The sequence below is a fragment of the Myxine glutinosa genome, chromosome 6 (assembly GCF_964187855.1).
Source record: "Myxine glutinosa chromosome 6, kmMyxGlut1.1, whole genome shotgun sequence".
NCBI classification, from domain to species: Eukaryota; Metazoa; Chordata; class Myxini; order Myxiniformes; family Myxinidae; genus Myxine; species Myxine glutinosa.
Window position 1 is genome coordinate 102,296,797 of NC_136266.1, and position 72,089 is coordinate 102,368,885.

The window sequence follows — 72,089 nt, forward strand, 5'->3', positions numbered from 1 at the left end:
TTCGAATCCCGGTCGATCGCTGAATTAACGCCAGGGGGGTTGACTCAGCCTGTCATCCTTCCGAGGCCGGCTAATTGAGTACCAGTTCACTGGTAATTCCCTGTTTGTCGTTAAAGGCGGCAAAAAGGGTTGGCGTCAGGAAGGGCATCCGGCCGTAAAACATTGCTTCAAAAAGGGGACCGAAAAACAACAACAACCACGGTTCCCGAAAAAGGCCAACCCCCGCTTTGCGGGGGAAAATGGCCTCTAAAGGTGGTTATTTTTTTTAATATGGGTATGCGATTCTACCTGCAAAGTTTGGCCTCGATCTGTTCAGCCGTTGCAGAGAAAAGCGTTTTCGTTTGTACGAAAACAATATGGCGGGCGAATCACGTGACCTGTGACATCATAATTACCATTAAAATATTATACAGACTGAGTCCCCCCTACAGTGAAAATTTGATCTCAATCGGTCCTATTACTGCAGAGAAAATGGTTTTTAAAGGAAATTAAAACTTAAAATGGCACTGAGTTAAGGAGCATCAGAATTATCAGAATTACCAGAGTTCAAAGTGCCATAACTTTGTCAAAAATGATCGAAACGTCGTGAAGTTCGAACTTGATCTGTAACTTATCATGAGGAAACCATGTGCCAAGGTTGAAATCATTAGCATTAAGAGTTTAGAAAAAAAGTCCGGAAAACTGTTCTTTGCGTGACGGACTGACAGACTGACGGACTGACAGACGGAGAAACGGAGTGCAAACCTATAGTCCCCTCCGGTGTACACCGGTAGGGGACTAATAAGTATGACATCATAGTTCACACTTTTTGGCAGCCATATTGGATTGAAGAAAAACATTTCAAAATACTTTTCTCTGGAACCACTTAACTGATGACATTGTAGTTAAACCTATATCGCCATGGGTACTCGATGATGATAAAGTTTCGCATCTATTCATGTCAAACTGCTGAACCAGATTTTATCTTCCAGCTCACATTATCTATGATGTTTGTGATCAAACATTAAACCCCCTCTTCTCTCCCATTTCCTTTATTGTACAGTCACGCAAAAAAGTAAGTTCACCCCATGTAAAGTTTTGACTTTTTCAACATATTTCAACATACAGCTATTTGATCTTCATTTAAACAATATTGATAGATAAAGGTGATATAATATAACAAATATCATGAAACATTTACATTTTGTAGTCCATTGTATAATTTAAATAAACATAAATGCAAATTTCACATGTGGAAAAAGTAAGTACACCCCTACATTTATCACTACTTCAAATACCTAAATTTAGAATCAGGTGCACCAGCTCAGGTGTAAATGATTAGAACATCGTTAGAGAGGATCTTGGAGGAACCTGTCTTATTTAAACCTCAGACATTTAGTTTGGTTTGCTCTTTGTTGTTCAAGTGTGCGGCGTCACCATGCCGAGATCAAAAGAACTCTCTGAGGCCTTCAGATAGAAGGTTATAGATGCTTACAAGTCTAGGAAGGGATTTAAAAAGATCTCCAAACAATTTGAAATCAATCATTCGACTGTCCGGAAGATCATCTACAAGTGGAGAAGATTCCAAACAACTGCCAACTTGTTCAGGCCAGGCCGCCCCAGCAAGTTCAGCCCGAGAGCAGACCGCAAGATGCTGAAATGTTTCTCAGAACCCCAGAAGGTCATCACAGGACCTACAGGTAGCTCTTGCCACTGTTGAAGTCAAAGTGCACGAGTCTACCATTAGAAAGAGGCTGCACAAATTTGATCTACATGGGAGGTGTGCCAGGAGGAAACCTTTGCTGTCCAGAAAGATCAGTGCAAGACTAAAGTTTGCCAATGAACACCTCGGCAAAGACCAGCACTTCTGGAACAATGTGCTCTGGACAGATGAGTCAAAGGTAGAGCTATTTGGCCACAGTACCAGAAGACATGTTTGGCGAAAACCAAAGACAGCATTTGACCACAAGAACCTGATACCAACTGTAAAGCATGGTGGTGGAAATATTATGTTTTGGGGCAGCTTTGCTGCATCAGGGCCTGGGCAGCTCACCATCATATAATCCACTATGAATTCTTCATTGTATCAGAGGGTGCTTGAGGATAATGTGAGGCAATCTGTTGGAAAGTTGAAGCTCAACCGAAGGTGGACCTTGCAACATGACAATGACCCTCAACATACCAGTAAATCCACCAAGGAATGGCTGAAAAGAAAGAAATGGAGGGTTCTGGAATAGCCAAGTCAAACACCGGATCTGAATCCCATCAATATGTTGTGGGGAGATTTGAAATGAGCTGTGCATGCAAGAAACCCCTCAAACATCGCACAGCTGAAAGAATTCTGCATGGAGTGGGCAAAAATTTCTCCCAGTCAATGTCAGCGACTGGTAGACAGTTATAAGAAACGCCTACTTGAGGTTGTTTCTGCCAAAGGGGGCAATACCACCTATTAGAGCCAAGGGTGTACTTATTTTTTCCACAGAAGGAAATGGCATCTGTTAATTTTTTGTTGAATAAATTATTGCAAAGTCAATTTTTCATTGTTTTTTGTTCAATTAGATTACCTTTATCTCTAGATACTGTTTAAATGCAGATGAAATATTGATATGTCCACATATGTTAAAAAGATTTTAAAAACATTTCATGGGGTGTACATACTTTTTCACGTGACTATATTATATATGTTAACTCTTACGAGCCTTGCCGTAGTATACCAAAAAAAAACAAAAAAAAACAAACATCTGGTGTGGGTAGTGAATCATATGAATGGTTTCACATCAATCTGTTAGGCAGTTTCAGGGGAGATTTTTAAAGGATTTGTTTATTCAATGTAATATGGCTGTCTGACCGCACAACTTATGATGTCATAAATTCAAAACCAGACAAACTGACTGGTCAATCACATAAAAATCTTGAATTGATCGGAAAGGCGGGAGTAATGCATTCGATCGTGTCGGTCCGTGTGTGTGTTCGTGTGTTTGTGAACAAGATATCTGGAAAAGTTCTGAACGGATTTGGATGAAAGCTGGTGGGATGATTGCCGTTGCGATAAGGAAGAATTGATTAGGTTTTGGTGAAGCTCAGGATATTATTCCGGATCAAGGAATTTTTTGCCATTGGTAGATAGGGCTTAGCAGCAGCCACCCACGGTAGGGGTATGCGCTCTACTGAGTGGTGTTCTAGTTTTTACATTCAATAAGGCTGCCACACCACATGACCAGTGACGTTTTAGTTGAGAATTTAATCCCCATAGCTATTCGATAAAAGCTTCACAATCAGTTTGCTGGTTTCACCGTTTTTAAAGGTATTCGCTAAAATCCAACGTGCCTGCCAAACCACATCGATGTCATAATTAATAATACTAGGGCATGCCCGTACTACATATATATCTAAAATTATATCCCCCCCCTCTATTTACATGAAATGGTTTGGTCCATTCGCAAAGCCAAAGCGAACGGCTTGCGAGTACGGTGACAATCCCCCCCCTCTATTTACATGAAATGGTTTGGTCCAAAGCGAACGGCTTGCGAGTACGGTGACAATCCCCCCCCCCCCCCCTCTATTTACATGAAATGGTTTGGTCCAAAGCGAACGGCTTGCGAGTACGGTGACAATCCCCCCCCCCCCTCTATTTACATGAAATGGTTTGGTCCAAAGCGAACGGCTTGCGGAGTTTGGTAAAGAAATCGCCATAGCGTGCACAAACGCGCACGAAAGCGAAAGAATCGCAAATTAGTTTTAATTAGTTTTAAAACATAGTTTAACGCCAACATAGCGCCAACATAGTTTGCCAACGGGAAATAAATGAATACGCTCTCAAATGTGCCGTCCGAGGCAGAGTCTGTTCGCCACGTTCGGCACACGTGATAGCTCGCTGCTCTCTGATTGGTTGAATCGTTTTTTGGACATAGCTCGGTAACTACTTCTCCGATTAATATGAAACCTTGAAAAGGCACATCCTCAGGTCCCCAGCAATATACCTGGCAAGTTTCAAGTATATCGGACCCGTGGTTGTCGAGAAACAGCGGTCACAGACCACACACAGAGATTACTGGAATTATAGATAGATATACATATATTATTTAAATCCCTTCAGCTGTTCTCAATCGCATTTTTATCTGACATCAACTCTGACCTTTGACAACAAAATCTAATAAATTAATCTTTGCATCATTATACATACTTGTAGCAAGTTTGACTAAATCTCAAGCCGTTCTCAAGTTATCACGGTAATGAAAACCCATCAGGGATGGGTGGACAGCGGACGAACAACCCAAAAACATAATGCCTCTGGGCAGAGGCATAAAACACATTCACTGCCTTATATTTAAAGTGCAGGTCAAATTTGAACCACCATCACTTGATAAGCAAAATATACAGGTACTCCTACGTAGTATATTCTTCATACTGAACAACTGCACTATTGAGTCTTTCACCAACTCTCATCTCCCCCATGTGCACAAACACCTATCAACTCCCACAAAAATGGGAGGGCCCCTTCCCCCTATGTACGTTTTAAAAGTAGTTATCCTGCGCTCGCGAAGCAAAAAGCTACGTACGTACGTGTGCCGTGTCTGTATTTTTAAAATTCATTTTCTCGGCAACCGTTGGCCCGATTGACATGAAATTTTCACCATAGGGGCACCTCCTGTAGAATATTTTAATGATTATGACGTCATAGGTCACGTGGTACAGGCACCATCTTGGAAAAACTTCGCACCTCTATCTCTGAAACCACTCCACGGAAAAAATTGAGACCCAGCTCATTTTCAAGTAGGTACTCCTCATGGGGAATAAGATATTGTTGCAGTTTTGAGAATAAAGGCAAACCCCCCTCTTAGTTAGTTGCACCACAACATGTAGCCTCGCTTAGTTCAGTTATGTCTTATTCAATGTTAAGCATAGTCTCCTTTCCTGTGTTAGTATGTGTTGAAGCAGGCAAGTAAGTGTAGGCTTCATTGTTCATTGGGCTGGAATGCCATGTGCTACGCCCAGAACAAGTCTGGGAGGCCCGAGGGAGGAGCTGAAGGGGAGTGGCCGGTAAGCGGCAAGCAACCAATGGGAGCTCAAGGGGAGTGGCTAACAACGGCAGCCAGGGGAGGTACTTGGAACATTCGGGTAAGACTCTGGGGAGGGGCTATAAAACCCTGCCCCGGATCCCCAACCAAGAGGTGAGAGGTGTGTCGAAAGAGCTCTCTGCCCCCAGCTCTCTGTCCCGGGATTCTGAAGTGACTGTATGTGATCGAGGCTCTCTGGGATCAGCTCTCTCTGTCTCTGCGCTCCGTGACCGAAAGCACGAACTCTCCCTGTAGTCTGCGTTCTGCCCGTTATAAGCGCTTTCGAGGACGATCTCCCTGCACGTGCCGCGAACATCTCAAGGGACACGCCCAACGAGCTGACCGGGGCGAACGTCACCAACGGCCGTGCTTTGAGCATGTTCTTCTTCATCCTTTCCCCGCGTGAGTGATGAGTGAGTGGGCCCTTGTCTGGGGATTCAGTTAAGGACGTTAAGTTTCTGCCCTGTGTCTTTTTGCCTTGGCCATTGTACATTGTAATAATAAACCTGTGTTCTTTCCTTCCATTTGGCCGTATACATCTTTTCCACCATTGGCCTCGCGTTGTACGATGTAAAACCACTCAATCGGGTTCAATAATAATAATTAACGGCACGAGTCACGTGACACGCAAACCGCTTGGGTGTATCAGACCAGCGTGACTCGTGCGAGGTCCAGTCCCCGTTCTCATGGCGGCGTGTGTATAGAAAGTACTTGGGGGTTCGACCAGATACCCTTCCACACGCTCGCTAGGGGGGTGGCGGCTGGAATTGCTCCCCAATCCGCCCGAGTGTAGTGGGTAGCGGCCTCGTGGACTCGAAGGCCCGAGGGGGAAAAGGGTTTAACCCCCTCTGGACGTCGAGGGGCTCGAGATCCGCAACAATATGTTGTCATCGGTGCCTTCGTTATGACGTCACAATTCGACAAGTGCAACACTTATCGATTATTATTAAAAATAAAAAATAAAAAAAAAGATTCAGCAACTGTTGTGATTGACACGAAATTTTTGCCATCGGCCTCCTCCTTTGGAATATTTTAATAATCATGACATCATAGGTCATGTGGTACAGGTGCCAGCTTGGGAAAAAACAAAAATTGTTGCACTTCTATCTCCAAAACCTCGGTATGGGAAAAAAAATTGAAACATGGCTCATTGTAAAGAACTCCATATGGGGAATAGGTGTTAATTATGACGTCATAATGACAGACAACGCTTAGTCTGATCAGTTTGAAATGTATTGAGCGTGATCTATGCAACAATTATATTAGAGAATATAAATGCATGGTGTCATCACTCACGTGGTCTGGCAGCCATATTGGATGAAAGAACAAAAAAAGTTCAAAAACAGAAGAGTTGGCTCACACCAAGTTGACTGCGAAGGGTATTCTAAGAATACCATCTAGCTTTACAAGCAAATAAATTGCTAAATCCTGGCATCAAGTTGGAAATGTAGAATTATCATAAACTCCAGCATTGAGAAATATAGTATCCCCTACATCAAGTTAGTTTCAGAATGGGGCACAAGTGGCAGTTGGTGGCTCAGACATTTCATGAGTGGCATAGCCAGGTCGTTAGGTTTTCAACTTGCCCCATATTGACATGCTGGAACAGCAAATTATAGGGTGTTTACATTAGCACTTTGGGTAAAGGTGAGAAAGTTAGATAAAAATAAGATCACATTACAGCAAAAAGTAAACCCAATGAACACCAATCAGGTAGGAAAGATTACTGCTCTCTGCGAAGCCTGGAAAAAAAAAAAAAAAAAACACCTTTAGAGGCCATTTTTTTCCCCGCAAGCGGGGGTTGGCCTTTTTCGGGGACCGTGGTTGTTGTTGTTTTTCGGTCCCCTTTTTGAAGCAATGTTTTACGGCCGGATGCCCTTCCTGACGCCAACCCTTTTTGCCGCCTTTAATGACAAACAGGGAATAACACTTGCTTAACAGGGAATAACATAAGCGAAGCCTGGAAGAAAAATAATAACAAACTAGAACGGGCACTCGGTAGAGCGCATACCTTCGCCGCAGCTACTGTTCTGTACTTGGCATGGGAGTGTAGGGAACAGAACAGTGAACAGTTTGGTGCTGATTTCATGCAAATCGGATAAGAATTGACCGAGTTATGACAAAAAACGCACATTTTGCAAGGTCGTGACCCCCCTGACCTTTGACCCCCAACCGCTAACAAGGGTAATGTCTTCACTGGGTCATGTCGTATATCACAAGATCGGGCATTGAATTCTGAACATTTTGGCATTAGTTGCATGCCAATTGGATAAAAATTGACCGCGCTATGGTAAAAATACGATTTTGACCTTTTCGTGACCTTGACCTTGACCTTTGACCCGATTGCTCCCAAAATCTAATCAAATGTGTCCCGTATAATAACCAATCATCCCACCAAATTTCATGCAATTCGGTTGAATACTTTTTGAGTTATGCGAATAACATACACACACACACACACACACACACACACACACACAGACATACAAATAAATACACAGCGATCAAAACATAACCTTCCGCTTTTGCGAAGGTAATAAATACACAGCGATCAAAACATAACCTTCCGCTTTTGCGAAGGTAATAAGATAAAATACACTTGTGCTGTTGAGAACTGTACCATATGAAAAGTACAAATTGGTTTTGATGAAACGATGCAACGAAGAGCATAGGTTTTAAATTGTCATGTAACCGATATGCCCCACACACCTTCAAAATATTTATCAACACCCATGACGGGCAACTCGGTAAGCAGGACCAAAGCAGAGAAATGAAACCACAGCTTGCACAGATGTAGTAGGTTCCTCGACCAAAGGTCAGGCTATTATAAAGTTGGATAGCACTTAACCTTTCGGCTGATTACGCAGGTAAAAGGAAAGCTAGCATTAATTATATACATATACACAATTTTAAGCCACCATTCTGTGCCATTTACTTTTTGGTGGCACGAATAGTCGAATACTTAGGTGTAACTTTATCGTGTGGCCCTTGGTCAAATACCACCTTATACAACCAATTTTTTTTTTTTTTTTTTTTGTATACTGAATCGAGGCTCGTGAAAGCTAACATTTATTTCACAAACAAATCAACGAGAAACAAAACACACAAAAAGAGGGAGCGGAAGACAAGATGGGGAGAGAAGGGTAAGCACACAAAACATTTGAGAGCAGGGAGACGTGTGGGAGGGAGAAGGCCCGGAGGGAGGAGGCGCAGGAAGGGGGGGGGGGTGGGAGAAGTATAAAACACAAGGACACCAAGGACCTCCCGGACAGAAGTTGGTACTTCAAAAAAGTGGATTTGGGGTGAAATTACCGGGGGTAGAAAAGATCAAGGTTTTGGATGGGGGAAGATAAGAGATGGTGGTGAACAGCTGTTTTAAAGACCTGGAGGGTGGAGTGGGATTGAAGAGAGTGAGGGAGTTTGTTCCAGAGGCGGGAGAAAAGAGGAATGAAGGAGTGAAGGTGAGCAGAGAGTCTTGATTTTGGCAGTTTAACCATAAGAGGGTTGCAGGCAGATCTTGTGCGACCTGTAGGAATATTTGGAGGACAGAGCCCAGAGAGAGTTGGGGGGGCAAGGCCAGAGAGGAGTCGGTAGAAGACGGAAAGACCACCAACCTGCCTGCGGTGAGTGAGTGAAAGGCCCTTGGAGTTAGCTTCATCGCGGGAGATTCCAATGATTCTGAACGCTTTGGTTTCAACAGCGTGAAGACGAGCGAGGTGTGAGGCAGGAGCACCAGCCCAGAGGGGAGAGCAGTATTCCATTGAGCTGCGGGTGAAAGCCTTGCATGTGGTGAGGAGCTCAGGTGTGCCAAGCAAGGACTTCGCACGACGGAGGATGCCCAGTCGGCGACTGGCTTTGGAGGCCAGATTTGAAATGTGGTTTTCCCAGGAAAGATCATGGCAGATAGTGAGACCCAAAAGCTTGAGTGACAGAAATTCTTGGAGAGGATTATTCAGAAAGTGGATGGGAGGGTTGTCCAGTCGGTCTTTTCGGAGAGACATCGTAAGTGTGTGAGATTTGTCAGGATTGAAAGACATGTTCCACTTGTTTGCCCAGTCTGATTTTGTCCAGGTCTGCAGAGAGTGAGGAGGCTGCAGACTGCCGATCTGAGGGATGAGGAATGGAGCGACAGAGTAGTCATCAGCAAAGAGATAGAGAGGATTTTCAAGAGAGTCAGAGAGATCATTGATGAAGACCAGAAAAAGCACAGGGCCCAGAACACTGCCTTGGGGAACTCCAGCCTGAACAGGAAGAGGAGACGAGAGAAACCCATTCAGGGCCACACATTGACTACGACAAGAGAGGAAGTCCGCCAGCCATGCGTGGAGATTTCCATGGATACCAAAGAAGGAGAGTTTGGTGAGCAGAGCGGGGTGCCAGACCATATCGAAGGCACATGATATGTCAAGGGAGACGGCTCTAATTTCCTGTTTGGCATTGAGGACCTCCATCCATTGTTGAGACAGCAGAAGCAGCATGTCCAGAGTAGAGTGACCAGGTCTGAAACCAAATTGATGATCAGAGATCAAGCCATTGGAGAAGAGGAAAGATTTCATATCTGAAGCAATGATGGATTCCATGACTTTGCTGATAATTGGGAGAAGGCTGATTGGTCTGTCGTTGCTAGGATCTGTTTTTGCACCTTTTTTGTGCAAAGCGGTGATGTTGGCTGATTTCCAAGCAGATGGCAGATGACCTTGAGCAAAAGAGGGGGTGAAGAGAACAGAGAGAGGGAGTGAAAGAGCGGAAGAACAGGATTTTAGGACCTGTGGGCTGATGCCGTCAGGTCCAGTTGCAGAATCAGAGTCGAGGGTTGACAGAAACTTTTCCACCTTGTCAGGAGGAAAGGACACAGAGTCCAGGAGCAGCTGGATACGGCTGGTACAAAGAGGGATGGGTTTGGGACACAAGATTTAGAGGCAAACACAGAGTTGAGGCATTCAGCTTTTTCATGTGCGGAGCCAGCCATGTAGCCGTTTGAGGTGAGTGAGGGGATGGAGGGGGAACAAACACCAGAAACAGATTTGACCAGACGCCACCAGGATTTGGAAGAGGGAGACAGATACGAGAGTTCGGTCTTGAGAACGGAGAGATATTGTTTCCTGGCTCTCCTGAGGGTGGACACACACTTGTTTCGGGCTTTGTGAAAGGAAATGAGATTTCCTTCCGTTGGATTTGCTTTCCAGGAGACGAAGGCAAGTTGTTTCTGGGCAACAGCCTCACCACAAGATTCCGTGTACCATGGACGGGAGGAAGGGTATGACAACTGAAGACGAGATGGGATAAATCTGTGCATGAGAGAGAGCAATTTACTTTGGAAGAATTCCCAGGATGAGTTGATGTCAGAGGCGGTAGAGATGAGAGACCAGTCCAGATGATTGATGGCTGCTTGAAGACCGTGCCATTTGGCCTGAGTGAAATGCAAGACTCGTCGCCGCTGAGGAGGCTCTCTGAGAATAGTCAGAGAGATGTCCACTTTAACAAGCACATGATCAGATGAGCCGATTGGAGCAGAAGAAGAGCAGCAGACATTTTCAGGGAAGTTAGTCATAACCAGGTCCAGAAGAGAAGATGATCCGTTGACTGAGATCCGGGTCGGGAAATTGACAGATTGTGTCAGTCCCAGTGAGTCGCAGAAGTCCTTTGCTGAAGAGCCATGGCTGGTGAGAGGTACCCACACCCAGCCAAATGGCATGGTGACAATTGAAATCACCACATATGAGGAAGAGAGAGTTGGGATGAGTAGATAGAAGTTGGTCCATATTATCAGACAGCGAGATGTAGATGGAGTCATCACTGTTTGGTGGACGGTACAACACACATATGAACAAAAGGTGGGAGCGAAGGGGCAGCCGTAGCCAAAGGTATTCCTGGGGGTGAGGTGGAGAGAGGGCAGTGCAGGGCGAGTGAGGAAGAGTTTTTTTTATAAAGAAAGCAACCCCACCTCCAGGACGAGGCTCAGGTCTATCATACCGGAGGAGGGAGTAACCTGGGAGAGATACCAAGGAATCAGAGACATCATGAAGGAGGAAAGTTTCTGTTAAGCAGATCACGTCTTGTTTGTCAGAGCAACCTGTATGGAGAGATCAGTCAAGTTTGAGTGAAGGCCCCGGATATTTGAGGTCCATACCTTAAATGAAGAGGAAGGGGGAGCATCGGATACAGAACGAGGGGGGGGGGGGGTAGGGTAAGATGTGGAAGAGGAGGAAGAGGTAGGGAGAGCTGTTGAAGGTGTGTCAGAGCTTTCAGAATAGCTTGGAGAAGGAAGAATGGGGTGGACAAAAGGTTTGATGGTGATTGGGTGAGGCACAGTGAGGTGTTATTTGAGGAGCAGGAAGAGCGAGGCAGGTTGGGGGAGATAAAGGTGAAAGTTGGAAGGGGGAAGAAGCGGGGAGGACGCTTTGAGGAGGAGGGGTGAGAGGGGAGTCTAGGAGGGGAGGAGCGAGAGAGAGTCTCGGAGGGGAGGGGTGTGGGGGAGTTTAGGAAGGAAGGGGCAAGGGGGGAGATTTGAAAGGGATGGGTGATGGGGAAAGATTTGGAGGGGAGGGGCAAGGGGGTAGATTTGGAGGGGAGGGGCAAGGGGGTCGATTTGGAGGGGAGGGGTGATGGGGAAGTTCTGGAGGGAAGGGGCAAGGGGGAAAATTTGAAAGGGAGGGGCAAGGGGGAAGATTTGAAAGGGATGGGTGATGGGGAAGATTTGGAGGGATGGGGAAAGGGGGTAGATTTGGATGGGAGGGGTGATGGGGAAGTTTTGGAGGGAAGGGGCAAGGGGGAAGATTTGAAAGGGAGGGGCAAGGGGGAAGATTTGAAAGGGATGGGTGATGGGGAAGATTTGGAGGGGAGGGGCAAGGGGGAATATTTGAAAGAGATGGGTGATGGGGAAGATTTGGAGGAGAGGGGCAAGGGGGTAGATTTGGAGGGGAGGGGTGATGGGGAAGTTTTGGAGGGGAGGGGTGATGGGGAAGATTTGAAAGGGATGGTTGATGGGGAAGATTTGGAGGGGAGGGGCAAGGGGGAATATTTGAAAGAGATGGGTGATGGGGAATATTTGGAGGGGAGGGGCAAGGGGGTAGATTTGGAGGGGAGGGGTGATGGGGAAGTTTTGGAGGGGAGGGATGATGGGGAAGTTTTGGAGTGAAGGGGTGATGGGGAAGATTTGGAGGGGAGGGGTGAGATTGGATTTTGAAAAGTGTACGATTAATGGGAAACGAACATTTATTGCAAAACGAGTTTCTTGAGACCTTCGAGTCAAAAATATGTTTGAGGACGCTGAAGGAGTGGTGGAGTGCAGGAGAGTTTCGGGAATGTAGAAAAGAGGAACTGTAAGAGATGGAATTTTTTTTTGGAATGAATAGATTTGGTGAGCAAGTCGAAAGCATCCTTTTATAGAAGAAGAAGAAAAAGGTGTTATAATATATGACAGAATACAGTTCTTCAGGGGAAAGTTTAAACATTTTTAACAACGTGATCACGAACAAGGTGGTCGAAGAACAAACGAACAAATAAGAACAACGAATAAACGAATAAGAGCAGAGAAGGAAAAAATATATATATATATATATTTTTCCTGAGTTGAGATTTTAAACAAGGAAGTATGGGGTGAAAGACAGACAAAAAACAGGGAACAAAAGTATTGCAGCGGAATCGACGAACCGCTGAGAGAAAAACAAAGCCTCAAGGTTGGACACGGAAGCCTACCAGGCCTCAGAATACTCGACACGAATTAACCGACGATTTTGTACGCAGGTATGAAAAACCAACACCGAGAATCCGACTAAAGACACACCATAAGTACACTCACCGAAAGATAGATACAGTTACGACAAAAACACAATTGTGAAAAAATTACTTAACTTCGAAAGCGTGAGCACATGGACAGCTTCGAACTAACTTGACCTCCAAACTTGCGCATGTGCAAGGACCTGCAAGGACCCCCGCATGCGCAATTCCTTTACTAATCGCTTGGTGGTACTGCAGAAAAATCAATTATTTGTTCAGCACAGGAAATCCAGGCAGGTGGGTAAGGTTAGGGAGTGCACAAAGTTTATTTGAGTCATGTTTTTATTCCACCACCAGTAAACAGGCTGTTGGCCTTGAGCAACGTCTAACCGCGGTTGTCACAGCGGTACAAATACCAAGGTAGGGAGAAAAAGGGACGGGAAGGAGGAAGCATCCAAAGGCAAAACTGCAGGAAATAAAAAAAGGTTAATTTATAAAAATTAGGGTTACATGATGCCATATTTAAACAAAAAAAAAATAAGCACAACTTTAAAATATGGGCATGTCATTTTGATCAGGTAGAAGTTTGTAATCCAATGCACTAATATACTAAACATCCCACAAAACCAAATCACAGCACTGCACCCCCACCCCCAAATCTTACCGCAGTTTCCCTTTTGAAATCACAATCATCCCCCACCCCCACATCTTCCCAAAACAAACCAAAAGCTAGGCATTCGGCCACTAAAACTGTCTGTTGACTTTAACCCAGCAATCAGATTTGTAGATTTGAGTCATATTGGGCATGCGGGGGCAGCAATGCTGTGATAAAACCGAGACTGCGCCGTTTTGCAAATCGGCAACAGATTGGAAAGGTGTCCGTGCCAAACAATTCAGTAGTTCCAAGAAAAATTCAAATGCTGACATTCTTCTAGGACGACAGGCAAATGCAACAATTTGCTTGAGGGAGGGAAGAAGAAAATAAAATAAAAAGCAAGTAGGTGTTGGTACCAAAGTAAATAGGAAAAAAAAAAAATTAAAAATCTTATTTTGTACTGAGCACTGTTAAACCATCAACAATCCATCCTAGATTACTGAAAGCAGTTCAATGCAACAGCCATTAAACAAGCCACCAACCAGCAGTTTGAACACAAAAGCAGCTTTGCAGCTAACCAATGAAGCTAATTGCAGGACAACCGCTGAAACCCCTTACCCACTTCTCTCCATCACCCAACCCAAACCCGTTCCTGCCTTTCTTCCCCAAATCACAAAACTCCCCAAGTACATCAACTCAAAATATGCAGCCAATCAGAAGATGGGTGAAGATGGGGCAGTTGCAGTAGATGAAGGGGAAAGGAGAAGATGGGGAAAGGGGAGAAGAGGGTTGGGGATAGTGAAACCTTCCCTCAATTTTTCTCTTGTACATTCTGGGAGATATCCTTGGTTTCAGCATTCTCTCCCTCACCTGCACAAAGAAGCAAACAAAATGAAAAATAAACAATCACTTGGTGAAAGAAAGGTTGCAGAAGCAATCTCTTACATAGGGTTGTGTCGAAATAAAACAAATACAAGGGCAAAGACAAAGTGCTCAGCAAATTTTAGCCAAACATGCAAACGTTTTTAAGATGCATTAAAAAAAGGAAAGCGAGTTTTCGCATAGAAGTAAGAAGTGTGAAAAACAAAGGCAAACAAAAGATTTCCTGGAGAAAGGAAATAGTCTTACAACAGGAACGAACAGAAGGGAAGAGTGGAATGAAGTCCTTTAGTATTCTATTGCAGAAAAAAAAAAAGGTTTCAGGAAACGAGGATAGGAGCAAGATGATGGCATAACTTAGTCATTTTACTCAAAACAAAAACGGCAACAACAATCTCTCTAAAGGACAAGGAAGAAGCAGAGAAAATAGACATAAGCCTCATGTCTCCAAACAAAAAAAAGATAAAACAAAAATAAAACAGATGAGAATTTAAATATGATCCACCAGGCCACACATACCGTCCCCCTGCATGTCTGAAGTCCAGAGCGTGAGGTTGTCTCTAAGCAGCTGCATGATAAGCGTCGAGTCCTTGTAGCTATCTTCGTTCAATGTGTCGAGTTCGGAAATGGCATCGTCGAACGCCCTCTTTGCCAATCTACGCACAAGCGAAACGGCAAGTGGGCCACCGAACAAATTTTTCCATGCAAGTACACCCCTCCACAAAATATGTGAACAGAGTGCACTCCTCATTTTAAAACAGTCATTTTCAAAATGACATAAACCCACAGGAAGTAAATAAATAAATTAAAAGATGGAAAGTGAGCTGGTTAACACACTCGCATGCGCGCTCAGGGGTATTGAGGATCTCGTAGTAGAATACGGAGAAGTTGAGGGCCAGGCCGAGACGAATCGGATGCGTGGACTGCAAACCGGACATGGCCACATCGCTGGCATCCTCGTATGCTTTGAGGCTCTTATCGGCAACTTCCTTACGCTGGTTACCAGTCGCAAACTCAGCAAGATACCGGTGGTAATCACCCTTCCTGCAAATGAGAAAAGGTACCAGAGTTGATGCAGAAGCAGCTGACAGGGAAGCTTATGTATGCTGAGACAAATCTAACTGAACATTCAAATTTACTCAAAATCCAAAGTCAGTCAATTTCTACTACAAGAGATTCAATAAAAATTGTTTCCTCTCAAACAGCATACAACAACAACAACAACAACAGGCATTTTAAGGCCATTTTCCCTGCAAGAGCAGGGAGCCCGCTTCAAATCTCAAACAGCATGGTGATTTTTTTTTCTTTTCTGACTGATATTTTATGACAAGCCAGAAAAATGACGATTCCATAACAACAAATAAAGAATGCATCAGGAAATATGCATATTGATGAACCAATCAACCCGCTCTACAATCTTTACATTAATGCTGCACAAATTCATCCAACAGAGCGCAAGCGCCATGACATGTGAAAGAACAAGAGTTTGTATCAATCCCAATCCTCAAAAAGAGGTAAAAGGGTATTTTTGATTTATTTATGAATCAATCAATTATTTAATTTTTTCTATTAATTATCTAATTAATCAATTTTGAAAAAGCTACAGATTTGGATGAAGCAGTGGTGGTTTAGTTATGTCATTAGCCAATTGATTAAGAAATTAATTATTTTACGATTATTATTTCTTTCTTTTATATTACGCAATTAATCAATTATTGTGCAACACTCCCTCCCAATTCAGTCTCCATGTGCTGCACGGCGGCATCGCTTGCGCCAAAGGCACCCCCAGAAATGTCGTGCACTGGAGGATATGTTATTTAATTGGCATGGGAGCGGTGTACTTTGAATGCATCACTCTACACTTGAGAATAATAGAACAATGAATGCTCTTAAAACAATGTGTTCGGGGGTTGGGGTGAGTATAACCTATTATTGGGGGTGAGTATAACCGATCTATTATTCTCATAAACAATGAGAATAATAGAACAATGAATGGCTGTTATGGCTCTTAAAACAATGAATATCGAGAAGTCGTATTAATAATGCGGCAACGTAAATTGGGATATTACATACACATACATTATGTTACATTTGTGGGGGTAAACAATGAAATACCTTAGTCAAGATAGAATCGTGTCGATTAGAATGCTCCGAGTGTCACGTAGAGGAATATTGATGTATCCAAGTAGGCCGTCTGTCCGGGTAAGAGCATTTGCAGGTCGCCATAAGGAGCGTGGCTTTGTGTAAAGCAATTCTAGGGCTTAAAGATTAATTCCCCAGTGTGCAATTTGCCCTTGTGATCTTCCCTCATTCTTTATTACAATTAAAAAGACCACCAAACAACAACTATAACAAATGTCTCCATTCACTCAACACCGCCAGAGCTAACACCCAGCACATTTGCCGATCATGCCAGTCAAGCCCTGCCTCACAGCCTTCGACGGCATGCGAACATTGGGAGAGAGATTAGACTCCACTCCACTACCCCCCTCCCCCCTCCCGACGACCCATGACAGAGAGGCGACGCCTCAGCCTTCGTGACTGGTGGAGGCACGATGGGATAATCGAGTAGAGCTCGGTGATTGGACAGAGTATGACGTCGGCGGTCGAACATTCGAGAGCTGAAGGAAAAAGACGCGTTTCGCCATCTTGCTCTTTCTTTCTCTTCTCTCTGACTTTTGCAATGTGGAAGGAGGAGGTGTTGGTTGACGGTGGTGCTCTGCGGAGAAGGAGGGGGCAACGAGCGAAACAAAGGGATCCTGCCTGCTTGCCTTACGCCGGCAGCCAGCTACGGCCGCGGTTCCGCGCCATCTTGTGCGCTTCCCACGCGGTGACTGGTTCGACGACCAGCAAGCACTACCAGCCATTTGGGGACGCAAAGCTAAGTGCCGCCCGGCAATAAACGAAATATCATTTATTTTTACTTTCGTTTTCCCCTTGTGTGTATACGAGTCTGAGATGAGACGTCTCAAGTTAGGAAATAGTTTTTACCTCACATACATTTTTATTGTCTACATTTATTTTCATTAAATCATTATTTGTGACTTTCATTTCTCGTCTTGTCTCGTGTTTGTTTGTGGGTTCGGATTAACCCTGTGTGTCCCCGATTAGATAAGGCTTGGGCCTTCCCGCGCGCACCAAAGATAATTCCGCCACGGTTTGGAGTACGCCTCAGAGTTAAAGCTCGTTACGGCGGCTATCCGTCAGCTAGGGGATCTTAATCCCCGGTGTCACGACAATATATACACATACATATACAATAATAATGTACACTGTTGTCACAACCTGCAACACTAAATATATATTTTTCGCCTCCTCTGTCAACACAAAACTCCACCTTCTTTGCTGTTGAAGGTATTATACAAATCATCTCTGAGTGCCTTCATGGTTTGATTCAATATCAATTACGAGTCAGACAGACAGCTGGGGCTAGTTTCACCCTCCCTCACCCACCCACCTACTCCTCCTCCTCCTCCTCCTCCTCCCCACCCCCACTCCCCTCCCAAGATATTACATAACAATTGAAGACACCCAGTTCCAATCAACACTCGACCCAAACAAAGCCAATGGAGATCTGACGCAACAAACCCAGGCAGTGCATAATCAGCAGAGGCCTACCTGCAGGCCTGATGTCTTAGGCCCACCACAAAACAAAGATGGTGGCCATACCATTTTGTCTGGGTGTCATGGTGGGTGTAGTCAAGCGACAAATGTGGGCGGGGTCCAGCAGCCGTCTCACCAATGGGTGCACATTTGAAAAATCTACTACCAACAGCAACAACAACAACCACCACAGAACTCTTGTAGACCTGCTCTTATGATGAAATTGTACATTTACTACCTCTGCCACCAAAGGTGGACGGAGCCTATGTTTTCAACCCTGTCTGTTTGCCTGAGCAGGACACAAAAAAGTTATGGACAGATTCGGACGAAACTTGGTGGACAGGTTGGGTGTGTGACAAGGAAGAATGGATGCGATTTGAAGATCTGGATCCGAGAATTTTAAGCGATTCTTCTCCATTGAGAAAATGGGGCCAAAAACGATGTATACATAGCACAATATCTATAAAACAGACGAACCTGCGGTCACCTCTTCACAGGATCTACCACCTACTGCGCAAGACATTATCACCCCCCAACATCCCCCATAAACAATGGGCAGAATACTCACCCCCAACCCCCGAACACACACAGGTACCCACAGTTCCCACATGACTAATGTCCATCCAGCATGTCCTGGATCTCAATCATTCTTCTTGTCCTGCTGCCTTGACCTGCGTTTTGCCTCTCACTCTGCTCATCGATCAAACATTGCAGGTCTGGGCATGAGTGATGCGTGTGTGACTACTAGTGATGCACTAGGCAATGTGGGGTACGGGTGGCCCTAATCCATTCCAAGCGAGCAGGGGATGGTTTGACCGCTTCAAGAAGTGGCACAGTCTCCGCAACGTCAAACTGTCAGGCGGGCATGCCTCTGCTGACTACGAAGCAGCCAAAACGTCCCCTGCTTAACTCAGATGAGAATGGATACCTGCCACAGCCAGGCAGGCAGATCTCAACCACACTATTATTTATTTATTTTTTCCCCTGCCCTGGTTCCTCCTCATGAGAATCAGCACCCTTTCCTGTCTCTCCTGCATCCCCTTCTAGGCTATGAGCCAGACCCCCCCAAATTGACCGGTCGGTACCATACAGATGGAGTAAGGCTCATTGTGATTTTTAGCAAGATATATGTCCCTAGATATGAAAAAAAAGTGATAGTGTATAATTCTCGGCCATCTGTGTTATCACCCGAAATATTATTATACGCCTGCTTCGCTCTGCCAAAAAATGTGATATTTGCTAAAATTGGAATAAATATGTTTTTAAGGACCACAGAGTGCCGAGATCGAGATCGAGATCGTATTTGTTTGAGAGATCATGATAAACCTAGAGTGTGGAGCAAGTTTGCATGCATTGTGAAATATAATGTAGCTGATGTTACAAACCTACTTTAGGATACTAGCTAATACCAAAAATTACACTGAGATACCAAAGGTAGTAGACGAATAAACCTAAAATGTTCAAAAGCTATGTTTCGTTCCAAAATATCAAAATTAGGGGGTATGGTTGAACATATTTTGAACTTTGCCAAAATATGTGCCCCAAACAACCACCATATTACAAAGTAATGATATATTCCAATGCAGTGGTTCCTTGCGAAGATTTTGAGGGGTCAAATGTTACTCTGGGAGTTTTCATTTTTGAAATATTGACAAAAATGTACAATGTGAATTCTGAACTCGAAGCGATTTCGACCACTTTTTCACTAAATTTAACATATTTTTTGTCATTATAATCAATATTTTGATAAATAACCCCCACAAATGTTCTATATTTCTATTACTATATTAGTTGGCATCCAGTATGCAAATTATTGGCACTCTGTGGTCCTTAAAAACATATTTATTCCAATTTTAGCAAATATCACATTTTTTGGCGAAGCGAAGCAGGCGTATAATAATATTTCGGGTGATAACACAGAGATGGCCGAGAGTTATACACTGCTATCACTTTTTTTTCATATCTAGGGACATATATCTTGCTAAAAATCACAATGAGCCTTACTCCATCTGTATGGTACCGACCAACCCCCTTGGCTCATAGCCTATAATAATATTTCGGGTGATAACACAGAGATGGCCGAGAGTTATACACTGCTATCACTTTTTTTTCATATCTAGGGACATATATCTTGCTAAAAATCACAATGAGCCTTACTCCATCTGTATGGTACCGACCAACCCCCTTGGCTCATAGCCTATTCGGTGCATGACTCATCAGCGACCTCACCTGCGTCGTCTTGAGAGAAGTTAGAGTCCACTGCATTTAAATTCTTCATAATCATCATAATTTGAAAAGTTGTGTTTATTGGAAACTATCTTGTGTCGGTTTTCTTGTTTGTAAGCAATTTTTTTTTAATGAAACGAATCAAATGCATTCGCAGTCAAAAATTTTTTTTATAAGCTTTTTTAAAAATTCCCCCTATGAATCAGGAACCGCCAGGAACCTATCGCCCTTTTCCCATCCCATTGAAACAACGCCCCTACATTCGCGGATTCGACATTCACGTCATTTTCCAGGAACGTATCCCCTGCAAATGTGTGTCTGACAGTATTTGTCCAAATGAAAGCATCCAGCAGTCTGCCAAAAATGCTACAAACTCAGTTTTAATATGCATCCAAACATGCATGAATTAACAACAACAAAAATTATGTCAAAGACAGAAAAAAAAAGTATATATATTTTTAATAAATAAAAATACAAAAAGGAAAAGATGAAACACTTCAAAACTTAGTAAAAACAAAAACAAAACAAGGAACAACTTGATTTAAATTGAATGTTATATTTTGAACACGAATCAGAACATGAACAGACAGTTTATCAGTACTTTGGCTCTGAATTAATCCCGATTGCACATGCACAGAGAAGAGCGAGATACTTTTGTTACTGTCTGCCTGTGTGGGAGTCAAACAAAATTGAAAATCATTCCAAACAGGAAACTTACTGCTTTTTAAGGATGTCATAAAGGACACAAATGATAAACAATAACTAATGGAACATGTTAAAGAAGGTGATGTAGGTTAACAACCACTTTGCCTCCTCCACCCCCACTTGCATCCAAAAATGCAAGCCACTCTGCAGAATTACAGAATGCAATCCAATATTCCTGGGAGCAATACATTGTTCATGACGTTCAAATACATTAGAGAAACTTGGCAAAAAACATGTTTTCTTAAAAGTGGAAAAACCAAACGGTCTCATTTTTTAAACAAAAACTCTCCCATATGGTCCTTCCAGCATCGAGCAATGCACCAAATGATCAATGTGCTTTAAATGAAGTGTGCGTCTAAGTGCATGAGTGAAACTGCAGAAGTTTAAAAAAAGGAAAATGACGAAGGGGGTCTGGGCACATGCTCTCCCATGCCAAAATATGCATTTGGGGGTGATCTTGCCCAAATTGTAACAAAACAAGACCGAAAGTCTCAACGGCATAGCCGGGCTTGTTTGATACTTTAGTTGAAGAGGATAGTATGACCTGGTGGAGTCCTGGTGGATACCAGTTATCAAATAATGCAAGTATGAATTATTTTTTTTAAAGTATGGTAAGTCTCTAAGCTGTCTGTCACCATGGAAGTGGAGATTGCATCGAAGCGCTGGTTTATTCTACATGTTTCAAGTCAACAATGAATCAACCATACACTGCTGCAATCCAGGAACTTTGCAGTCAAGACAAAGGGATTGCAGTGTTACAATTATATTTGCTATATAATTAATGTTATTATTATTACAAAACTATACTACTGTATTACGAATGAAAAAAAGGAAAGGTAGAGCATGGCGATTGTGATATATGACAGGTCCGACAATATGTTCGGCCTGAATGGCATTGAAATCAAAATGGTGGTGTGGAGTCAGCCGTCATACGTAAGTGACATAAATGACATCGCACACGTAAATCACATAACCCATCATGTGACCAGATCCTCAGCTCTGATTGGTGTACGTTTGTGAGGGACGTACATACATACATAGTTCCAGATGGCTTTGCTCTACGGGCTATGCTGTAAAAACTAAGCAAGTAAAAGTGATGTCTGGGGGAAATTTTTTCAATTTCACCTGAATATTAATTGCTGGGAAGATTAGTTTCCATAAGTATAGTATTTTATTATTGTAAAAGAAAATACTGAATACCACATACCTTTCCAGGATTTTCGATACATGTGGCCCGTTGGTCCATCAGACCAAATTAGCATTGGTCTTCACGTGCTTGTCGCATACCTGCCTGCTGTATTGTTTGAGCATTAACTTGCCTTTCACCAAGCCTACATGTGCTTGGACCAGGACTGGGATTATACATTCGTTATTATTATTACCAAATGATACTCCTATTATTGTCGTTAATATTATTGGCGTTAATTAATATTCGCTTTGTTAGAATGTCACCATCGTTTTTGTTATTTATTTTGCAATTAGAATGCTATGCCATTGTGTTGAACCTGGTGTTGGCTTAGCGGTTAGGGTGCCGGCTTGGGATCCTAGGATCCTGGGTTCGAATCCCGGTCGATCGCCGAATTAACACCAGGGGGGTTGACTCAGCCTGCCATCCTTCCGAGGTCGGCAAATTGAGTACCAGCTTGCTGGGATGAATGATCACGGTGTACCCGGATTCAGAATAGGTACACCGTATCCCTGTGCATCGTAAGAGCGTGACCAAGGGTTGGCGTCAGGAAGGGCATCCGGCCATAAAAACATTGCCTCAAACAGGGAACCATGATTGTCATGGGGCCCGCAAGGCTAACCGCCGCTCTAGCGGGGAAAAATGGCCTTAAAACGATCATTCATTCATTCATTCAATGCTATGCCATGGAAGGACCTATTGAGCTACTCTATACACCTTAACAGGGCATGCATTTAAAACATGGGAATTCTTCTGGATTCTTCGTAATTAATTATCCTAATCAACTTAGGAGATCATGACGTTCATTTTGGTGCATCACATTGCAAATTAGAAATCTCCAATACAACTCCACAAAAATAATAATTATAACACGACACGACACGACACACACCATCCTCATCATCTAATGGAGGTCTTGCAATCACCCTTGCTCCAGTGTAAACCAGAGCATTCACTGCCTCTGGATACTGTTCCACTCATTTATTTACTTGGTGGATTCTTGACTCGTTATCGGATCGCGAGTGTACTTTATTTATCTGCCGGTTTTCACGTCTGTCATCGTGGGATTTTCCTTTTATCATCCCCTGTGCCTATTTATAATCAATTGTTAATCTGCAAGAACACATTTGGTGCTGTGACCGGTTATTGCAGAATGAGTATTTCGGCGCAGCTTTATGGCAAATCCACAGCGGAGGTTAAATTGGTTCTCTTTCTAAAGAGACTGGTGGAAATTCTCTAAAAAGACTGGTGGAATGAACAATACCTCATTAAAATTACTATGGGAGTAACTCACATAATCGTGGTCATGATGCATTAGCATTGCCCCCTATCCGGACAGAAACAAATAAGCATATCGGAATAGCACATCAATTCCCAAAAATCGCAGCATGCTTTTCAGACAACAAAAATACTGAAACCTCCGTGTGGGTCGTTACAAAAATACGTGCTATACGGAAGGAGTTTCACCCAAGTTAGTGTTTCACCAAAGCTATTAACCTCAGATTGAAATGCTTACATTTTAAAGTAGAACACCTTGGACTCTTCACTCTTTGCGTTGGCAATCAAATGTTTGTCCAGGACATCGAGAATGTCAGTGCAGATCTCACGGAGCTCATCCTCCACCTGCATCATAAAACACGATACAAATGTTAAATGATTATCAGATTACTGCAATATATGCAAGAGGTTATAAAGAAATATTTCACACCAAAGATCACACAAGATTGCAATATCCCAACTGGTGGCTTAACCATAGGAGCAAAATGTGTACAAGCTCCTAAACAAAAAGAGAGTGGCACAGGATTCCTATAAATCAAAGCTGGCAGGGAGAGAGCAGTGGAGACAGTCAAAAATTAATATTCCTAAATACACAATCTAAATGGCTCACTTAAGTAAATATTTGCCCCCCCCCCCCCTCCCCATGTAGAAATTTTTTTTTTTTTTTTTTTTACCGTGCAACGATAATTGCGGATTAATTCGATCTTGTCTTCACTGTGGGGTTCCTTATGTTCGATCGAGCTTATAATGCGCCAGGAAGCACGACGGGACCCAATCACATTTTTGTAGGCCACCGAAAGCAGGTTCCTTTCTTCCACCGACAGCTCTTCATCTCTGGCAGCCACCTTTTTCATCAATTGCACCATTTCTGCCAAGACAACATGTGGAATTGTAAAGGTTTTACAAAAAAAAATAAACAACATTAAAAAAACATGACTGTGCAGGTCAACCTTGCAATTTTTGAAAACAAATATTTCAAACCTGGGATCAAGTAAGCAACAATACATGGAATTTCAAATCAATCCCACATCTAACAGATGTCAGTTTGACTTATTGGCAAACCACATTTTGATCAGATCAATGCATTATCAAAAGTGCCAATAATCTTTAACAGCCACAATTATTCACACATCAATTGGGCTTGGCCGGGGAAAGCTTTGCCCAAGTCTTTCACGAACCGGCTGGCCAGGACCGACTTTCGACTTAGGTTAGTCCACAAATTTCGGAATTTGGCCATGATGCCAGTGATAGCTCACCTACTTTTCATGAAGGATACCGTGGGATCTTTAACGGCCACAAACGAATTCCAGCAGACTGGGTGCCCAGTCTAACGTCCATCCGAGGGACGGCAGAAACATTGATGAATCACCGTGATTGTGAAACATCAAGATGAGATTCCAACCCAGGCTAGATAGCTTAGAGGCGAGCGTGAGTACTTCTTGGCCACCCTGCCAACCCCTTATCCAAAATGCCAATATAACCATAAAACAGCTAAAACTGGCAGTCATCAATAAGTTAGGCATAAACTACAATGGAACTTGGTAGAGAGCATAACTCCACCAGGCTGAACAGTTTACATTTTGTAACCCACGGATAGGCCGGATCTGCATCTGCACCTTAACCATAATCTAATCGGCTTGTTCTTGTGAACTACCAAACTCATCCACAACCTTTTGAAAGATCATGCTATATATTGTTTTTGTCCCATCTCTAAATTGTGAAGAATCGCTTAAAATTTTTCATATCCGGATGTTCATCAAAATCCAATTCATTCTTTTCACAAACCAACCTGCCCACAAGCTTTTGGCCGAATCCAGCCACAACTTTGAGATATACTGCTCATAGACAAACAGACAGGGGTGAGAACAAGGGCCTCTCACTCACTCACCGCAGGCAGGTTGGTGGTCTTTCCGTCTTCTACCGACTCCTCTCTGGCTTTGCCCCCCCAGCTCTCTCTGGGCTCTGTCCCCCAAATATTCCTACAGGTCGCACAAGATCTGCCTGCAACCCTCTTATGGTCAAACTGCCAAAATCAAGACTCTCTGCTCACCTTCACTCCTCTTTTCTCCCACCTCTGGAACAAACTCCCTCACTCTCTTCAATCCCACTCCACCCTCCAGGTCTTTAAAACAGCTGTTCACCACCATCTCTTATCTTGCCCCATCCAAAGCATTGATCTTTTCTACCCCCGCTAATTTCACCCCAATTCCACTTTTTTGAAATACCAACTTCTGTCCTGGAAGTCCTTGGTGTCCTTGTGTTTTATACTTCTCCCCCCCCCCCCCCCCCTTTCCCACACCTCCTCCCCCCAAGCCCTCTCCCTTCCACACATCTCCCTGCTCTCAAATGTTGTGTTTGTGTGCTTCCCCTTCTCTCCCCATCTTGTCTTCCGCTCCCTCTTTTTATATATTTTGTTTGTCTGGTTGATTTGTTTGTGAAGTAAATGTTAGCTCTTTCACGAGCCTCGATTCAGTATACAAAAAAAAATATATATATATATATATACTTCCAGCCACCTTTGCTGGAGGGTATAATTAAATAACTATAACGGCACTCTGTCGACCAATATGCCTCTGCCCACATTACATTATACATACTTGGACCAAGTTTGATTTGGATCCCTACAGCCGTTCTTGTTATCGCAGTAACAAAATATTTTTTACTTAACATGACCTCTGACCTTTGACCTCTTCACCCCAAAATCTAATCAGTTCATTTTTGCATCATAATATATACTTGCACCAACTTTGGTCAAAATCCCATTGCTGGTTCACAAGTTATCACGGTAACAGGATTTTTACCTAACATGACCTCTGGACCCCATAATGTAATCAGTTCATCTTTACATTATACATACTTGTACCAAGTTTGACTTGGATACCTTCAGCCACTCAAGTTATTGCGGCAACAATAACCTATCACGGACGGACAAGCCGAAAATATAATGCCTTTGGCGACTTCGTGGGTGGAGGAATTTTATGTTACAAAAAAAAACAAAAAAAAACAAAAAAAAAAAAACTCCTCTACCATACCTAAACAAAAAGGTAGAACAAATTGTGCAGACAAAAGGACGAGTCAAAAAAGTACCCTCTACCTCCTCTCCAAGCATGAAATGAAAATGAGCACAAATGGCCCTTTGCCAGATGCAGTTTCCAACCCACGTAACAATTCCCTTGTGCCTTTGGACAGCGATCTTGTTGCTGGCCCTGAAAACTTAATTGGGGAGGGGGTTGGAGGTGGGGGTAAACGACACAAGTTTACTTAACACCTTTTTTTTTTTCTTTTTTTTTTTTAGTCCAAGGTTTCAATTATGACAAAAATGACATTCAAATGCACCTAATCTGCTGGTTAATCAATACCCCCTCACCCTAAAAAAAGGGAATTCCAAACGAAAATCGAGGAGCAACTTGATGCAAATATGCTTCCATTGGGCTATTCGATCATTTACACGTAATGTGAAAAGCCAACACCCAATCCAACACAATAACCTTAGAGGCAAGCTCTAATCCTACACTGCAATGCCCTCTACCCCCTCTAGAACGGCACTCTGTCGACCAATATGCCTCTGCCCACATTACACATTAAAGGTGTACAAGTTTTAACTTAGAGCTGGATGGAAGAGCAGCGCATGACGCATCCAGCCTTGGCACTTTTAGACAAATGCCCCCACCCATTCCCTGCTCCTCACCACACCCATTTCAAGTGACTGACATATTTTTCCAATGGCATAGCACATGGAAACAAGGACCTCACTACATACCAGCAACTAGAAAAACTAATGTCCAACAGATAGCAAATGGTAGCACAAATCTCTCAAGTCTGAGCATGAAGGGATGGCAGAGCCACACCCAACAAGTGGCCGGGTAAGCTGTGGGCAGTACCCTGCCCAGACATGACATTAGGTAGCAGTAACACAAACCCCATTCCTTCTCCCCCAAAGAAGAAACTATAAACCTTTATACATTTTAAAATTGTATAGAAAGGCAAAACAAGGCAACTCAATATCAAATATTTCAACCAACTTCTTCAGTCTCCTTATTCCATCGATGACAGCTGTTCACCACCATCGCAGGTCAACCCGATGCATAACCATGGATGATCTTCTCTACCCCTATTTAACCCTCCCCAAGCTCCCCTCTATCAGGATTTTCATTCCACTTCTGTGATTGAGAGTTTGTGCCCATCTCGATCTTGTTCAACCCAGGTCCTCCGCACATCACAAATTGTCTCCCTCTATAGTCTTTCAACCCTGTTGGTGTCCCCGCCCTCCATCCTCAGTTCTGATCCATTCTGTTCTAGCTCCTCCACACCATAACCACAAAACTTCAACAAAACCAAATAGCTTCTTTCAGTATTTGGAAATTAATATGTGCATTTAAAAAGCTGACGCAGAAAGGCAGGGAGATTGTTGCAATTAGGAAAAATTAACTCATCCCACCTCTAAAATTATCAGACATACCAGAGCTTTTACCATGTGGTCAAAGCCAGTGTGTTGCCAAACACAGCAGTACTGACCCAATTTAAACACACCGAGCTCCCAATGGGAACACATGGTGGGCAAATCAAAACTTGCAAAGGAAACTCCCAAATAAATATGCAAGTGGGCACGTTTTTAAAGCAAATGAGCACTATCACAATAAAATAATTTATTTTCTCAGCAATCCAGGTAGAACCTTGTAACTTAGAAAAGTGAAAAAAAAATTACAACAAAAAACCCCAGAGGGTAAAGGGTGTGGCCACTCCACCACACCAAGACACGTCGAGCTAACTCCGCCCACTTCACGGAAACGAGAGCAACGTCACAGAGAATCTGCAGAGAGGATGCAGCCCACACACCGCCAAAGACTGCCTTTTACATCAATAAGCAGAGAACCACCCTCCTTTTTAACCCCTCCCACCTCCTAACCTCCAATAACGAATAATCCAATTTGGAGGAACGCAACCACCAAGCTGTAATTTGGAATCCTGGTGTGAGAAAATACAGGCGATTCACATCTTCCAGTTCCAGGTAAGCAATTCCACGACCACAAGGAAACCCTTTTTTTTTTTTTTTAATTTACATCGAGTATTCATAAAAGAGCTGCATGGCACAATTTCACTCACCCAATCAATCAGATTTTTAACACAATGACGACGGGAAGTCATCGATACATAATATATATATATATATAAATAATCCCACCAAGCCGGTACTGACACGGCCGACGGGCACCTCGTGCCGAGCGCAGGTAACCAGGTAGGGCCGAGCCAGGTACTATGGGGTGTCAGCATGGTGAGACTTCCGGATGGAGCCACCACCTAATGTGCCGGTAATTCGAGCGCCAAAATAAATATATAACCCAAAGATTAGTCTAGTTGACGCGTCACCACATTAACTACACAATCATGACGTACAAGGACAAAATAGACAGAAGTAGAACGAATCCAATAAAATTTCTCATTATATATTTATATATTTCACATTGGGACAAGATCAATCTATTCTAAGACTATCACCCTCACCGACCCCATTCACGATTCCAAACGCTATTTGCGCCGAATCCATATAATTACGTCTCTATGCACCCAAAACATGAAGGATTAATTTAGCATCTTCCTCAGACGCCATGAATGAGCCAAGACGTCGCCATGTTACTCAGGGTGAGGCGGGCGGCGCCCAGACGGAAAAAAAAAAAAAAAAATCTCACCATCATAGCGTTCAGCCTGTTCAGCCAGTTTGGCTTGAAAGATTTGATCCTCCTTATCCGCCATGGAGGGTTACGACGATGACGGGAGGGAGAGCAGAACGGGCTGAACCGATGGACGGCGAGAGCCAAAGGCAGACGGAAGAGCACCAAAAAACGCACAAGATGGCTGCCGATAGATCTCCCACGTACGCCCAATCAGTGCTCGTCTTACTCATCCACCCCCGCAGTGCACATTTTACCCAATAGCAGCGGGTGTTGTTAATCGCCGACGGAGAAACCCTCCAATCACTGAGGACTAACTCGCGAGGTTTCGCTTGCCTTCAGCCAATCACCTGGCGCCGTACTACCTCGCCTCGGTGCGCTCGACGTTTGCGGTGAACATTCGTTTGTTACGCACCTGGAAGGCATTACGTATCGATTTCTTTCCTATTTTCATGATATTCCCAACGCTATTCGGCAGATGCCTTAGTAAATGAAAGGTTTTTGAATGTGACTGAAAGAAACATTGGGGAAAATATGCCTTCAGTGAGTTTCATTGCATTGAGGTAGCGTCGAGGTACATCGTGTCTAACCCACGTGTTATAGGTATGCGCAGTCGCCTGTGACCTCAGCCCAGCTATAAGTTGTCACGCTGGTGTTACGCAGGCAGGAGGATACGTCAACGTGTGTCGTTCCTCCTGTGCGTCAAGCCGGGTGTCCTGTCTGCAATCATTGGTGCGTACGTCCTTCGGGAAGAGTACGTGGGTTGCAGCGAGCACCCCGAACCATTTACAGACTCCTGACTGATTGCTGGGAAGGCAATGGCAAACCACCCAGCATCGCCCTCTCCAAGAGACTGCTTCAGGAGCACTGTAAGAGTTTGCAAAATGGACGATGATGATTTAACCCACAATCATGAACATTCCAATAAAGAAAGAAACGAGGTAAATGGATGGCGCTTTGTTGTTAAAGTGCTCAGGTGACAAGCTCACTGCATACCTCAACTCTTTCGTTCCTGATCACTTCTCCCATATGTGGAACCACCTTCCAGAGACGGAATACCCAGGCATCCAGACATTTACCAATACCTCAGATCTTCAAGACAGATGTGCACCACCATCTCAGATCATCCTCGATCCAAATCCATGATGTTTTTTGCCATCATTAACCCCAAGCCCTTCTCCTTCCAAATTTCCAGTGTCCCCTTCCTCAGAGTTCCCTTCTGTATCCATCATGTCCAACCTGGCATCCTTTCTCTCCTGATCCTGTCCTGTTCAGTGTACCAGCTCTTCCATGAGCCTCGACTCTGTATCCGAAAAACATCAATAGATCTGCACTAGTGGAGCCCATAGTGCGTAGGCCTTGCAGCACACTTTAGACCATGGGTTTGTCAAGCCACCTTACCTTTTGAGCCCTCTGGTCTGATTTAGATTCCCAACCAGACTATAAACTGTTGGAATTGTGTTTTGCAAGCACAGCATTCCATCACAAAGTGCGCTGTCTCTCGGATAGACGTTACACTGGCCATCCCATCTACTATCATCAACTAGTGAACATTCAAGGTCGCATGGTGTGTTTCATGAAGAGTTGATTAGTTAAAATCTCAAATGGATGCACAAGGTCTACCCATCAGGCCCCCTCCTAGTGAAACTGCCTAAATCCAGAACCAATAGCTCACCTCCACTCATTTATTCCTCTCTTCCCACCTGTGGAATGGCCTTCTACATTCTCTTCAACCTCATTCTTCTCTCCCGGTCTTCAAAACAGCTGTTCACCAACATCTCAGGTCAACCCTCATCCAAACCATGATCTTTTCTACATAGTCAGGGCCCTTAGGGATATTTTGGGGCCGTTTGGTTCAAATTCTTCCAAAAGCACCAAATTTGGCCCAGATGTTGCCCACGCCATACTCTTTCGATTTTTGACGGGCGCCAAGACGGGCGCCCCCCCCCCCCCCCGGGGGCCCATATTGGCGAAATACTAAATGGCCACCACCGGGATTAGAGGAAAATCAGTTAAATAACCAAAAGGGCTGGAATCATGTATGATACCACTTTTCAGGGGTTTTCGAGGTCGAGGAATCCAATTATGATGTTATTTTGATGATTCGAGGTCAAGGTCAACCCTCAAGGTCATCTTAAAGGTCATTTTTGAGTCAAACATGTCGGTTTTTGAGTTTTTTGTCAAGATTTACGCGAGGTTCACCATTTTATGTTTCTGGGTTGGGTAATCGAACTCTGACCTTATTTTTGACAATTAGAGGAAATATTTACATGTCTATTTTCTAATTTTCAGGCATATGCAGTTCATCAGTCTAATTACAAAGGTACGGATTTTGATGTTTTATGAACTGTATGCCATATCCTTGTGTTTAATTTTTGTGCGATCATGATCCGGATTCATGTATACATGATTGTATACATGTCATAAATATGACGTCATAGGTCATGTGACCTGGCGGCCATATTGGATTTTATGAAAACCTTAAAAATGGATCCCTGCCTTCATTTTTCGATCGATTCATTTTGAACTTTGACCACTTATAGTACGCCATGTGATTGGATGCATATCCTAATTATGACGTCGTAGGTCAGGTGACATGGCGGGATGGACCGGTATGGTCCCCGGATCATACCGCCCTTGGCGCCCGTCAAAAATCGAAAGAGTATGGCATGGGCAACATCTGCGCCAAATTTGATGCTTTTGGAAGAATTTGAACCAAAATATCCCTAAGGGCCCTGACTAACACCCGTTAAAGGTTAACTGCTCCCCACCCCTCCAAACATTTTGTTTAATGTATCCAAAGATGGACAAAAACACGTCGCCAAGGGGACACAACAATTTTTTTAACACTAAAAACATGAAACAAACCATTTTAAAACGAATAAACATCCATACGTTCGACACTACAACAGAGCCACCACAATCCATATCACATATACAGTTATCTTGTGCAAAAAAGGAAACATTTATATAACCACACACATAAGTTGATAATGTCAAGAACTGATGTGTTTTCGACTCTAAACCTCCAGGGTCCTCCAAAAGTCATGACCATATTTGCATGATAAATTGTGCTGTTTGGCAATATACTAAATGTTTGCTTTTCTGTTGCAGGTTCATCTTAAGTGTTGAATTTATCATGGATAAGTGGACACTTCAGCAGAGGTCACTGATTGTGGAGCTGTACTTCCAAAACGGTTGCAGTGTTGTGAGCGCACAGCATGAATTCCGAAGAGCACGTGGTGTGAGAATAACACCAACAGACAAGGCCATAAGGAGATGGGTGACAGCGTTCCGACAGACTGGTTCAGTGGCAGATGCAAAAAGGTCAGGTCGTCCGAGGTCAGTGCGAACTGCAGCAAACATTGTGGCTGTCCAGGAAGACGTTGTGCGCTCCCCGAATAAAGCGTGTAAACTGCGTTCCCATGAACTGCAGATTTCCGAGACTTCACTGTGTCGGATTATGAAAAAGGACAACGGCTTTTCTCTGAGGCTACCTGAAGGACAGGGTATACCGTACAAAACCCAGGACCTTACAGGAACTAAAGGACAATATTCGTAGAGAAATCCTTAACATTCAGTTGGAAACACTGGCATCAGTGATGGAGTGTGGTGTGCAGCGGGCACAATTTTGTGTGGATGCCCATGGCGGTAACTTACTGGATGTGATTTTCACAAAATATATTGTGAACAATCTCCAAAGTGTGTTGTTTCAAAGTGAATCTGATGCAGCACCATTCTCCTAATCTTCTACACTTATTTGAATATGACTAATTTCATGATAAATCCACCCAAAAAAAAATCACTAATAGATAATTCAAATAATCTCTACTTTTCAACTAATCCTAAATAACATAGTGTAATGTAGTCACCCTAACCAAGTGTGGGCTGGCAAAATGGCTGAGAGATACGCAAACTCGCCTCTAAGCTGCCTATCCTGGGTTCGAAACTCGACCTAGATATATTAAAAACTGTCATTCCGATATTCCATAGCTACGGTGATTCATCAATGTGTGTGCCGTCCCTCGGATGGATGGATGTGTCTCGTCTGCTGATATTGGTGGATATTAAAGATGTCAAATGATGTCTTTCGGGAAGAGTAGACGACTTATGTCCAGCACCATGAACAAATTTCTGCCCTAACTACTGCTGGGAGAGAGGGATGGCAAACCACCCAGCATGACTTTAAGTCAAGAAACTGCTTCAGCAAAACCAACGCTCTGTAATACAAGAGTATGGTACATCGGATCGGATCTACCCACATAGGTTAATGTTGATTAGGGAAGTAAAGGTGTATGCTTGAGTATGCCTGGTTGTGTTAGTATGGTGTATCTGCATGTATGCTTGAAATATACTTTCCTTACTCCTATCTGGGCTGGCAGGATAGCATTACACTTAGAGGTATGTACCACTCGCCTTTTAGCTGGGTTACAGTCTCGACCCAGATAGAAACTGTCACCCAGGTGTTTCGAAGGCAGGGTGAGGCATCAATGTGTGCACCGTCCATCAGAAGGATGTTAAACAGGAGGACCTGTCTGCCAGCAATGAACCTTGGTGAATGTTAAATATATCACGTTGTCTTTCATGAAGATTAGGTGACAACAGCACACTGACCAAATTCTAAATTCCTGCTTAAACTGTGGGTGCCAAGTGGTCTGGACTTCTTGGGTACACTGTTTACCATACTGTATCATAGGGTTGGTTATTGTGAGGGCAGTAGCTCCAACACTTTAATCAAATTCACACTCATAGGTGTTCACATGTCATGTGTCAACAGCTTTCTTCATCTACAGACTTGGCATTTAATATGGAATATTTTTTTTGTGGGGGTGAACTTACTTTTCAAGATGGCTTAGAACCAAAAGTTCATTGGAATTATGTTGAAATTATTCTAGATTTTGTTAATGTGACCTTTAAAAGAAACAAAAACCACATTTGACATTTCGAAACAAATAAATTGATCCTTGAAAGTGATGTAAACTGACATCGAACTCAATTCATGGACAGTACTGTGTTAAACTTCTGTACGTTTTCCAGAAGTATCTCTTTATTTTGCACATTAGCCAAAAATGTTTTTAACAAAAACAAAAGTTAAATTACGACTGGGATTATGGACAGTAAAATTACAGTTCAGTACTTCGTGTAACCCCCACGAGCATTCAGGAGAGCACGTACATGTTGAGGCATGCTGTTCACGAGATTTGCCAAGGTTTGGACAGGAATCGCTTGCCATGCAGTGACAATAGCCTGCTGCAATTCACGCACAGAGGTCGGCTGCTGGTCCAAGTGGTCGATTTGACGCGTTAATTCTGCCCACAAGTTCTCTATCGGATTCATATCCGGGGACATGGCAGGCCACTCCATATGCTCTACACCACGGTCAGCAAGAAAGTGTTGGATCATGCGAGCACGATGAGGCCATGCATTGTCATCTTGGAAGACAAAGTTTCCTCGAAAGGTTGCACGAGCAAATGGAAGCAATGTTTCTTCCAGAATGGCCCTGTAGTTGAACTGGTTCAGGTTTCCATTCAGAACAACCAGGTCAGTTTTGCCCCCTGCATGAAAAGCAGCCCAAACGGTCACCCCACCACCTCCAGCTTGGACTCTTGGCACTATACAATCTTTGTTGTAGGCTTCATGCACTTGTCTGCACACTCAGACGCGGCCATCTTGACAATAGACCAGAAATCTAGACTCGTCACTGAAGATCACGTGATTCCAGTGTCCGGGCTGCCATTGACGGTGCTCTCTGGCCCACTGCAATCGGCGCTGGCGGTGTTGTCTGGTCAGGCGTGGCTTTCTCAGGGGACGCCTTGCACGATAGCCTGCTTGAAACAGTCGTTGGTTGACTAGCCTTCTGGATACAGGCACATTTGTCAGTTGCTGCCACTCAGCCCTAAGCCGATTAGCTGACTTGGTATGGCCATTGCGGACTAACCGGTGCAGCTGGCGATCATCCCTCCTTGTGGTTCTGCGGGGACGTCCTGGCCTCGGGATTGGAGTAGGGACACCCCGCTGAGCATTTCGTTTCAGGATCTTTGACACCTGACCTTGAGTGATGCCATACTGCCGAGCAATAGCATGCTGTTTCATGCCGTAATTTCGTAAAGCCACCACTCCATGACAAACAGCATTGTCGAGTTGATGGACCATCTCCAGAGGAAGCGGCAATAACTTTTGGAGACGTGCAGCAGTTGTTTTCCACTAATACAGAACGCAACAACCCTTGTATACCCGACTGTGAAGCCAATCATCAAATGCACCTGTCCGTACATTTTGCCACGCCACCTGTGATATAATCCTGTTGTTGACTTCTTGCTGCGACAGACAATCAGTGACAAGGTTCTTTTAACAAATAAATCACCAAAGTGTAAAAGAAACTCACCAGATTGATATACTGGGTTAAGAAAGTAAACCCAAGTCAAGAAAAAAAAAAATTCCATATTAAATGCCAAGTCTGTATGAAGGGCAAACCAATAACTCCTATGTCTGAACCTTCCTTTCGTTCTCTCGCCACTCCTCATATACTTTCCTAACCTTTTTTTTACGATCATCCTCCCTTATCTTCCTTTTCTTAATTTTAGCTCACGTGGAACGAAGTTCAGGGGAGCTTATGCGATGGCGCGTCGTCATTCCGTCCGTCCATCTGTCCATAAACACTTGCAACTTCTTCTCTGAAACCGCTGAAGGGATTGTGACCAAACTTGGCACAAATTATATTTGTTGTGTTGTGACTAAAGTTTGTTCAAGGCATTAAAAACGTCGGGATCTAATGGTATATTTCCGGGGGTGGGAGTGGGGGGGGGGGGGGGTCAAAGTATGTCCAGGTTTGACCCCCGAAAATAGGTATTTGCTTTCTTCTCTGAAACTACACGCACGATTTCGATGAAACTTGACCACAACCTTCATCACCCATGATGCACCGAAGTTTGTTCACGGCACTAAGAAAATCGAGGTCTAAGGGAGTATACGGGGGTCAAAGTGGGTCCAGGTTTGACCCCCCCAAAGTAGGTATTTGCTTTCTTCTCTGAAACTACACACACGATTTCGATGAAACTTGACCACAAACTTCACCACACATGCTGTACCAAAGTCTTTTCACAGCATTAAAAATAAATCTGCCCCTTTATGGGTTTACGGAGGGGTTCCCCCCAAAATATGTATTTGCTTTCTTCTCAGAAACTACACAAGCAATTTCGATGACGCTTCACAACCTTCACCACTCATGCTGTACCAAAGTTTGTTCATGGCATTAAAAAAAATCTGCCCCTTTGGGTGAGGAGCTCAGGGGGGTCTATGGGGAGCTGCCCCCCAAGATAGGTATTTGCTTTCTTCTCAGAAACTACACACGCAATTTCGATAAAACCTCACCACAACCTTCATCACCCGTGATGTACCAATGTTTGTTCAAGGCATTCGAAAAATTGAGGTCTGAGGAGGTTTTTACGGTTGGGGGTAGGGGGAGGGTGGGTTGCCCCCCAAAATAGGTATTGTACACCACTGCTTTCCCAAGCCCACTCCCGGTGCTGCATAATGTCATTGCCGGGTAATGAAGGGGGCCTGGCAATGATGCATGCTGAAAGGGAGTACTCAGTTTTCACTCCGGTTTCTTGTTGTTTACCGCTCCTTTCCTATGCCATCTCCAGGCGCTGCATGACGTCATTGCCGGGCACTGAAGTGGGCCCGGCAATGACGCATGCTGAAAGGGAGTACTCAGTTTTCACTCCGGTTGTTTTCTTGCTTTCTTCCTTCCTTCCTTGTTTGTTTGTCCGGGCGATATCTCAGCCATCCTTTGTGCTAGGAAGCTGAAATTTCGGCACAATAGTGAGCATGTGCTTTGGCAAAAACGTTATTTTTTTGTTTTTTAATTAATCAATTAATTACTTAATTATTATCGATTAATTAAGTACTTATACAAGTACACATACATTCAAAGTACACCGATCCCATGCCAAATAATTAAATATCCTTCAGCGCAGCACATAGAGACTGCATTGGGAGAGAGAGGTGTACAATAATTTATTGATTAATTGCATAATTAACCCTTTGAGTACGGGATTTTTTTTTGATAAAAATACCCCCGGTATGGGACTAATTTGGCATTTTGGTATGGGAATGCAACCACGTACTGACAATATATTTATAGGTATAGTCGATGACGTGTAGCAACGTCATCCATACACAAAAAATTTTCGTGGGTTGTGGCACTGGACGTCATCCGTACTCAAAGGGTTAAAATCAATAAATAATGATCATAAAATATTTTCTAAATCAATTGGCTAATAGCATACCTAAACTACCAGTGCTTCATTCGAAGCTATAACTTTTATAAAATTAATTAAATAAGTCATTAATCGGAAAAATCAATAAATAATTAATTGATTAATCAATAAATCAAAAATTTCATTTATAGCCGCATCACGTGGTCACTATCGTGTCCAAATATTAGCTTCTTCGCTCAAAAGGTGCCTCTGATATTGCCCAGATGAGAAAGAAAATAAATAAATACTAATCATAAAATAATTGAAGAATTTATCAATTCGTTAATAGAATACCTAAACCACCAACATTTCATCCGAATCTGTAACTTAAAATAAATTAATTACTGGTCATTAATTGAATAATTAAATAATTAATCGATTAATTGATTATTATTATTTTTTTATTTTTTTGTATAGAGTCGAGGCTCGTGAAAGAGCTAACAGTTATCAAACAAACAAATCAAACAAACAAGCAAACAAAGTATATAAAAAGGGGAGCGGTCGACAAGATGGGGAGAGAAGGGGAGGAAGCACCCAAACACAACATTTGAGAGCAGGGACATTGGGAGATGTGTGGGAGGGAGAGGGCTTGGGGGGAGGCAGGATAGGTATAAAACGCAAGGACACCAAGGACTTCCAGGAAAGAAGTTGGTATTTCAAAAAGGTGGATTTGGGGTGAAATCAGCGGGTGTAGAAAAGATCAAGGTTTTGGATTGGGGAAGATAAGAGATGGTGGTGAACAGCTGTTTTAAAGACCTGGAGGGAGGAGTGGGATTGAAGAGAGTGAGGAAGTTTGTTCCAGAGGCGGGATAAAAGAGGAATGAAGGAGTGAAGGTGAGCAGAGAGTCTTGATTTTGGCAGTTTAACCATAAGAGGGTTGCAGGCAGATCTTGTGCGACCTGTAGGAATATTTGGGGGACAGAGCCCAGAGAGAGCTGGGGGAGCAAGGCCGGAGAGGAGTCAGTAGAAGACGGAAAGACCACCAATCTGCCTGCGGTGAGTAAGTGAAAGGCCCTCGGAGATAGCGTCATCGCGGGAGATTCCAATGATTCTGAACGCTTTGGTTTCAACAGCGTGAAGACGAGCTAGGTGTGAGACAGGAGCACCAGCCCAGAGGGGAGAGCAGTACTCCATTGAGCTGTGGATGAAAGCCTTGTATGTGGTGAGGAGCTCAGGTGTGCCAAGGAAGGACTTCGCACGACGGAGGATGCCCAGTCGGCGACTGGCTTTGGAGGCCAGCTTGGAAATGTGGCCTTTACAGCAAATCACTTGGTCATTGTCATGCCCAATGCTTCGTGTTGTGTGCCGGCTCAGCCTGGTGCTGGCTTAGCGGTTAGTGTGCCGGCTTGGGATCCTAGGATCCTGGGTTCGAATCCTGGTCGATCGCTGAATTAACGCCAAGGGGGTTGACTCAGCCTGTCATCCTTCCGAGGTCGGCAAATTGAGTACCAGCTTGCTGGGATGAATGATCCCGGTGTGTATCCCGGTTTAGAATAGGTACACCGTATCCCTGCGCATCGTAAGAGGCGACCAAGGGTTGGCGTCAGGAAGGGCATCCGGCCATAAAAACATTGCCTCAAAACAGGGAACCATGATTGTCATGGGGCCCGCAAGGCTAACCCCCGCTCTAGCGGGGAAAATGGCCTTAAAACGATCATTCATTCATATTCATTCATTGTCATGTCCAAATATCGGCTTCCTCGCTCAAAAGGTGCCTGAGATATTGCCCAGATGAAAAAGGAAATAAATAAATGATTAATAATGAAAATAAATAAATAATAATCGTAAAATAATTAAATTATGAATCAATTGCCTAATAGAATCCCTAAACCACCACCGTTTCATCCGAATATGTAACTTTTAAATAATTAATTAATTAAGTCATTAATCAAATAATTAAATAATTAATCGATTAATTGAGTAATCAATAAATCAAAAAATACCCTTTACAGCCAAATCACTTGGTCATTATCATGTCCAAATATCAGCTTCCAAGCTCAAAGGATGGCTGAGATATCGCCCGGGCAAACAAACAAACAAGAAAACAAACAAACAAGAAAGCAAACAAACAAACAAGAAAACAAACAAGCAAACAAGAAAACAAACAAGAAAAAAAAAGAAAACAAACAAACAAGAAAACAACGGGAGTGAAAACTGAGTACTCCCTTTCAGTTCGTGTCATTGCCGGGCCCACTTTGGTGCCCAGCAATGACGTTATGCAGCGCCTGGAGATTGCATAGGAAAGGAGCGGTGTACAATATTTCCCTTCTCATCTGGGCAATATCTCAGGCACCTTTTGAGCTAGGAAGCTGATGTTTGGACACGACAATGACCAAGTGATTTGGCTGTAAAGGGTATTTTTGATTTATTGATTAATCAATTAATTATTTAATTATGTGATTAATTAATTGATTAATTAATTATTTAAAAGTTGCAGATTCAGATGAAACGGTGGTGGTTTAGGGATTCTCTTAGCCAAGTGATTCATATTTTAATTATTTTACGATTATTATTGATTTATTTTCATTATTAATCATTTATTTATTTCCTTTTTCATCTGGGCAATATCTGAGGCTCCTTTTGAGCGAAGAAACTAATATTTGGACACGACAATGACCTAGTGAAGTGGATGTAAAGGCTATGTTTGGATTTATTGACTAATCAATTAATCGATTAATTATTTAATTATTCGATTAATGACTTTATTTTTTTTCTTTTTTAAGTTAGAGATTCGGGTGAAACGGTGGTGGTTTAGGTATTCTATTAGCCAATTGATTAACTATTTAATTATTTTATGATTATTATTTTTTATTTTCATTATTAATGATTTATTTCTTTATTTTCGTCTCATCTGGGAAATATCTCAGGCACCTTTTGAGCTGTGAAGCTGATATTCGGACACCGCAGTGACCAAGTGATGTAGCTATAAAGGACATTTTTAATTTATTGATTAATCAATTAATCGATTAATTATTTATTGCTTAATTAATTATTAAATTTTTCCGATTAATGCTTTATTTAATTAATTTTCAAAAAGTTACAGCTTTGGATGAAGCGCTGGTGGTTTAGGTATGCTATTAGCCAATTGATTAAGAAAATATTTTGTGATAATCTTTTATTGATTTTAATTATACAATTAATCAATCAATTATTGTACACCTCTCCCTCCCAATGCAGTCTCTATGCGTTGCATGGTGGTATTGCCGGGCGCCGAAGTGGGCCCGGCAATGCCGCGCTGGAGGATATTTATTTATTTGGCATGGGGGCGGTGTACTTTGAATGTATCTGTTCTTGTTTTTTTGTTTGTTTGTTTAAATAAAGTCTTATGGTTATGTTAGCATGACTCTACATACTGCCCTGTCTTCTAGCAACCATTCAAATAGTTATAAAACACCTTTATTCAGTGCAGTATACTGTTTAGTCTACCAGGTGAGCACCAGGTTAATTGCCCTTATGTTTTTATGTTCTTGCTCTAGACTCACCCCTTTCCTCCTGACCTCCAATACGTAGAAACATAATTAATAAATGGCTCCCTTATACTCTATGCTAGCATTTCTGGGCAGAAAAGTCAGCCTATTACATCCTCGTGAAATATCACAACTGATGCCTTGCTAGCTGGTAAATATCACAACTTGCTAGCTGGTTTTACAAAAAAAAAAATTCTCATTTGTACAATGAACCACATGACTCGCCAAAGTGGAATGTTTTCAGCCGCAGTTTGATAGACATGGCCTGCTTGTGGTCAGAGTGTGCGAAACCACAGTTACTAACTCACTTGGCTAATCCCTCGCCATAGATTTAACATTGCTGCTGGTCTAAAAGAACCACATCAATATAATGACTGGCGATTAAACCAGATTGATGTAAAATCTTAGGCTTTGCACCGAATTGAAGGCAACATTGTTTAATACATTGCTTGTCGGATGTTTGTTCGCTCCTTTGAAGGATGAGTGTAAAGATAGAACATGCAGGTGTTTAGGTATATTGGGGAAATAGATACTAAATGTGTATGCAAGTCAAGTATAAACAAGGACATTGGATTTAAACAAAGGATGGCTACAAGCTCTGCTAGTTTCTCAGAAAGCCTCGTTTAATTACATGGCATGTCTGTGCATGTAGTAGGTTTTTTCACAAGTACGCAAGACCTAATTAGATAATTGTCTTAATTTTGGTGGAAATACCACAGCTATTTTGTCTCGTCAAAGATGAAACATCCCCGTTGGATTCCAATCTATTCTTAATGAGTTTAAGTTATGAAGCTTGCATAGATTCATACACATCATACATATACTGTATAGTGTTAGTTTGGATTTATTAAGTTTTTCCACTTGAAGCACTCAAGCTCGACTGGGTAGAGATAGTATGCTGAATGCCAGGTGTTGCTGGTTTCACAGTTTTTTTTTCAAATATCAATCTTGTGTTTGTATTGCTTTGACTTTGCTTTTTCTGTAACTTCTCTTTCCTCCATGTTTCAAGCATAAATTATATGTTTTGTTTTTCACCACAATGTTTGCATTATCATGCTATATGATGTCGGCCTCAAATCCAACACATCCTTTCTTAATTACCCTTGGCAGAGAAGAAGGTATTACGTTTGTGTCCGTTTGATTGCTTGTCTGTCTGTCTGTCCGCACACAATGTGCTAATGTATGTCACAAACGCCACCTGGTGGTGGCCAGTATTACACTACCGGTATATTTTTTTTCAACCGAGTACAGTACCTACAGTCACGTGAAAAAGTAAGTACACCCCATGTAAAATTTTGACTTTTTCAACATATTTTAACATACAGCTATTTGATCTTCATTTCAACAATATTGATAGATAAAGGTGATATAATATAACAAATATCATGAAACATTTACATTTTGGAGTCCATTGTATAATTTAAATAAACATAAATGCAAATTTCGCATGTGGAAAAAGTAAGTACACCCTTGGCTCTAAAAGGTGGTATTGCCCCCTTTGGCAGAAACAACCTCAAGTAGGCGTTTCTTATAACTGTCTACCAGTCTCTGACATCGACTGGGAGAAATTTTTTCCCACTCCTCCATGCAGAATTCTCTCAGCTGTGCGATGTTTGAGGGGTTTCTTGCATGCACAGCTCGTTTCAAATCTCCCCACAACATATTGATGGGATTCAGATCCGGTGTTTGACTTGGCTATTCCAGAACCCTCCATTTCTTTCTTTTCAGCCATTCCTTGGTGGATTTACTGGTATGTTGAGGGTCATTGTCATGTTGCAAGGTCCACCTTCGGTTGAGCTTCAACTTTCCAACAGATTGCCTCACATTATCCTCAAGCACCCTCTGGTACAATGAAGAATTCATAGTGGATTATATGATGGTGAGCTGCCCAGGCCCTGATGCAGCAAAGCTGCCCCAAACCATAATATTTCCACCACCATGCTTTACAGTTGGTATCAGGTTCTTGTGGTCAAATGCTGTCTTTGATTTTCGCCAAACATGTCTTCTGGTACTGTGGCCAAATATCTCTACCTTTGACTCATCTGTCCAGAGCACATTGCTCCAGAAGTGCTGGTCTTTGCCTAGGTGTTCATTGGCAAACTTTAGTCTTGCCCTGATGTTCTTTCTGGACAGCAAAGGTTTCCTCCTGGCACACCTCCCATGTAGATCAAATTTGTGCAGCCTCTTTCTAATGGTAGACTCGTGCACTTTGACATCAACAGTGGCAAGAGCTACCTGTAGGTCCAGTGATGACATTCTGGGGTTCTTAGAGACTTCTTTCAGCATCTTGCGGTCTGCTCTCGGGCTGAACTTGCTGGGGCGGCCTGGCCTGAACAAGTTGGCAATTGTTTGGAATCTTCTCCACTTGTAAATGATCTTCCGGACAGTCGAATGATTGATTTCAAATTGTTTGGAGATCTTTTTAAATCCCTCCCCAGACTCGTAGGCATCTATAGCCTTCTTTCTGAAGGCCTCAGAGAGCTCTTTTGATCTCGGCATGGTGATGCCGCACACTTCAACAATAAAGAGCAAACCAAACCAAATGTCTGAGGTTTAAATAAGACAGGTTCCTCCAAGATCCTCTCTAACGATGTTCTAATCATTTGCACCTGAGCTGGTGCACCTGATTCTAATTTTAGGTATTTGAAGTAGTGATACATGTTGGGGTGTACTTACTTTTTCAACATGCGAAATTTGCATTTATGTTTATTTAAATTATACAATGGACTACAAAATGTAAATGTTTAATGATATTTTTAATAATATATCACCTTTATCTATCAATATTGTTGAAATGAAGATCAAATCGCTGTATGTTGAAATATGTTGAAAAAGTCAAAACTTTACATGGGGTGTACTTACTTTTTCACGTGACTGTATATAAAGTACGATATGTACAATTAGAATGTGAGTATGTCGATAAAGTATTGCCACGTGGAAGGGGGAGGGGAGGATCCATATCCTGTGGTAAGATCGCTAAACTGTGGTAAGTGTAACATGGTCCGTGTGATTCAAGTAGGTTAGATTGCCATGTAACAGGGACCGGTCAGAGTAAGTAATTCTGTTACACATGAAGCTGATGCAGCGTATGTAATTTATAGATAGGATAGTCAGGGTAAAATAATGGTACGCGTAAACACCTCTTGTTTGTGGGTGGGGCCAGATGAGGACTTTCCATCACAAAAGGCACATGTGTTACATGTGTGCGAAAAGGCCATCACAATCTGTCTGGCCAATGTGTGCCATCCACTGTGGCATAATGTGATGTATCCTGTAGGGCCTGGAAGCAGGTAATGGATTTATTTTTATTGGGGCCACCCCATGGACAGGACGGCCCAGATTATGACTCCTCCCAGAAGGACAAAGAGGGGCCTAGAGAACAGACACATTGGAGCTCCCGTTATGCAGGAGGACTTGAGGGTGAAGAAGAAGCACCTTGAGAAAGGGGCACAATTTTCACTTCATTGCTGCTTTATTTCATCGCTGGCTTACTTCATCGCTGGCTTCCAGAACGGGTTGCATCGTCGCCTTCCACCCTGCACATTGTGCCAAAGGAAAGTCATCACCTGCAATTTTACTGTTTGTATAAATGTGATCTGTGGTGCCGAGTGTGGGCTAGGTTTTATTTATTTCTACTTATTTCCTTGCACTGTATGGTATATCAGTTCCTTTCTTCCTCTTTGTGTTTGTGGATTTGCATGGTTTCTTCCGAACTGTTCATCTCATCCACTTTTCCCCCCATATTTGTTATAAATAAACCTTTAAAAAGGTAAGAAACTAGTTCGATCCATCTGCTTCCCCTGCATGTGCCATCAATTTTGGCTCATTTGGGTGACCTTGGAGATCAGTAGAGTTGTAAAATAACTGAACGCAGTAGTAGATTAGAAACCGATCGGCCATTTCCTGGGACAAAGGAGCTCGGCACTGAGGTATATCACGTTAGTAAGCCTCAGTCGTAACAGTATGTACAATTATCATGTGAGTACATCTATAAAGTATGTACAATTATTATGTGAGTACGTCTATAAAGTATTGTTATGTCGGTGGGGTAGTGGGATATATAGATTTAGGTAGACATGCATAGGTAGGTGCTCCAATGTCATGAAGAAGAAGAATCATCTCGATGTATGTAAGTCAGGGACCTGTCTAGCCTGGTTTGTCGGATTAAGGTGTATCTTCGTCCCCATTACGAGGAATGGGGCATGTTAAGTAGTTCTAGGGTTTATGCTAATTCCCCGGTGTGTCGTCCCCTCTGTGATCATTCCGGTGTCCCTTATGGCAACACGTCACATACATTAGCTAGGCCCAATAGAGCTCCACATTAATTAAATTCCCCCGCCGCCACAATGACTCAGGGACGAACAGACCGGAAGCAGCCGCGCAAAACGCCGGCATGATGAATAAACATCAATCAGGCAGGCATTAGCCACGCCCTGAAGGACTCGTGATTGACAGGGGGGAGGGGTGAGTTGGAAGCAGGTCACTGATTGGAGAGTAGGGAAGATGAGGGACGTGCCACAATGACGTGCCACAAGATGACGTAACACCAAAGGCGCAAGACGCTCGGCCAATCAGTGCGGAGGGCGCCAAGCACTACCAACAAGCGACGCGCTCATTGGAGGAGAAGCACCCGGACGGGAGGAAGGCACAAAAGGCCACAAAGAAGCGACGCACTGATTGGCAGAGGGGAAGAGCTGACGTCAGACGCCGAGCGATAAAACAACTCGCTCGCCGGCATTTTGGAAGCTTCTAGTTCTTGGATTCATCCTGCCCGGACCTCTCTCCCCTTCTCTCCCGTTTGGACCTCTTCCCTTCTTGCCTTATCGTTCCCATTTGGACTTTTGTTTGGTGGACGTTGGAAAGACGGTGGGGCGCCGACGATCATCCTATCCTGGTGCCTGTGTGCGAGTGCTGTGCTGTGTGGCATGGGACGGGCTGTGCAGCGAAGCCGGTGTTCGCGCCCACGCCCGAGCGGTTCGCGTCAGCCGGAGCTGTGGTCAGACGATGAGCTCGGGAGTCCGTCGATTCCTGACGAACGATTCCTGACATCCAGACAGATAAGACCGCATCCACAAATACAACGTTTTATTTTATTGATTCCTCCTTTGTCCTTTTGTTTAAGTCTGGTGTGGGGACGTCCCAACTTAGGATTTTGTTTTTATCGTAGCGTTTCCTTGTCCCAATAGTTCTTGTAAATAAACCTTTTTATTATTTTCCCTTTCTATTCGAAATCCGTGTTCGGTTTGGATTATTTCCCGTTTCTTCCTCCTCCCCTTCTTCCTCCCGTGCTCATATAGAAAATCCACCATTGACCCGAACGCCTCAAAGTAAGCTCGTTTCCATCCGTGATTTCCCCCGGTCTTAACCGAGTGGGAGTCACGCGACAGTATATACAATTATAATGTGAGTACATCTATAAATTATGTACAATTATAATGTGAGTTCCTCTATAAAGTAGGTGCAATTAGAATGTAAGTACGTCTATAAAGTATGTACAATTATAATATGAGTACATCGATAAAGTATTACAATTAGAATGTGACTACATCAATAAATTATATACTAATAGAATGTGTGTACATCTATAAAGTATGTACAATTATTATGTGAGTACGTCTATAAAGTATGTACAATTAGAATGTGAGTACATCTATAAAGTATGTGCAATTAGAATGTGAGTACATCTATAAATTATGTACAACTAGCAACAGTACCTGCCCTATGGGCGGGGCTTCAATTTGGAAGCCCAAATGAAAAGGAAAAATATCTGAAATTGAAGGCTTTTTTATTTTAAACGATTCATATAAACATCCGTTGAATCATATCACACGCAAATCATCAAAATCTAAACAGTACATGGCCCCCATTTTGAAAAAAGATTGAATTCTGCAAAACGGAAGCGGCCGCTACACGTCTTTCTCAGTCGCACGTTTATGTGTGAAGAGTGCGCGCCGAATCTGTAACAAGGAAGCGGCCGCTACACCTGTTTCTCAGTCGCTTTGCACACGCTGCCATGTTACTTCGGAGCCGCACGTTTATATATGAAGAGTTCGTCAAGAGTTGATCTACTCTCTCCTGGTACGTAGAATAAACAGTATTTGTAGAATTTCAACAAAAGCCACATCACTGTTCATATCGGTAAATATTATTCCATCGTGTTTGGAAAAACTTGAAAATTGGAAAATTGGAAAAACAATATAGCCTATTTTAATCCTAGGGATAACAGGAATACCCACCCAAAATATGGTTGCGATCGGTTGAGCCGTTTTTGCGGTACCTTCGAACGGACGGACAGACATTTGGTGAATTATAGTAAGATTATTATGTGAGTACGTCTATAAAGTATGTACAATTAGAATGTGAGTACGTCTTTAAAGTATGTACAATTAGAATGTGAGTACGTCTATAAAGTATGTACAATTAGAATGTGAGTACGTCTATAAAGTATGTGCAATTAGAATTGGAGTACGTCGATAAAGTATGTACAATTAGAATGTGAGTACGTCTATAAAGTATGTACAATTAGAATGTGAGTTCGTCTATAAAGTATTGTTACGTTTGTGGGGGGTAGACAATGATTACCTTAGAGCCAGGTAGGATTGTATAGGTAGTGTGCTCTGACTGTCGTGAAGAAGAAGAAACCCCATGTGTCATAAGTAGGAAATTCCTTTTGACCGGATGTCGTGTAAGCGCATATAAGTGTCCCCATGAGAAGGGTGGGGTTATGTTAATTACCCGCGCCAGAGGAGAGAGTATTGCATGTCCGTTTGCTTGTTACTTGGCAAAATCTTCTTTTTTTTTTTGCAAGTATGTTGATCACTCCGGTTTGTGTGTGTGTTTGTGTGTTTGTTAGTTGGGAATTTTTTTCTTTTTTTTCTTTTTGCAAGTATGTTGATCACTCCGGTTTGTGTGTTTGTGTGTTTGTCTGTCCGCTCACTTATACTTGCCTACAGGTCACAATTTTAAACCGATCTTCACGAAACTTTAACAAATGGTAGAGTTCGTGGTCCGACAGAATAATATATATTTTTGGGGTCAAAAGGTCAACATTGGCCAAAGGTCAACCACTTTTTTCGAATTTCTAAAATCCTCAATTTTCATCCGATTGACTTGAAATTTGAATAGGATTTACATGTCCGCTAACTGAATTCAACCACCAACTATTTTTGAGATCAGCATAGGCCAAAAGGTCAACATAGGCTAAAGGTCAACAACCATTCCAAATTTCTAAAATCCTCAATTTTCATCCGATTGACTTGAAATTTGAATAGCATTTACATATCGGCTAACCAAATTCAACCACCAACTATTTTTGAGATCAGCATAGGCCAAAAGGTCATTATAGGCCAAAGGTCTACTGCTTTTTTCAAATTTCTAAAAGTCTCAATTTTCATCCGATTGACTTGAAATTTGAATTGGATTTTCATGTCAGCAAACTGAATTCAACCACCAATTATTTAAGAGGTCAAAAGGATGCTCTACTGAGTGCCATTCTGCTTTGTTCTCTTTTGCTCGATGAGTGATTTTTCATTTGTCTTTGTCTGTCTGTCTGTCTGTTTGTCCTCACGGAATAAATATGATTTTCTCTGCAACAGGAACCGATTGACAGGAAATTTTCACCATCGGTGCAACTCCACCTGTAGAATTTTAAAAATAATAATTATGACGTCAGAGATCACGTGGTTCGGTCGCCATCTTGGAAAAATCGAAAAATTTTGCACCTCTATATCTCCAAAAGTGCTGAATATAAAAAATTGAGACATGGCTCATTGTAAAGAACTCTCCATGGGGAATAAAATATGTTAATAATGATTTCATTGGTATCTCCATTATGACGTCATAATTCGACAAGTACAAAACTTCATCCGATTAAGATGAAATTTCTTGAGCATAATCTAGGAATAAATTAGTTTAGAAAAAAAATAATGATGACATCATAGGTCACGAGGTTCGGCCGCCATATTTGTTTTAACACAAAAGCCTTAAAAACCACCGAAAATACATCCTGGCGAGGGTTTGCAATCTCATGCATGATTACTCTTTTTGTCGCCCGTCGCACATCATCGCTGACGGACCTCTCTCCCCTTCCTGCCCTCGCAGTCGCTTTTGAATCGGTTTTCGATTATTGCACCGGATTATTGCACCCTCCCATCACCCTCCCCCATCACCCTCCCATCACCCTCCCTTCACCCTCCCATCACCCTCCCATCACCCTCCCGTCACCCTCCCATCACCCTGCCATCACCCTCCCGTCACCCTCCCGTCACCCTCCCATCACCCTGCCATCACCCTGCCATCACCCTCCCATCACCCTCCCATCACCCTGCCCCATCACCCTGCCCCATCACCCTCCCCCATCACCCTCCCATCACCCTGCCCCATCACCCTCCCCCATCACCCTGCCATCACCATTCCGGGAGTAGTACGTCACCGCGTCACGCGGCACGAATGGTTCCATTGTGCACGCTTTCGTTTTATTTCCAAATTCAAATCTGTTTTCACTTTTGCCGTAAAAAGGACATCAGTGCATCGAGTGTGGTATCTTATTTGGTGACATTCGGTCGATTTGAAGTGGTGAAAATAAAATGTGATCGTGGAAAATCGTAGCGAGGGGCCATTTTGAATCGGTTTTCGACTATTGCACCGGATTATTGCACCCTCCCATCACCCTCCCATCACCCTCCCCCATCACCCTCCCATCACCCTCCCTTCACCCTCCCATCACCCTCCCGTCACCCTGCCATCACCCTGCCATCACCCTCCCGTCACCCTCCCGTCACCCTGCCATCACCCTCCCATCACCCTCCCATCACCCTGCCCCATCACCCTCCCCCATCACCCTCCCCCATCACCCTGCCATCACCCTCCCATTACCCTCCCATCACCCTGCCCCATCACCCTCCCCCATCACCCTGCCATCACCATTCCGGGAGTAGTACGTCACCGCGTCACGCGGCACGAATGGTTCCATTGTGCACGCTTTCGTTTTATTTCCAAATTAAAATCTGTTTTCACTTTTGCCGTAAAAAGGACATCAGTGCATCGAGTGTGGTATCTTATTTGGTGAAATTCGGTCGATTTGAAGTGGTGAAAATAAAATGTGATCGTGGAAAATCGTAGCGAGGGGCCATTTTGAATCGGTTTTCGACTATTGCACCGGATTATTGCACCCTCCCATCACCCTCCCACCACCCTCCCATCACCCTCCCATCACCCTCCCAGCCTGCCGGGGCCGCCCAAAAATCGGGCGTGAGGGGCGCGTCCACTAATGGAACGCCTCTCGCTTCCCAGATCGAGGGCCACGTGGTCAGGAGAACCTCGTCCCTTCTGGTTGCCCTGCCGTCCCACCGGGAGCGCTGGCAGGGTGTACTTCAAACTAAGCTTAAGTGTTAAGTTCCTCCTTGCCCTCGCAAGGGAAAGGCTAGGGTCAAGCTCTTCCAAATTTCCAAACACTAGAAATCGGACGTCTCAAATTAATTAATTATTTGTTAATACATCTCAGTCGCCCGCGACCTCTCTAGCGCGTCGCACCGCGGACCGAAAGGGGGACTATGGTTTTCCCCTCCGTCCGTGTGTCCGTCCGTCCGTCCGTGCGTGCGTGCGGGCGGGCGTGCGTGCATGCGTACGTAAGTGCGTGCGTGCGTACGTAAGCGAAGGACCGAATTCTAATTTGGTGTGTGGGTGCAACCCACGTCAAAATCCAAGATGGCCGCCGCCATGTATGTCTGACGCCATGTATGTCTGAACCTTGTGAGCGGAATATCTTGAAAAATAAGCGAAGTACCAACTTCTAATCTGGTGTGTGGGTGTATCTAGGCATAAGGAAGAACGCTATTGAAAATTGGGTCGCCACGTCAAAATCCAAGAAGGCCGCCGCCATGTATGTCTGAACCTTGTGAGCGGAATATCTTGAAAAATAAGCGAAGTACCAACGTATAATCTGGTGTGTGGGTGTACCTAGGCATAAGGAAGAAAGCTATTGAAAATTGGGCCGCCACGTCAAAATCTAAGATGGCCGCCGCCATGTATGTCTGAACCTTGTGAGCGGAATATCTTGAAAAATAAGAGAAGTGCCAACTTCTAATCTGGTGTGTGGGTGTATCTCGGCATACGGAAGAACGCTATTGAAAATTGGGTCGCCATGTCAACATCCAAGATGGCCGCCACCATATATATGTCTGAACCTTGTGAGCAAAATATCCTGAAAAATAAACGAACTACTAACTTCTAATCTGGTGTGTGGGTGTATCTATGCATAAGGAATAACGCTATTGAAAATTGGGTCGCCATGTCAAAATCCAAGATGGCCGCCGCCATGTATTTCTGAACCTTGTGAGCGGAATATCTTGAATAATAAGCGAAGTACCAATTTCTAATCTGGTGTGTGGGAGTATCTCGGCATAAGGAAGAACCTTATTGAAAATTGGGTCGCCACGTCAAAATCCAAGATGGCCGCCACCATATATATGTCTGAACCTTGTGAGCGAAATATCTTGAAAAATAAACGAACTACTAACTTCTAATCTGGTGTGTGGGTGTATCTACGTGTAAGGGAGAACGCCATTGAAAATTGGGTCGCCAAGTCAAAATCCAAGATGGCCGCCTTGCGTCTTCCACTTTGTCAACTCACATCACTTCACCGACGGGGGACCTAGGCGTAACGCTTGTTCTTGTTAGTTATGGATTATGGGTAATGAATCCCCTGTATGTAGTGGCCTCTGTTATTTTTCCTCTGTTCCTTATGACAATGCAGCACACACACTTAGCAAGAAATCGCGCATTTATAACACTAAATAAAAGCAAGCGGAACAAGACGTTGAACAATACCATTGACACCGCCAGCCGCGACAACACATCCAGCAGGCAGGGCCACAAGGCCACGCCCTGGAGAGCAGCGATTGGTCCAGGACCATGGAGTGATGGGATGGCGGCCGCTGATTGGGAAGTGCGCAAATGTCATCAGAGGAGTTGGAAGACCGGGGAATAAAAGACTTGAGCCCTCGACATTTTGGCATCTTGCGCGATTGGATTTCATAGAAAGCGACCACCGTTCGTGTCGTCTCCTCTTGGCTTTTCTCTCGGTTTCCGGATCTGGAGGTGGACGGTCACCGATAAGCTTCTTGTGTGGGTGCAGTCAGTATGAGCAGTCCCGACATTTGCTCTTCCTCTTCCTCTTCTCTCTGCTCTCGTCTTGGCTGTGGACGTCGATAGCGATCAGTCACGATTGTCAACAGGGGTGTGCCGAGGTCCTGCAGATGGTCGCGGCTCATGCATTCTTTTTTCTTGGTCCGGGCATCATCTGGGTGCGCTGAGAAACGTGGGTGCTGGTGCAGCGGATGACAAAGACAAGCGCGGCTGAGTGTACGTGGGGGTGCTGAGGCCGACTTGCCGCCGAGGCCTGTGCCGTGCCCGGATTGTGCGCTCGGGCCTGGACGATTCCCGACGGGGTTCAAGAGCCGCTCAGAAAAAAGTGCCCACACACACACTTTTTTACCTTCATTCTTTTATATTTCCCCTTGTGTTGCATACAAGTCTGTGTGGGGACGTCCCATTTAGGAATTTTAGTTTTATTGTGCATTTCTTTGTTACCGGCATTTCTTCAACAAAGCTGATATTTTTGTACATTTTAAATCTGCGTCAGCTTGGAATTAATTATCGCAGGTTCGAAGACGTCCGGTGGACCCTTGCAGGTAAGCGTTTGCAGACCTTCCCCCATTTGCAGAAATAATGAGAGAAGAAATGGAAAAAATGAATGCCCTGAGTGAACGGTTGGCTGAACAATTGAAAGGGAAATTGGGAGGCCAAATTAATGGATTAAATGATTATATGAGGGAACAGGGAACAAACGAAGGGAATGGAGGAGCGATTGGGAAACATAATGGATGGAACGATTGCTAAAATGGATGCCCGTAGTGAACAAAGGGATGCCCAGATTGAAGAAACAAAAACTCAAAGAGAACAAATGAATGAAATAAAGAAAGAACAAAAGAATGAAATTGGTGCACAGGAGCAGCAGGAATGGGCAACAGAATTTGATTCAAAACGGAAAGAGATGGCATTGGGAATGTAAGAGTGTGAAACCCAAGCTGATACACTTGGGGCACAGGGGAGGGCATGTTTAGAGATAAAGAGGGGAACTCAAATTTAAAAGGGGAATGTTTACTTGGAAAAGACCTGGAAGGTTGTCGGGCTTGTGTGGATGTCACAATACACCAGCAGGGGAAGGAATTGGAAATTGTGCATCACCAGGGCGGTGGTTTGGAGCAGGTAAAAATATTGGAGGGTGTGAATAGATACAGAACCAGACCGGGTGTGTATAGATAAAGATCTGTTGGGGCTGCAATTGGTTGGGGAAGAGGTTAATGATTTGACACAGCGGCTGGAAACCTTGGGCAGTATCATCGAGGAAGAGATTGCTCGAGTTCATCAGTGTCTGGGGGATGATGCGAGTCGGTCCATCAAATGTCCCCAGGATGAGATTAAAGTGACCGAGGAAACACAACGAATGGGCACTTTTAGGTGCTCCGAAACTGGATACCCAGCAGCGGGGGGGGGGGGGGGGGGGGAGGGGGGAGGTGTTGTGGCCCCGAGCTGGACTCGGATATGGCAGAGTCGGGAGATAGAGCCTTGGAAAGAGCAGTCCCTTTAGTGAATTTGGAACAGCTGCAGGGAGGGGCAGAAAAAGCCAAGGAAGGGGTTGTTACCTGCAGCTGCGGTGGTTGGGCACATGCAGCCAAAATTTAAAAAAAGATATTTAACTTGAAATTTAATAGAGGGGTCAATATATGGTTGAACCCCCAAAAAATTGATACAAAAGGTTTTTCAATGGATTCTGGTACCATTGGGCATGCTAAATAACATACTAAAAATCTAGTAACCTTTGACTTCTGGAAAGGGGTCATTTTCAAGATGGCGTCCAAGATGGCCGCCAGGAGCTTAAAATGGCCATATCTCAATTATTATTCAACCTAGAAAGGTGGTTTTGGTGTCTAACCCTAGGTTTTAGGGCCCAAGGAATCCAAGTGAATCAATAAAATTACCATCAGTTAATTATTTCTTGACAAGTCCAAGATGGCATCCCAAGGTGACATCCTGATCCACTAAAATGGCTCTGTCGAATAGTAGTCAACCTAGAGAGATATTTTCAGTGTGTATACCTAGGTTTAAGGCACCCAGGAAATCATCAAAATTACTTAAATAAGCACAAAGTAATCAGGTAATCCAGTAAGCCAGGTTTACCAGCCCATTAGGCATTTGTTGTCTTATACAGTTAGTCGCTATTCATCGTCATCCTCCGACTCACCAGCTAATGAACCAAGTGTGTGTTTCAGATTGGAGATAAGAGTGTAATGTGTCTCCACCACTGCCACCTATGACTCCAGTCCACAGTATTCAGTGATCATTACAGACAAAGGTTTGTACAAAGCTTGAGAGGTTATGGCAAGGGACAGACTATTTTATATTGGGGAGGGGGGGGGGGGGGACTGAAAAATCTGACAAACAATTTATTTTCATCTCAAAAGGAATAAGTATATTATTTGGTACATGTATGCATAAACAAAATCCATATTTTTTAGACATTTCCAAAAGAAATGTACACAACTTTTCCCATTGAGCAGACGTTGATGAGGTCGTTGAAGACCACTGGAGGTCTGACACGCGGAAGCGGAATGTCTGACGAGCAGAGAGCCCTTTGGACCATGTCAAGCCCCATAACATCAGAGTACAATATCGCAATGCAGGAGTTCACAAACCTCTGCTTCGTCTTTTGTAACACCCGAACGTCTGCCCCCAACTGAATCTGCTACCAAACTTCACTGTCGTAGAGCATACTACCAGATCATGGTGTGGATGGGAAAAGAAGAGGGTATGGATGCCATGAAATGGGGGTGGAGCTTGCAGGATAATCAGTTTGTCCCACTTATGTCAAGAATGAACGCTGCTCCAGACAGTCTCTTGAAGGTCATTCATTGTAACTGCTCCACTGCCTGCAAGACACTCCGCTGCTCTTGTAGACGATATGGACTACCATGTACTACTGCCTGTGGACCGTGCCAACTTGAAGAATGTGACAATCCACATAACAAGTTTCTTCCAGAGGAGTCGGAGGATGACGATGAATAGCGACTAACTGTATAAGACAACAAATGCCGAATGGGCTGGTAAACCTGGCTTACTGGATTACCTGATTACTTTGTGCTTATTTCAGTAATTTTGATGATTTCCTGGGTGCCTTAAACCTAGGTATACACACTGAAAAAATCTCTCTAGGTTGACTACTATTCGACAGAGCCATTTTAGTGGATCAGGATGTCACCTTGGGATGCCATCTTGGACTTGTCAATAAATAATTAACTGATGGTAATTTTATTGATTCACTTGGATTCCTTGGGCCCTAAAACCTAGGGTTAGACACCAAAACCACCTTTCTAGGTTGAATAATAATTGAGATATGGCCATTTTAAGCTCCCGGCGGCCATCTTGGACGCCATCTTGAAAATGACCCCTTTCCGGAAGTCAGATGTTACTAGATTTTTAGTATGTTATTTAGCATGCCCAATGGTACCAGAATCCATTGAAAAACCTTTTGTATCAATTTTTTGGGGGTTAGGTGAGGTTTTTTCGTATATCGACCCTACTATAAATGGGAGTTTGATTTGGAGCAGCCTTGGAGGGAGTTGGTCCCCAGGCTGCGGAATTCGGACCAGGAGAGGTCATTGGGGTTGGCGTCGTGCAAAATTTGCCCCAATCAAAATTGGGGTATGCCAGCCAGCTGGGGGGCTGTGCTGGCAGGATTTGGACGTGGGGTCCGACCATGGGTGTTATGGTATGACCTGGGCCCCACGGGGGGTCTGATGGAGTGTGGCGTCCCTTGTCCATCGGGGCGCCGCCCGAGCGTGTGTCTCGGGCCGGCAGGGTCGCCGGACCCTGGTGGGGGTTAAGACCTCCGGGGGTCCAAGGTGATTTCTCACAGGCACCTAGTATGGTGTATCACGAAGACCACTAAGGGGAGGTGTTGTGGGTCGCGCTTTGGTGGCGGTACCACGGACGGCCAACAAGGGCCTGATGTGGTGACCGCCCGGGCATGCGGCCTGGCAGCCTCTCCCTGAGACTCTGGGACAGCTAGCATGTGGTGACCTGCCATGCTATGCTGGTCTATGGATGCGGGTCGAACCGCATAGACAGGGATGGATATAGCCCACCGGACAACCATTGGGGCATCTGTGGAACGTGATGGTGTGAGAATGATCTTCTACAGATGATCTGTTGTGATTTGTGGACTCTCGGCTTGGGAAGAGAGCCATGGAATGGAATCGGGAATTTGGAACAAGCCGAGCATACGGGGCCATGCTCGGCTGGCAGGTGTATGGAGAAGCACCCTTCTTTGGTGAAATTTGTTAATGGTGAAAAATAATTGGCATGGGTAATCTGAGGGTTAGATGCAAATGTAAGGGTGAATTTTGTGAAGAGACCATGGTGGACACTGAAAGCAGTGACACCATTATTGATCCAGGTGTGTTTGACCAAAGTGTCGGAGGCTGGGACAAAAATGTGTAGGGTAGCAGGACACAGCCTTCAACTGGCTGCAGGGGCGACTGTGCCAATATTTGGATGCGGGGTTGTGGCGATGTAGTTGGACAGTCTGGAGGTCAACATAGTGTTATGGGTGGCTGAGGTGTGTGGACCGTGCCTTCTGGGATTGAGTCGCCTGGGGGAGCATGGCTGTCGACTAGACCTTGGGCGTGGTCAAGTGTGGGTGGGCACTAGGGGTTGCATGTGGTCTGGGGGATGATGTGGAGGTGCAGTGGACGTTGTTGTTGGGATGCCACACACTGCAACCGTGCCTCTCAGGTCCGAGGCCTTGGGAATGGCGGAGTTGGCAGCAGGTGCTCACCACATTGGCCAGCTGGAGCTCGTGGAGCCGTGTTCCTCACAGGGGGCCGAAGGATGGATGGTGGGTCACACCCTTACGGGCACTCATTGGCCATGTTGGCGTTTCGGCTGCCCAACTTACCCGATAGCCCTTGCACGGTAGAGGGGCGAGGCTGTCGTAGCCAAGGGTAGTAGTGTAGTAAAGATCACCAGAAGAGGCGGAGCCACATACTTGCCAGTACAGTCGGATAAAAGGAAATTTGGTGGAATTTGATAGGCCCCATGGGACAAATTTGGGATTTAGTAGGGTGGATGGCACTCTTGGACCCAACCAACCTACAACTGCCTGCACATCAAGGTGGGGTAGGGTGCCTTGATGTTTACTGTCCCGGGCTTCGGTGCTTGCTTGTGGATTGGGACATGAGTAGTTTGAAGTGGGGGCGGGTGAGAGTGATGGCATGGCCAGTGAGGGGATTGGAATTGTGCCAAGGGGTGTCTTGTGGGTGGCGTTTGTTTGTGTGTGGAGGTTCTTGTGTTTTTGTGTGGTCGTGAGGATGGGGATTGGGTTGTGATTGTTGAATTGTTTGTGAAATGTGAGTGGGGATTTCACATGAAAGCAGGCCATGGCAGCGCCTTTGTATAACATCTTTTTATGGAAATGTGTGGTTGAGAATTGAATGGCAGTGGGGTAGGAAATGTTATTGTGGATTTTGTGGGTGGAGAAGGTGTGTGTGTCCTCAGGTACGGATTAAGCTCTGGACGAGCAGTGACTGCGGCCCCCTCTGCAGTAATTGCTCCTGGCAGCCAGTGGTGTCTGGAAATTGGGAGCCCGTCGGCGGTGGGGTTTGGTTGGGTGCCCTGCGGTATGGAGACCCTTGGCGACCCGTGAGGCTATGTGAAAGCTTGATGCGAGAAAGCCTGGTGTGGAGACCTCCCCGGCGGGACGACAGCTAAAGGAGCGGTTTGGCTGTCATGGGGCCAAGTGTTAAAGGGGGGGGGGGGGGTAGTCGTAAGTCGGGCAACTTGTTTTTGGACTGCGGGCACCACAGCCTGAAGCGCCCCGACCATCTTGCTTGTACGGTACCTCCCCGCTGCCTAGTTGAGGATCACACACATATGTAATGACATCTATGCCATGGTCCTGCAGGGGGGGGGGGGGGGTGGGGGGTGAAATAAGTGCTTTGTTGATTATTGAAATGTGTGTGAATGGTTATGGGATTTGTGTGAATGAATGGGGGAGAAATCCACCGAGCCATGTCACCTCTATTACCAAGGCCCTTCTCCCCCGATTGCTCATTTTGGCCAGGCGGCCAGCTCTAGGAAGTTTCCTGGTTGTTTCAAACTTCTTCCATTTAAGAATTATGGAGGCCACTGTGATCTTGGGAACCTTCAATGCAGCAGAAATTTTTTTGTAGGCTTCCCCAGATCTGTGCCTCGACACAAAACTGTCTCTGAGCTCTGCAGGCAGTTCCTTCGACCTCATGGCTTGGTTTTTACTCTGATATGCATTGTCAGCTGTGAGACCTTATAAAGACAAGTGTGTGCCTTTCCAAATCATTTCCAATCAATTGAATTTACCACAGGTGGACTCCAATCAAGGTGTAGAAACATCTCAAAGATGATCAAGAGAAATGGGAGGCACCTGAGCTAAATTTCAAGTGTCATAGCAAAGGATCTGAATACTTATGTAAATGTGATATTTCAGTTTTTTCTTTTTAATAAATTTGCAAAACTTTCTAAAATCCTGTTTTCTCTTTGTCATTATGGGGTATTGAGTGTCGATTGATGAGGGAAAAAATGAATTTAAACGATTTCAGCATAAGGCTGCAACATAACAAAATGTGAAAAAAGTGAAAGGGTCTGAATACTTTCTGAATGCACTGGAAATTGTTGCTTAAGGGGTGTAGAATGTTAAGGAGGAGGTAAGTAGTTACGGCTCGCTTCCCACAGCCCTTCTAATTTATTTCATAGGCGAATTAAGTGTGAGTCGGTAAGTGTTAATGCTGGAACGGTAACGCCTGCAGTGAACCTTGCGGAAGCTACGGTTCCGGGGGGCGGGGGGGTGGGGGGGCTGTGTTACATTTGTAGGGGGCAGGCAGTGATTACCTTATTACCATAGTCCAGGTAGAATTGCATAGGTAGCATGCTCTGAATGTCGTGTAGCCATCTTGATGTACATAAGTCAGACCGTATGTCGTGTAAGCGCGTATGTTTGTTCCCATCACGAGGGGTGGGGTTATGTTAATTAGTTAGGGATTATGGGTAATTAATCCCCTGCATGTAATGGCCTCTATGTTATTTTTCCTCTGTTCCTTATGACACCAGCAGCACACACACCTAGACAGAAATCACGCACTTATAACATTAAATAAAAACCAACCGGAAGCAGGACATTGAAAACTACCGCTGATACCACCGACCTGGTGAGCACACAGGCACAGGAGTATAAGGCCAAGCCCCGAAGAGCAGTGATTGGTCCGGGATTGATTGGCGCAAGTACTGCTAAGATGGGAGGACAATTGGATTGGTGGAGCAGACACGAATGACGTCAGAGCCTTGCGTATAAAAACGCTCTCCCTGACATCCTGTTCTCTTGGATGTCCCTCCTGAAGACAAAAGACGTTGTTCCATCATTTTCTGCCTTTTTTTTTTTTTACACCTGGGAGTTCATAGCGAACGGTGGCATTTTTGCTCTCTTGCGTGGGACATTGGTGCGTTGCAGTCGGTATTTTATATCTTTAATTTTGGGTTTCGACGATCGTGAGGAAAGGCAGTCGTGGCTCGTGGACTCTTGTGCGCTTGGCCTTGGTTTTGTGACGGCTGAGGGCTGTGCCGAGTGAACCGGAGAGGCGGCGGTTCTGTGTGGAGCAGAGACGAGTGGACAGGCGTGGCCTTCTCGCTGCGTGCTCGACGGCCAGAGGAGCGAACTGCGCACGGAGGCCTGGTTCCCGCTCGCGAGCTGCTCCGCAAAGAGTGCTGTTCCCGCCAAGGACGCAGGGGTTTTGACGATTCCTGACGAGATTCAAGAGCAGCTCGGAGCTAAGTGCCCACGAAAGAAACACACATTTTTTACTTTCGTTCTTTTATATTTCCCTTTGTGTGTATACGAGTCTGTGAGGGCGCTCCATTTAGGATATTAGTTTTATCGTGCATTTTCTTGTTGCTGGCATTTATTTTCATTAAACCTGTTTATTTGTTGCAATTTGAATTCCGTGTCGGTTGAATTGATTGTCACAGGTGCAAAGACGTCTGGTGGAAGCCGTCCAGGTAAGATCGTCATTCTCCTTTCCCTCGCATGTAAAGAACACCGCTATATTTTGACTGAACGCCTCGGAGTGTTAAGCTCATTTGGCTATCCATTTCCTTGGAGGATTTTAATCCAAAGGAACACGAAAATATATATATATATATATATATATATATATATTGTCGTGCGATTCCCTCTCAGTTAACACCAGGAGAATCACGAAAGGCCAAACGCAAGCTTTTACTCTGAAGGCGATGCCCAAATGCGGATTTTATATATGCGGGGGAAGAAAGGGGAAGAGGAAGCTGAAACTTACTTGTCACGATCACCGGCAGTCTCAAAGCCTGCAAAGAAAATAACTCACACGAACTGGATTTAAAATGTACAAAAATAAACAGGTTTATTAAACAGAATGCCGGTAACAAGAAAAACGCGACGGTAATACTAAATTCCTAACCGGGACGTCCCCCACACCAGACTTTAAAACTCAGACGAAGGGAAAGGTAAACTGGATAAAATAATAGTGTGAGTATTTAGCGCACTTATCTCTGATCAGCTCGTGGGGTCTCGTCAGGAATCGTTAAGGCCCCGTGTACGCAGTCCGGACCCGGTGGTGTTCTTGGTGGGAAGAAGGCCGCAGTCCACTCGCTCGCTGCGAGGCCTCACCGGGCATCACGCTCACCCCGGCCTTGTCACGCTGTAGCACTTGTCCACGCGTCATCTCTGCCTGTCAACTGCAGCTTTCAATGCCCAGACGCCAGACGAACAGGAGAATGGTGTGACGATGCCGGCACACAACCACTTTTTTGGTAAAGCTGCCTGTGATGGGGAATGCAGACAAAAAGGATCCAAAGAGGGCAAAATTCCGGTCAGAGAGTAATTTTATTGGCCGTCTCGTGACGTCATCGGCCCTCTCCACCAATGCCCGCAGGTCACCACTACCTTGTCCAGTTCTCCACCTATCAGCGCGCAGTTCACCTCTGACGCCATCGGTGGTCCTGGCCAATCGGCGCTCTGCTTCCTCCTCCGCCTTCCCTCCACCAATCAGCAGGTAGCTTCTTGCTCCTGCCTGGCCAATTACGGCTCCTCGGAGCATGTCTTCGGCCTGCCTGTCTTCCATGGTGATGTAGCTAGTGCGTCCAAATGGCCATGCTCAGAACTGGCTTCCGGTTGGTTTTTATTGTTATTATTTAGTGTAATTCCAATGGGCACTTCCTGCGCTGGTGTCAATTGCGGTGCCATAAGGGACAAAGGATAAATCACATTGGGTAAGACATGCAGGGATAATTTATCCTTATTCCCGAAGCTAAATAACATTCCCCGCCCCCTTGTGATGGGGACAGATATACAACTTCATCCGACATCCGGGCTTAACAAATACTTATTACATGGGGTGTTTCTACCCAACATCCAGAGCATGTTAATTTATACATCCTACCTGTTCTAAAGTATCTCTACCCCACTGACATTATTTATATATATATATATATATATATATATATATATATATATATATATATATATATATATAAAACACAGTTTGTGTGTGTGTGTGTGTGTGCGTGTGTAATGTTACCGATAGACTCCTAAACGGAGAGGCTTACGTGCTTGATATTTGGCATAGACATGGCCATTGAGCCTGGGACGAACATGGCCGAACTCAAAATATTTGACGATCCATCTTTTTTATTCATATTTACCTCAGCGCATTTCAGCGCACGGAATCAACGGAATCAGAGCAGGTGGGCGCTGATTCGCTCAGAGCGATCACGTGATGACGCTATGAACGCTATGACGCTATGAACGATATGACGCTATGAACGCTATGACGCTATGACGCTATGAAAAAAAAAATCGCTATGACGCTATGAAACGCTATGAACGCTATGATGCTATGAACGATATGACGCTATGACGCTATGAAAAAAAAAATCGCTATGGTGCTATGAAACGCTATGAACGCTATGACGCTATGAACGATATGACGCTATGAACGCTATGACGCTATGACGCTATGAACGATATGATGCTATGACGCTATGAAAAAAAAAATCACTATGACGCTATGACGCTATGAAAAAAAAAAATCGCTATGACGCTATGAAACGCTATGAACGCTATGAACGCTATGACGCTATGAACGATATGACGCTATGAACGCTATGACGCTATGAAAAAAAAAATCGCTATGACGCTATGAAACGCTATGAACGCTATGACGATATGACGCTATGAACGCTATGAACGCTATGACGCTATGACGCTATGAAAAAAAAAAATCGCTATGACGCTATGAAACGCTATGAACGCTATGACACTATGAACGATATGACGCTATGAAAATAAAAAATCGCTATGACGCTATGAAACGCTATGAACGCTATGACGCTATGATGCTATGAAAAAAAAAAATCGCTCGCTTTGCCAAGGGGCTCGCTCCCCCCCCCCCCCGTTCCCCTCCCCCCTCCCCCCTCCACTCCCCTCCCCCCCTCCACTCCCCTCCCCCCTCCCCTGCCCGGCAATGCCGGGTACTTCTGCTAGTATATATATATATATATATATATATATATATATACATACATACATACACACACACATACATACACAACTTAATTGAAAATGGAATACAGAAATATCTAATTTACATAAGTATTGAAACCCCCTAAGTCAATACTTTGCAGAAGCACCTTTGGCAGTGATTACAGCTTCGAGCGAGTCTTCTTGGGTATGTCTGTATCAGCTTTGCAGAACTTTGTTCACCCATTCTTCTTTGCAGATTTGCTTAAGCTCTGTCAAGTTTGATGGGGAGCGTCGGTGAACAGCAATCTTCAATTCTTTCCACAGATTCTCAATAGGATTGAAGTCTGGGCTTTGGCTGGGCCACTCAAGGACTCTCACGTTCTTGTTTTGAAGCCATTCCAGTGTTGCTTTGACTGTATGCTTGGGATCGTTGTTCTGTTGGAACTTAATTCTTTGCCACAGGCTAAGGTCTTTTGCATTCTGAAGCACGTTCTCCTCAAGGATTTTCTTGTAATTGGCTCCATTCATTGTTTTCTCTATCCTTACAAGTCTCCCAGTCCCTGCCACTGAAGAGCATCCCCATAGCATTATGCTGCCACCACCATGCTTCATGTTAGGGATGGTGTTAGATGGGTGATGAGGTGTGCTCGATGTAGTGCTTCGTATTCTGGCCAAAGAGTTCAATTTTTGTCTCATCAGACCACAGAATATTTTGCCTCATGCTGTCAGTCTTTCACGTGCTTTTTTGCAAACTCCAGGCGTGCTGTCATGTGCCTTTTTTCAGGAGTGGCTTCCGTCTGGTCCCTCTCCCAAAAAGCCTACATTTGTGAAGTGCTTCAGAGACTGTTGTCCTTCCGGCAGGTTCTCCCATCTCAGCCAAGGAACTCTGTAGTTCTGTCTGAGTGGTCATTGGGTTCTTGGTCACCTCCCTGAACAAGCTCATTCTTGCCTGGTTGCTCAGTTTGGTTGGAAGGCCAGTTCTATGAAGAGTCTGGGTAGTTCCATATTATTACCATTTTCTGATGCTAAAGCTTACTGCCCTCTTGGGAACGTTCAACACTCTAAAAATTGTTTTTTACCCTTTCCCAGATCTATGCCTCCTCACAATTCCATCTTGGAGTTCTAGGGACAGTTCCTTGGACTTCATGGTTGAGTTTATACTCTGACATACACTATCAACTATTGGACCTTATATGGAATGGTGGGTTTGGGGACCATCTCAAGGATGATCAACTGAAATTGGATGCACCTCAATTTGGAATGTCATAGCAAAGGGATTGAATACTTATTGACTCAAGACATTTAAACGTTTCATTAATTATTCTGTCAATTTTTTTTTGCTTTCCACTTTGACATTATAGGGTATTGTGTATATCAGTGACAAATCAACAAAATGTGTTAAAGTCAAGGGCTTTGAATAATTTATGAAGGCACTGTATATCGCATGACATCTCAAAAAGTTGTGGACGGATTCGGACAAAACTTGGTGGACAGATTGGGTGTGCGACGAGGATGACTTGATTAAATTTTGGTGAAGATCCGGATGCGGATACGAGAATTTCTGATTTTTAAAGTGATTCTTCACCATTGAGTAATAGGACCAAAAACGATATATAGCACGATATTTCAAAAAGTTGTGAATGAGTTATGACAAAACTTGGTGGATGAGTTGGTTTGGTGACAAGAACAAACTGATTAGATTTTAGTTCAGGTCCAAATCCAGATCCAGCCTTTCAGTGGATACAAAACGTAAACTATACAGTCATGTGAAAAAGTAAGTACACCCCATGTAAAATTTTGACTTTTTCAACATATTTCAACATACAGCTATTTGATCTTCATTTCAACAATATTGATAGATAAATGTGATATAATATAACAAATATCATGAAACATTTACATTTTGTAATCCATTGTATAATTTAAATAAACATAAATGCAAATTTCGCATTTGGAAAAAGTAAGTACACCCTTGGCTCTAATAGGTGGTATTGCCCCCTTTGGCAGAAACAACCTCAAGTAGGCGTTTCTCATAACTGTCTTCCAGTCTCTGACATCGACTGGGAGAAAATTTTGCCCACTCCTCCATGCAGAATTCTTTCAGCTGTGTGATGTTTGAGGGGTTTCTTGCATGCACAGCTCGTTTCAAATCCCCCCACAACATATTGATGGGATTTAGATCCGGGCTTTGACTTCGCATTTCCAGAACGCTCCATTTCTTTCTTTTCAGCCATTCCTTGGTGGATTTACTGGTATGTTTAGGGTCATTGTCATGTTGCAAGGTCCACCTTCGGTTGAGCTTTAACACTCCAACAGATGGCCTCACATTATCCTCAAGCACCCTCTGGTACAATGAAAAATTCATAGTGGATTCTATGATTGTGAGCTGCCCAGGCCCTGATGCAGCAAAGCTGCCCCAAACCATAATATTTCCACCACCATGCTTTACAGTTGGTATCAGGTTCTTGTGGTCAAATGCTGTCTTTGGTTTTCGCAAAACATGTCTTCTGGTACTGTGGCCAAATAGCTCTACCTTTGACTCATCTGTCCAGAGCACATTGCTCCAGAAGTGCTGGTCTTTGCCTAGGTGTTCATTGACAAACTTTAGTCTTGCCCTGATGTTCTTTCTGGACAGCAAAGGTTTCCTCCTGGCACACCTCCCATGTAGATCAAATTTGTGCAGCCTCTTTCTAATGGTAGACTCGTGCACTTTGACATCAACAGTGGCAAGAGCTACCTGTAGGTCCCGTGATGACATTCTGGGGTTCTTAGAGACTTCTTTCAGCATCTTGCAGTCTGCTCTCGGGCTGATCTTGCTGGGGCGGCCTGGCCTGAACAAGTTGGCAGTTGTTTGGAATCTTCTCCACTTGTAGATGATCTGGTGGTGAGGCCCTCGACACCTCGTTGCCATTAACAATGCCCTCCGCATTGTAGCTGGTTGCTTGAAGCCCACCCCGGCGTTCCACCTGCCAGTCCTAGCGGGAATCGCCCCGGCCGGCCTCCGATGGGAGGCTGCTACCCTCGCTCTGGCAAGTTATGCCCAGTAACACGACTGGCACATCCTGCACAACACCACAACGATAGTGGCGCCTCCAAGCAGACTTAAGTCCCGCCATCCCTACAACAAGGCGGCACAAGAGATGCTCAGTTCTATCCCTGAGGACCTGTCTGGAAGCGCATGGCTGGCGGCATCTTGGAAGCAGGTGTGGGAAACGGCCGGGCCCACCCGCATCCACCGCTACATCTGGGACCCAGGAGGTGGCGTCGTAGGAGAAGACCTACCACGCCTGCAATGGACCTTGCTGAACCGTCTACGTACGGGGGGTCGGCCGCTTCAAATCATCGCTGAAGATGTGGGGCCTGGCAGACAGCGCCGCGTGCGAGTGCGGCGAGCCTGAGCAGACTGCCGAACACATAATTACCACCTGCCCCCTATACAGACCACCTTCAGAAGCCGGCCTCTTTGACGTAGGACCAGAGACGAGGGCATGGCTGCACGACACTGAGCTGGCCATCTGATGATACACGAAAGAAGAAGAAGTAGATGATCTTCCGGACAGTCGAATGATTGATTTCAAATTGTTTGGAGATCTTTTTAAATCCCTTCCCAGACTCGTAGGCATCTATAACCTTCTTTCTGAAGGCCTCAGAGAGCTCTTTTGATCTAGGCATGGTGACGCCGCACACCTCAACAACAAAGAGCAAACCAAACGAAATGTCTGAGGTTTAAATAAGACAGGTTCCTCCAAGATCCTCTCTAACAATGTTCTAATCATTTGCACCTGAGCTGGTGCACCTGATTCTAACTTTAGGTATTTGAAGTAGTGATAAATGTTGGGGTGTACTTACTTTTTCCACATGTGAAATTTGCATTTATGTTTATTTAAATTATACAATGGACTACAAAATGTAAATGTTTCATGATATTTGTTATATTATATCACCTTTATCTATCAATATTGTTGAAATGAAGATCAAATAGCTGTATGTTAAAATATGTTGAAAAAGTCAAAAACCTTACATGGGGTGTACTTACTTTTTCACGTAAGTAAGTACTTTTACTTTCCGTACTTTTTCACGTGACTGTACATACCTAGCGTAGGGTTGCTCTCTACCGAGTTCCGTTTTAGTGTTAGTTATATGGATGTGCTCATCTGAAAAAAGGAAGAGAGGGATTTCCAGAGAGAGGTCCTTCATTTCCTCTTCGTCTGGAGATTCTACTGAACGATGAGTGATGACACATTGATACTTTGATTGTCTTTTGATTGGTCCTTTTTGCATGAATCCACCATTCTCACCACAATGATTACATGTGACAATGGTGGAAAGCAACCTATGCAGAATGCTCCCGAATGCAGTAACCTATAGAGAATTCTCCCTGATGCAGCAACCTATAGAGAATGCTCCCTAATGCAGCAACCTATAGAGAATGCTCCCTAATGCAGCAACCTATAGAGAATGCTCCCCAATGCAGCAACCTATAGAGAATGCTCCCCAATGCAGCAACCTATAGAGAATGCTCCCTAATGCAGCAACCTATAGAGAATGCTCCCTAATGCAGCAACCTATAGAGAAGGCTCCCGAATGCAGCAACCTAAAGAGAATGCTCCCTAATGCAGCAACCTATAGAGAATGCTCCCTAATGCAGCAACTTACAGAGAATGCTCCCTCATGCAGAAACCTATGCAGAATGCTCCCTAATGCAGCAACCTATAGAGAATGCTCCCTAATGCAGCAACCTATAGAGAATGCTCCCTAATGCAGCAACTTACAGAGAATGCTCCCTAATGCAGAAACCTATGCAGAATGCTCCCTAATGCAGCAACCCATAGAGAATGCTCCCTAATGCAGCAACCTATAGAGAATGCTCCCTAATGCAGCAACCTATGCAGAATGCTCCTAATGCAGCAACCTATAGAGAATGCACCCTAATGCAGCAACCTATAGAGAATGCTCCCTAATGTAGCAACCTATAGAGAATGCTCTCTAATGCAGCAACCTATACAGAATGCTCCATAATGTAGCAACCGATAGCAAATGCTCCATAATGCAGCAACCTATAGTAAATGCTCACTAATGCAGCAAACTATAGCAAATGCTCACTAATGTAGCAACCTATACAGAATGCTCTCTAATGCAGCAAACTATACAGAATGCTCCATAATGTAGCAACCTCCCTAATGTAGCAACCTATAGAGAATGCTCCCTAATGCAGCAACCTATGCATAATGCTCTCTAATGCAGCAACCTATACAGAATATACCTATAGCTATAACCTATAGCAAATACCTATAACCTATAACCCCTAATTATTATTAATTATATATACCTATAGCAAATATATATACCTATAACCTATAGCAAATGCTCCCTAATTATTATTAATTTTTTACCTATAGAATATATATACCTATAACCTATAGCAAATGCTCCCTAATTATTATTAATTTTTTTTGTATACAGGATCGAGGCTCGTGAAAGAGCTAACATTTATCACACAAAACAAATCAAACAGACACACAAAGTATATAATAAGGGTAGCGGTAGACAAGATGGGGAGAGAAGGGGAGGCACACAAACACAATATTTGAGAGCAGGGACATCGGGAGATCTGTGGGAGGGAGAGGGCTTGGGGGGAGGAGGCGTGGGAAGGGGGACGTGGAGGGGTGGGAGAAGTATAAAACACAAGGACCCTGCAAAGACTTCCAGGAAAGAAGTTGGAAATTCACTTTCAAAAAAGTGAATCTGAGATGAAATTAGCGGGGGTCGAAAAGATCAAGGTTTTGGATGTGGGAAGATAAGAGATAGTGGTGAACAGCTGTTTTAAAGACCTGGAGGGAGGAGAGGGATTGAAGAGAGTGAGGGAGTTTGTTACAGAGGCAGGAGAAAAGAGGAATGAAGGAGTGAAGGTGAGCAGGGAGTCTTGATTTTGGCAGTTTAACCATAAGAGGGTTGCAGGCAGATCTTGTGCGACCTGTAGGAATATTTGGGGGACAGAGCCCAGAGAAAGCTGGGGGAGCAAGGCTGGAGAGGAGTCGGTAGAAGACAGAAACACCACCAACCTGCCTGTGGTGAGTAAGTGAAAGGCCCTCGGAGTTAGCTTCATCGCGGGAGATTCCAATGATTCTGAAAGCTTTGGTTTCAACAGCGTGAAGCCGAGCTGGGTGTGAGGCAGGAGCACCGGCCCATAGGGGAGAACAGTATTCCATTGAGCTGCGGATGAAAGCCTTGTATGTGGTGAGGAGCTCAGGTGTGCCAAGGAAGGCTTCGCACGACGGAGGATGCCCAGTCGGCGACTGGCTATGGAGGCCAGATTTGAAATGTCGTTTTCCCAGGAAAGGTCATGGCAGATAGTGAGACCCAAAAGCTTGCGTGACAGAACTTCTTGGAGAGGATTATTCAGAAAGTGGATGGGAGGGTTGTCCAGTCGGTCTTTTCGGGGAGACATAGTAAAGAGTAGGAAATTTGTCAGGATTGAAAGACATGTTCCACTTGTTTGACCAGTCTGTGATTTTGTCCAGGTCTGCAGAGATTGAGGAGGCTGCAGACTGCCAAACTGAGGGATGAGGAATGGAGCGGCAGAGAGTGGAGTCATCAGCAAAGAGATAGAGAGGATTTTCAAGAGAGTCAGAGAGATCATTGATGAAGACCAGAAAAAGCACAGGGCCCAGAACACTGCCTTGGGGAACTTCAGCCTGAACAGGAAGGGGAGATGAGAGAAACCCATTCAGGGCCACACGTTGACTACGACTAGAGAGGAAGTCCGCAAGCAATGCGTGGAGATTTCCATGGATACCATAGGAGGAGAGTTTGGTGAGCAGAGTGGGGTGCCAGACCGTATCGAAAGCACATGATATGTCAAGGGAGACAGCTCTAATATCCTGTTTGGCATTGAGGACCTCCATGCATTGTTTAGACAGCAGAAGCAGCTTGTCCAGAGTAGAGTGACCTGGTCTGAAACCAAACCATCAGAGATCAAGCCATTTGAGAAGAGGAAAGATTTGATATCCGAAGCAATGATGGATTCCATGCAGCAACCTATAGCAAATGCTCCATAATGCAGCAACCTATAGCAAATGCTCACTCATGCAGCAACCTATCGAGAATGCTCCCTAATGCAGCAACCTATAGCAAATGCTCCATAACGCAGCAACCTATAGCAAATGCTCACTAATGCAGCAACCTATAGCAAATGCTCCATAATGCAGCAACCGATGCAGAATGCTCCCGAATGCAGCAACCTATAGAGAATGCTCTATAATGCAGCAACCTATACAGAATGCTCCAAAATGCAGCAACCTATACAGAATGCTCCCTAATGCAGCAACCTAGAGCAAATGCTCCCTCATGCAGCAACCTATAGCAAATGCTCACTAATGCTGCAACCCATCGAGAATGCTCCCTAATGCAGCAACCTATACAGAATGCTCCCTAATGCAGCAACCTATAGCAAATGCTCCCTCATGCAGCAACCTATAGCAAATGCTCACTAATGCAGCAACCCATCGAGAATGCTCCCTAATGCAGCAACCTATAGCAAATGCTCCCGAATGCAGCAACCTATGCAGAATGCTCCCTCATGCAGCAACCTATATAGAATGCTCCATAATGCAGCAACCTATACAGAATGCTCCATAATGCAGCAAACCATACAGAACGCTGCCTAATGCAGCAACCTCTAGCAAATGCTCCATAATGCAGCAACCTCTAGCAAATGCTCACCAATGCAGCAACCCATCGAGAATGCTCCCTAATGTAGCAACCTATACAGAATGCTCCCGAATGCAGTAACCTATAGAGAATTCTCCCTAATGTAGCAACCTATACAGAATGCTCCCTAATGCAGTAACTTATAGCAAATGCTCCCTAATGCAGCAACCTATAGCAAATGCTCCATAATGCAGCAACCTATCGAGAATGCTCCCTAATGCAGCAACCTTTCCAGAATGCTCCATAATGCAGCAAAAGTGAGGCTGTTAATGTGATTTGACATATATGATATTGTTACGGATTCCGGGTCGGCTCTCCCCTTATCAAGGGGGGATTAATCCCCTTGTCCTTTAAGCTGGCCGTCCCGAGTCCTTGGGAAGCTATAACGTCCTTCCCGGCACGGCGTTAGGTAGGGTTTGCTAGGCGTAGGGGTTCACTGCTACCTAAGTACTAACGCCTGCCAGAAACGAGGGAATAACTCCCGCTCGAATCACGGATAAGATGGAAATTGCCGAGCGGTTAGCAGTCCGCGGCCCGAGCCATTAACAAATACTAAACCCGATTCTAAGCGGTTCCGAAATCGTGCCACAGGTACTCAATTGAAGGAAAAGACGGATGCGATCGGAATAGGGAAAAACCAAGAAAGAACAGGTGAATTTATTTACAAGCCAAAAAGAAGAGGAAACGAAAGGATTCTACAAGAAGAAGAAGAAAAAGCAGGACACAGGGCAGGCTTACCTATACAGTCTTAACTTAACGACCCCAGACGAACAGACACACTCACACGGGATGGTAGCTGGTAGGGGAGGAAGGTCCAGGCAGATGGTCAGGCTCCTCGTCCGGTCCCGACTCGTGCCGTGGTGGTGATGGAAGCAGGCCGGCAGCGCACCACGTGTTGTTGACCACGAGCGGACGTTACATATATCGGGGGGACTGGGGTGCAGCGTATGTAATACGTATAGCGTGCCAACGCTCTCTCTCTCTCCCGAACAATGTTCGTATTGTTACGTGGTCCTCCCGGTGACTACCTGGTCTCGGTGACCCCCGGACCGTGAGAGGAACACCGCCAGAAAGATTTATTATGTATGCGCTTTCGTAACGCAATCAATATGAATTCCAACCAAGAAAAAACCCCACACCAAGGATCCGGAATAATCAATGATATACTCCCCGAGCAATCAACCATCAACAATCAGCAATCAATAGTACAAAGATGTAAACTCATCTACATTAACTCTAAGATGGCCATCTTATACATTCCTCACGTGAGCCCCACTCCCGACTCCCTCCGTGGTCAATGTCTCTCACAATGTCTCCGTACTCCTGTAGTTCGATCTCCGCACGTGGGCGGTTGAACGGACCCTTCCTGACGTGCTTTCACCGGGCACGTCCCGTACCGGGAACAACGGCTGCAGCGCGCACCTCCTGGCCAAGCAAAGCGGGTAATGTAAAGCAGGCAAAGCAACACGCGGCTTGCCCAGCGCGCGCGGCCCAAGGTGCGACCCGTACGCGGCCTTGTAGATGGCGAGGCGAACTGTGCCAGCTGCTTGGTTCCGTGCACGAACCCACAGTGACCTGACGTGTCAAAGGGTAGTTACACGTCCCGGTAACTCCTCTCGCCAGACGGGCTTTGAAACGCCGATTCTCTTACGTTGCTCAATCGATACCGCTCGCGTCCGAGCTCGGCGAGGAAGAAGAAGAATCGTCGCGTCTCCAGGACCTCGTGTCTTTTCTTCCTCCGTTTCCGGTCTCCTTTTTCTCAGAAGGGCTCCTGACCCTTTAATCACAACAACCTTTAATCGACTACACATTGATAAGCAAAGCCCTGAATAGTAATTCACATACATTCACATAAATATGTAACACTCCCCGCCTTCAAGAAAGAAAGTTTGAACCCAGCGAAAACTTTCTTTGCCGGCCAACTTGGATAAACAAACCAGATAACTCACCCCCCCCCCCCCCCAACTCATCAGTTCCCCCCGGGCACAGTCATCACTTAAAAATAAAGCAACAAAATTTCACACAATCCCCTATTAATTCCCTCTGGACCAAGCGTCAACCCCTTCTAATTTCTCTTGAATGATGGTTAAGAGGTGGTGACCCAAAGCCCCCAAA

The 72,089-nt window shown here is 44.2% G+C and overlaps 1 protein-coding gene and 1 long non-coding RNA gene across 3 annotated transcripts; one reads left to right on the plus strand and one right to left on the minus strand.

Annotated features, from left to right (window-relative positions):
• Positions 1-13,057: 13,057 nt before the first annotated feature.
• On the minus strand, positions 13,058-29,155 carry LOC137416159 (14-3-3 protein epsilon). Its single transcript, XM_068101686.2, has 6 exons — positions 28,915-29,155; positions 23,902-24,095; positions 23,466-23,572; positions 15,067-15,273; positions 14,749-14,885; positions 13,058-14,220 (listed from the first exon to the last, which is right to left on the minus strand). The coding sequence occupies exons 1-6, from the start codon at positions 28,976-28,978 to the stop codon at positions 14,162-14,164; spliced, it is 768 nt and encodes a 255-aa protein (XP_067957787.1). The 5' UTR covers positions 28,979-29,155; the 3' UTR covers positions 13,058-14,161.
• A 104-nt stretch (positions 29,156-29,259) lies between these two features.
• On the plus strand, positions 29,260-32,996 carry LOC137416160 (uncharacterized). Of its 2 annotated transcripts, none has more exons than XR_010982208.2 (2): positions 29,260-30,679; positions 32,011-32,996. It is a non-coding gene; the product is annotated as an uncharacterized LOC137416160 (long non-coding RNA). The 2 variants fall into 2 exon arrangements; XR_010982207.2 differs by having other exon boundaries at positions 29,302-29,765.
• The last annotated feature ends 39,093 nt before the right edge of the window (positions 32,997-72,089 follow it).

Bases quoted from the DNA above. Each gene is read 5' to 3' on its own strand.
- LOC137416159 (XM_068101686.2), bottom strand. From the start codon at position 28,978: ATGGCGGATAAGGAGGATCAAATCTTTCAAGCCAAACTGGCTGAACAG. The intron at 24,096-28,914 runs GTGAGATTTTTT...TTGTCTTGGCAG, and splicing joins ACAGGCTGAACGCTATGATG to AAATGGTGCAATTGATGAAA. The intron at 14,221-14,748 runs GTATGTGTGGCC...TTCTTTGTGCAG, and splicing joins TTCAGACATGCAGGGGGACG to GTGAGGGAGAGAATGCTGAA.